The 72,089-nt window shown below is 33.8% G+C and overlaps 4 protein-coding genes across 6 annotated transcripts in view; 1 reads left to right on the top strand and 3 right to left on the bottom strand.

The window, feature by feature from the left end:
* The window catches only part of LOC111388937 (putative disease resistance protein RGA3), a 13,155-nt gene extending 9,637 nt beyond the window's left edge, over nucleotides 1-3,518 (bottom strand). For both annotated transcript variants that reach the window (XR_002701654.1, XM_023013775.1), the window contains exon 1: nucleotides 2,514-3,518. Coding sequence is in view for 1 of the 2 variants with exons in the window: in XM_023013775.1 (XP_022869543.1) it covers nucleotides 2,514-3,343 (830 nt within the window). In the remaining variant the exon portion in view is untranslated. The remainder of the gene's footprint in view (nucleotides 1-2,513) is intronic.
* Nucleotides 3,519-37,705: 34,187 nt separating this feature from the next.
* LOC111388947 (protein RMD5 homolog) lies at nucleotides 37,706-40,682 on the top strand. The gene is made up of 2 exons (XM_023013784.1): nucleotides 37,706-37,839; nucleotides 39,204-40,682. The coding sequence occupies exon 2, from the start codon at nucleotides 39,225-39,227 to the stop codon at nucleotides 40,380-40,382; it is 1,158 nt and encodes a 385-aa protein (XP_022869552.1). The 5' UTR covers nucleotides 37,706-37,839; nucleotides 39,204-39,224; the 3' UTR covers nucleotides 40,383-40,682.
* A 550-nt stretch (nucleotides 40,683-41,232) lies between these two features.
* Nucleotides 41,233-42,157, bottom strand: LOC111388958. Its single transcript, XM_023013789.1, has one exon. The coding sequence runs from the start codon at nucleotides 41,939-41,941 to the stop codon at nucleotides 41,447-41,449; it is 495 nt and encodes a 164-aa protein (XP_022869557.1). The 5' UTR covers nucleotides 41,942-42,157; the 3' UTR covers nucleotides 41,233-41,446.
* Nucleotides 42,158-42,854: 697 nt separating this feature from the next.
* LOC111388965 (fatty acid amide hydrolase) lies at nucleotides 42,855-52,164 on the bottom strand. 2 transcript variants are annotated; one of them, XM_023013803.1, is made up of 21 exons: nucleotides 52,023-52,164; nucleotides 51,690-51,779; nucleotides 51,491-51,597; nucleotides 51,319-51,379; nucleotides 50,137-50,327; nucleotides 49,931-50,060; nucleotides 49,756-49,833; nucleotides 49,517-49,664; nucleotides 48,468-48,580; nucleotides 48,297-48,372; nucleotides 47,700-47,771; nucleotides 46,485-46,536; nucleotides 46,210-46,290; nucleotides 46,042-46,125; nucleotides 45,784-45,887; nucleotides 45,554-45,646; nucleotides 44,885-44,953; nucleotides 44,249-44,313; nucleotides 43,859-43,920; nucleotides 43,346-43,441; nucleotides 42,855-43,207 (listed from the first exon to the last, which is right to left on the bottom strand). In XM_023013803.1, the coding sequence occupies exons 2-21, from the start codon at nucleotides 51,772-51,774 to the stop codon at nucleotides 43,145-43,147; spliced, it is 1,830 nt and encodes a 609-aa protein (XP_022869571.1). In that variant the 5' UTR covers nucleotides 51,775-51,779; nucleotides 52,023-52,164; the 3' UTR covers nucleotides 42,855-43,144. The 2 variants fall into 2 exon arrangements, with proteins under 2 accessions (XP_022869571.1, XP_022869565.1); XM_023013797.1 differs by lacking the exon at nucleotides 52,023-52,164 and adding an exon at nucleotides 51,860-52,001.
* Nucleotides 52,165-72,089: the final 19,925 nt, after the last annotated feature.

Genomic DNA, 72,089 nt, shown 5'->3' on the forward strand with positions numbered 1-72,089 from the left:
GGTTCCTGTCTGAATCTGGATAGGATATTGGCAGCAAAAATAAGGTCTGGTCTGGTAGAAGTTAAATACAGCAAACATCCGGTCATACTCCTATATATTTTTTCATCAATCCTCTTAGAACCATCATCTTTTATCAGCTTCAGATTTTGCACAAGAGGAGTACTTACTGCTTTGCAGTTTTCCATATTAAATTTCCTTAACATCTCCCTAACATACTTCCTTTGACAGACAAATATCTCATTTTGAATTTGAAATATTTCCATGCCAAGGAAATAGTGCATTTCTCCCAAATCAGTCATCTCAAAGACCTTTCTCAATTCATCTTTTACTTCATTGATCTTTGCATAGCAGCTTCCTGCGATTAGAAGATCATCCACATACAATGAGATGATGATCATCTCGTTCTCTTCTTGCCTTATATACAAGGTTTGTTCATTCACACTTCTCAAAAAACCAAGTTTGCTCAAGTGCTCATCGATCCTGCTATACCACACTCTAGGAGCCTGTTTAAGTCCATACAAGGCCTTCCTTAATAGATAGACTTTTTCACTTGCCTCTTCAAGTTGGAAACCTTCAGGTTGTTCAATAAAAATCTCTTCCTCCAAGTGTCCATTCAAAAATGCCGATTTAACATCCAATTGATAGATTTTCCAACCTCTATGAACAGCCATTGCAAATAACAATCTGATTGTTTCATACCTGGCCACTGGTGCAAAAGTATCAGTAAAATCAATTCCATATTGTTGAGAGTATCCTTTCACGACCAGCCTAGCTTTAAACTTGTTGATAGAACCATCTGGATTCAGCTTCGTTTTATACACCCACTTTACACCAATTACATGCTTATTTTCTGGTCTATTTGTGGATCAAATATGGTGCATCTATTATCCTTGAATATAAGTGTATAGTCTTTTTCAATCAATTGACCAACACTAATCAAATTCTGATCAATATTAGGCACATATAAAACATCTGATATGAGCTTGGTACCTGATGAAGTCTGTACTGCAATTTCTCCAGCACCTTTTACCTCAACAAACTCACCATTTCCAACTTTAACTTTTGACGTGAGTTTGTCATCCATCTTGGTAAAGATGCTTAAGTTGGATGTCATATGGTGAGTGCATCCACTGTCAAGCAGCCAAGCTTCATCATTGCTGCTGACATTTGAATTTGTTGCTGTGAACGATGTTCTTCCTGTTGGTTTTCTCGATTTTCAGCAAGTTGAGCTTGCTGCTGGTCCGGTTTCTCCTTCTTACTTTTACATACCTTTTCAATGTGACCAAATTGTTTGCAAGCCCTACATTGTACTCCAGGCCTGAACCAACACCATTTAGGTGAATGTCCTATCTTTTTACAATGAGGACATGGTGGATACTTCTTTCTTTCAACAGGATTCTTGCTGCATTCAGCACCCTTCTTCTCATTAAATGGTTTCTTCATCCCATAACTAGTTTGTGCTTTGTATTTTCCTTTAGCAACCAAGGCTCCCTCGACTTGCTCTTCTTGTCTGATCAATCTTCTTTGCTCTGTGGCTTGAAGAGCATTGACAAGCTCAGACAAAGACATACTAGCCAGGTCCCTCGAATCTTCGAGTGAGGAGATCTTGGCTTCAAATTTTTCGGGCAAGCTGATCAAGACCTTCTCTACTACTCTCCTGTCTGGCAAGTCATCACTTAGCAACCTAATTTGGTTAACTATCTTCATCAGTCTATCAGTAAATTCTTTGACAATTTCTGATTCCTTCATCTTCAGAGTTTCAAACTCCCTTCTTAGGTTCAGCACTTGCATCTGTCTTGTCCTTTCATTGCCTCGAAATTCCTCCCTTAGCCTATCCCAGGCTTCTTTTGCAGATTCACAAGTTATAATCCTTGTGAAAATGGCATCCGAGACAACAGATTGTATACAAGAAAGAGCCTTAAATTTCTTAGCAATCTCCTCACTATGTTGCTTCAGCTGTGCAATTGTGGGATTTGCTCTAAGTGGTGGAGGTTCAGTGCCATTTTCTGTGATTTCCCATAAATCATAAGCTCTCAAATATGCTTTCATCTTTGCAGCCCAGAAATCATAGTTTTCTCCAGCAAATATTGAAGGCAGAGGAGCTGTGAAACCACCAGAGGCCATTACTCACACTCACCAGTTTATATGTGGTTATTTTCTGATTTTCTCACCTGTGTCTGCCCTTCCTTTCTTCGTGTTCTAAGGCCAAAGTGGCTCTGATACCACTGATGGAATAATGTCAACAAAGTGGAAGAGAAAGACTTGTATTTAGGATGAAAAATAACCAGCTACAGCACAGTTCGACTGGTTCCAAACATATATATATTACAATAGTTTTCTATCATGTTTCTAGTCAACAACTACCACCTAACAACACCTTACCTGTTGACTGAAATCACCATACTCTGATGGACATTTTAATACACAAAAATAACCATACTATGTACTGATTTAATACATATAATTAATACAAAATATGACAGCAAAAGTGGCACACAATCATCAACACAAGCCCACAACAAAACATCGGCCTCAGTTGATCCCACTCATCCTGATCTTCATTCCAAACATCGTCGAGCACAAGAAAATATTTCTTTCCATTCAATGATTTCCATAGTTCAGACTGTAAACCGTCCAAGTCCATTAAATCACATCTATTTCCAATTGATGACTCAATTGCTGCTTTAATTATTCTTTTGGCTTTAAAATCGCGAGACACGAAAACCCAAATTCTCAAATTGAAATGGTCCTTTACCTCATCGGCATTATAGATGAACTGAGCAAGAGTGGTCTTTCCAATGCCTGGAGTACCAACTATTGATATCACAGATGTAGTTCCACCGGTGACTGTTCCAAATGTTCGTAATAACATATCTATTATCTTCCTTTTGTCTTCCTCCCTTCCGTGAACCTCGGATCCAATAACAAAAGAACTAGATTCTCTTTTTTCAAATTGCGTATCCGCAATATTTCTTTCTGCTAAGTGTAAGTTGAGTCCTTCAGCCGCAGCCTTTTGTAAATTATCAAGCGTGGCCCTTGAGCTGGTTAAATTCACGGTATATGGCTTTTTATGCTTAAAGTTGCTCAGATATGTAAATTCTTCGAGCAAGTCTTCTGCTTTATAGGCTGCATCTTTGAGCTGAGAAAGCCAAATTCTGGCAGATTTTTGAGTTGCTTGCTGCTCTTCTGCGTCCTGGATAACAGCTTGGACCAGAGGCAGAATTCTCTGGAGCTTCTTCAACCGGTCCTCAAGCTCCCAGTACTCAGCAAACTTTTGAACAACGGGGTTAGCTAACTTCTCAAAGATAACCTGGAAAAGTAGAGCCAAAACTATCTCTGCCATCTTCGAGTTTAGAGCTCGATCAGGTTGAGATTGAAAAACAAATGTGTGAAATTCGATTCCAATGAGTTAATTCTTTGCAAATTGCAACTATTTCCAAAAAAAATCCAGGCCACATGCAATGAAGCAAAAGTCAAGTCAAGTTAGCAACACAGAGCCAAAATGATAAGGTAGGAAGTTTTCTTCTACTGTTTGTGTTGAAAAATGCAGGTAATGGGTGGGTGACCGGACCCACAAGTTATTAAAAGGACTGGAGGGACTGATTTGAATTTGGAATTCAAATCCACAACTCCCAAATAACTCGGAACCTCCGTGTAGAAGTTATGAAAAAGAAAAAAAAATGGTGGCATGAAAAAAGTGAATTTTCGTATGGAAATTCACATCAAAATTGGAAAGTCCCAAAAACCATATTTTTAGCATGAAATCTCACAAAAATTGACACCTAGATTGTGGATAATAATCCTCTTCCATTGTGATCAGGGTTGGGATCATTGGAGAACAAGAAAATGCAGATTTTAGAGTGATGTAGGACATAATAGGTATATTAGAAAAAGAGTATTAATAGAAATAGAACATCATCTTAATTTCGGATTGGTCCCATAAGATCATTTTGGAAGGAGAACGACGAGGGAAACAATACTCATCACTATGCCGTGACGTACGATGAATTTCGATTGTTCGTGTTCGTTTAGGCCTCAAAAACTGATTTTTAAAGTTTTGGCGCTATTTTTTTCAATTCGTTTATTTTCGTTTTTTTAACAATTCCAGTTTGTTTAAATTTCTTTTTCATTACTTTTAGTTATTCTAAACTATGTTTCCATGTAAAACTTTATAAATAAAGGATTAATTCGTTTTTTTTAATTATCTTTCATTAATAAATTCGTGAATTTATTTTCTTTATTATTTGGTGGATTCCAAATTTCTTGTTCTTAATGTTTTCGCTTGAATTCCTTTCTTTCGTTGTGTCAAGTGGTATCAGAGCCGGCTTTCCGGTCTCTATATCTTTGATTCATAAACATGGTGTGATGTACCAGTTACTAGGGCAGATTTAGATGCAATAAACGGACAGATTGATAATCTCACTACTCGGATCGAAGAAATTTGTCAATTGCTTCTACGGGGTGCTGAAAACAATGGGTAGAATGAACAACGAGCAATCAATAATGAGCGAATGCCTGAGCTTGTAGTTTGGTTAGAAAATAATAGGTGGCGTGTAGTAGAAGACAGTGAATCAAAGTCGGAGGAGGAGATTGAAGTATCGTCACATCATCCTAATCGTCAAAATCAAAATACCTTTGATTAAAATCGAATCAAAACAGACATTCCTCTGCTCGTTGGAAACATAAAGATCAAAGACTTCTTGGATTAGTTGGTTGAGGTTGAGAGATTCTTTGAAATTATGGATGTTTCAGAGGACAAGATGGTTAAGATGGTGGCATTTCGTTTAAAATCTGCGGTGACAGTATGGTAGGATCAATTGCAGAATGCTCGAAGGAGACAGGGAAAGAGTCGGATTCGAACTTGGAGAAAAATGAAGCAGTCTTTGATATATCGATTTTTACCTGCAGATTATGAACATATTTTATATCGAATGTACATGGGATGCACACAGGGGAATCGTACAGTGTTGAACTACACCAATGAATTTATGTGATTTGCGGAATGGAATAATTTGTCAGAATTTGAAAATCAAAAGGTAGCCAGGCATACCAATGGTTTGAAGGTGGCCACTCAAGATAGAATTGGGATGCAGAATATTTGGACGTTGTAGGAAGCCATTAACATGGCGATGCAAGCGGAGATGATGGAAACTAATATGAGGATGGTTTCATACAGAAGGCCCTTACCTACCGAATCATCATCATCCATTCCTTTAGACAAAGGAAAAGCCCCACAACAAGCCCTAGTCAATCCTAACAGGAGTAATGTTAACAACAGTGGTCGGTTTGGGAAAAGAAGTCAGACTCGAGGAGCACCTCAGAATGTAAATTCGTACGCTAAGCCCACGGGAGAAATTTGCTATAGATGTCAAAAGCCTAGGCATTGTTCCAATAACTGTCCTGAGAGGAACGGGTCAATTTGGTGGAACCGGAGGCAGTAGATGAGGAAGAAGATACTGAAATGGAAGATGAGTAAGTGGGAGTAGAGTTTGCTATGGAAGAAGGAGAAGAAAGACTCACTTTCATACTGTAACGAATCTTTTTATCATTAAGGAAGAGGGACAACGTCATTACACCTTTCGTTCACTTTGTTCTATCAAGAATAAAGTGTGTGAAGTGATTGTAGATAATGGAAGTTGTGAAAACTTTGTGTCGAAGAAGTTGGTGAATTTGTTGAAACTACCAGTTGAAAGCCATCCTAAATCGTATTTACTTGGTTAGGTAAAGAGAGGTCATTCTATTCGAGTTGCTGAAACTTGCAAACTACCTATTTCCATTGGTAAGTATTATAAGGATGAAGTTATGTGTGATGTCACAGACATGGATGCTTTCCATATCCTATTAGGTCGTCCATGATAGTTTGATGTGGATTCAACTCTTAAAGGATGTGATAATATAATACTCTTCTCATGGGATAGTCATAAGATTTCTATGGTTCCTCTCAAACAAACGGAGAAGTCTACACATCAACGAACTGAGAGTTTCCTTACACTTACAAATGATGAGAATAAGATTACGAAGTCTGTAGAGAATCTGATTACTTATATCCAATTGTGGTTAAAGGGCCTTTTACAGCAAATAAAGAAGATGGGGGTGTTTCTCCTGAGGTACATAAAATATTGACAGAATTTGAAGATTTGGCTTCCGATGAATTGCCGAATGAGTTACCTCCTATAAGGAATATTCAACACAGATTGATTTGGTACCTGGAGCTAGCCTTCCAAATTTGCCTCATTATCGAATGAGTCTAAAAGAGAATGAGATTCTAAGGGAGCAAATTGAGGAGCTGTTGAAGAAAGGGTTCATAAGAGAGAGTATGAGTCCGTATGTAGTACCTGTCCTTCTAGTGCCAAAGAAGGATGGAAAGTGGTGTATGTGTGTTGACAGTCGTGACATCAACAAGATAAAGTGAAGTACATGTTTCCCATTCCACGGTTGGAGGATATGCTAGATATGCTTAGGGGTCCTAAGGTCTTCTCAAAAATAGATCTTCGCAGTAGTTATTACCAAATTCGTATTAAGCCAGGGATGAACGGAAGACTACCTTCAAGAGTAAGGATGGACTTTATGAATGGTTGGTGATGCCATTTGGACTTTTAAATGCCCCAAGTACTTTTATGAGGATGATGATGAACCAAATTCTCCGTCATTTTATTGGGTCTTTTGTTGTGGTGTATTTTGATGATATCCTTATTTACAGCAAGTCTAAGGTGGATCACCTAGCTCACTTGAGGCAAATTCTGGAGGTTTTGATGGAAAATTAGTTGTACATCAATTTGAAGAAGTGCACATTCTATACATCTAAACTATTGTTTTTAGGCTTTGTGGTAGGTAAAGATGGTTTGAATGTAGATGAAGAGAAGACAAAAGCAATTCGAGATTGGCCAACACCAAAGTCAGTGTAAAGTCTCGACCCGCACGGATCGAAACTTCATGAGATTAACTGTACTTTAGTCGTAAAATTTTTTTAACTATATTTTTAGTGAAAGGTATAAAGATTAAATTTTAGAATTTAATTGAATTTTTTTTAAACAATAATTCAATACTAAAAGAAATCAATTTCAAAAATATTTTTTAGAATGGGTTCCATGCATGTAACGACTATTGACGTGAAATTTTTGACAAAACTTAAAAAAGTAATGTTGCTGTTTTAGTTTTTGTCTCAAACGGTAATTGTCAAAATAAATTTGTTTGCATAGCTATCGACCTTGAAACTTCATCAAATTTTAATGTAAATTAGGAAACTCCTTATAATATGACATAGCCAAAAATTTGCTTCCATCGGCATCAGATGAGGTATTAAAACATTTTTCAAAACTCAGCAGTGACGCGGTTGAAATGTAAACCGATGCAGTTCACAGAAATGACATATAAAATTCCACAAACATCAAAACCACATGATTTCAAATTTATTTAGTAGCTAATACATGATACTATTAAATTAAATTGGTTTCATCAAGAAATTTCAAGTAACGATCCAATTATGAATTTTTTAAATCAAGGTAGAAGCTGGAAAAATGGCGACTCTACCAGTGCAGTTTACTTTAAGTAACATATAAAATTCTACCGATATCGAATTCACATGATTCCAAGTTCATTCGATAGCTAACTTATAAGGCTATCCAGGGCCATGATTTTGTATAAAAATGACAAGTAACAAAGGAGTTAATAATTTTTAAAGACGAAGCAGAATCAGAATTTTTTTAAAGAGACAGCAAAACTTTAAATCGTTAACACTTTTTTTTTCTAAACGGTGATTTGTAAATTTATTCATGTGGCGCATAATTTATTCATAAAGAATGTTCGTAGAATAGATCCACACACCACATCCATAGGAATCTAATTTAAAGAAAACGTAAACATTTCAAGATATTAAATCACCGACTTCTTCATAACATGTCGCATCATCCTTTACCATCATCCACACCCCAAGGAAAATCCATTCAACCTATAGGAAGAGAACTAACTCATGAGTTTGAAACTCAATAGATATCATTAGTGCATTTCATTGTCAAATTAAAAATTTCAAACTATAAATTCATACCATTGCACGTAAATGGATTTTCGGCAAAATTCAATTACTATAGCATTATTATAACACATAGAGCTGGAGAATGATTATTCAAACTGTTGTAGTACTGAAGCACCGTACCCAAAGGTACCATTTCATTCAAACATTTATCGAAAATCATAATTTAAAATGAATTAAACACTTGCACATCTACCTACCTTGAATTTTCTTGGACATCAAAGAACAAAATGTGTAGGAAGCCTTTCTTCTTCTCACCATTGTTATTCCTTTAGCTTAAATTGACATGAAATATATTTCTTTTTGAGAGAAAATAAGAGAAAATTCGAATTTCAAGAGGGGTGTAGTGAAAAAATGACCTTCCACTTTTTGTAACCTTTCTTTTTAATTAAAAACTAAATGGGGGAGTTGTATTATCATTAAATTTGTTAAATTGGGTCTTTAACTAAGAATTTGAAGAGTTTTTAAGTCTAAAAAAAATTTCATAAAAGTTTTATAAAAACATCTATATGGTGATTCGAATATGGGTTGCCTATAAGAAATAAAATATAGATGATCATTGTGGCAACCCAGTTATTCATTAAATTTTTGTAATCAAATTTACTTAAACTTAATCTCTTAATTTGTTGGGCTTTTAATTAACTTATGGTTTGGGCTTTCAAAATCTTAAATGGGTTGAGCTTCCATAACTTGTTTCTTGAATGAGCTAGGCTTGTGGTGCTAGATCATCACAACGTAATAGCTTAATTTCATTTTATTTCTTGGGCTTCTACATCTCTTACATTTTAAACAAAATTTCGTCCTCGAAATTTACCTTATGAATTGGCAAAGAGTGTTGGATATTTGTCTTTGACTTTTTCTCTTTTCCAAGTAGATTCTTCTACTCCATGATTATTTCATTGCACTTTGATCAATTGAATCTCATTGTTCCGTAATTTATGTACCTTTTGATTCAATATTTTAATCAGTAATTTCTCATAAGATAAATCTTTCTATACTTCCAGGGGTTGATAATTCACCATGTGATTAGGATCATGCACATACTTCCTGATCATCGATATATGAAAAACATTGTGAACATCTGATAGTTCAGGCGGCAAAGACAGTCGATAAGCCACATTCCCGACTTGTCAAATATTTCAAAAGGTCCGATATAATGAGGTCGTAGTTTGCCTTTCTTGCCGAACTTAAGTACACCCTTTATTGGTGCCACCTTTAGAAAAACTTTCTCTCCAACCTCAAATTCCAAGTCTTTTCTCCTGGTATCTGCATAACTCTTTTGTCTATCTTGTGCGGCCTTTATCCTGGTACAGATTTTATCAATGGCTTCAAACGTTCTTTCAATGATCTCTAGTCCCAAAACTCTCTTTTCTCCAACTTCATCCCAATGAACAGGTGATCTGCACTTTCTACCATAGAGAGCTTCATATGGTGCCATTCCAATAGTTCCTTAGAAACTATTATTATATGCGAATTCTAATGAAGGTAGATACGATTCCCAGCTACCTCCTAGATCCAGAGCACAGGCCCTTAGCATATCTTCAAAAGTTTGAATGGTCCTTTCGGATTGACCATCAGATTGAAGGTGATACGTCGTACTGAAATTCAATTTCCATAGCTTCTTGTAAGGTCTTTCAAAACTTTAACGTAAATCCCGAATCTCTATCAGACACAATGGACAGGGATACCATGCAATCTTACAATCTCTCTAATGTACAACTGCGCCAATTGATCTAAATTAAACGTCATTTTTACAGAAAGAAAATGAGCCGACTTTGTTAGACGATCCACTATTACCCATATAGCATTGTGTCCTCTTGCTGATTTTGGAAATTCTACCATAAAGTCCATTGCGATATTTTTCCACTTTCATTCAGGTATGTCCAATGGATTTAATAACCTTACTGGTCTTTGATGTTCTGCTTTAACTTGTTGGCACACTATGCATTTTGCCACAAATGAGCTTATACTTTCTTTCATGTTCCTCCACCAAAATGTATCTCGAAGGTCTCGATACATTTTCGTACTAGCAGGATGTATAGTGTATGGATTGGAATAAGCTTCCTCCAATATCTTCTTCCTCAAAACTTCATCCTTAGGTGCACAAATTCTTCCTTTAAAGATTAGTGCCTGATTAGAATCTATTTCGAAATCCTTTCTCTTATCAGTACCAATCTCATTCTTGATCTTCTGCAAAAATAGGTTTTTACCCTGTGCTTCTATGATCCGATCTCTAAGAGTGGGTCGAACCATCAAAGTTGCTAAATGAGTAGTGACTTGTTCTAGTGTGGTAATCACTTCGATTCGCAAAATTTCCAAGTCTTTGATCAACTCCATCAGAATTGTAGGTAATGATACCAACTGTCCCATCGATTTTTTGCTTAAAGCATCAGCAACAATATTAGCCTTACCAGGATGGTAATGAATAGTACCATCATAATCATTAACTAGCTCCAACCATCGTCTTTGTCTCATATTCAATTCTTTCTGTGTAAAGAAATATTTAAGACTCTTATGATCCGTATAAATGTCACACTTCCCTCCATATAAGTAATGGCGCCATATCTTTAATGCATGAACCACCACTATAAGTTCTAGATCATGCGTCGAGTAGTTCTGCTCATGTTGCTTCAATTGTCTTGATGCACAAGCAATTTCTTTTCCATGTTGTATCAGTACACATCCCAAACCTTATTTGGAAGCATCACTATATATAACAAACCATTTTGAACCTTCAAGTATAGTTAATACAGGTGCTGTAATCAATCATTGTTTTAGCTCCTGAAAACTTTGCTCACACTTATCTGTCCATTAAAACTTTACTCATTTTCTTAGCAATTGTGTCATTGCTCCAGGTATCTTGGAGAATTCTTCTATAAATCTCCGATAATATCCAGCCAATCCCAGAAAACTTCGAACTTTACCAGCAATAGTCGGTGTCTTCCAATTAGTTACCGCTTTCACGTTTATCGAATCTACTTCAATTCCTTGGACAGTAACTACATGACCGAGGAATCCAACTCATTCAAGCCAAAATTCACATTTTTAAAATTTGGCGTATAACTTTTCCTTACGCAATATTTCTAACGCTATTCTAAGATGTTCTTCATATTGATATTTACTCTTGGAGTAAATTAGAACGTCATCAATGAAGACTATAACAAATTTATCCAAATACTAATGAAATACTCTATTCATCAGATCCATAAACACTGTCGGAGCATTTGTCAATCTGAATGGCATAACTGTGAACTCGTAATGCCCATAATGAGTTCTGAAAGCTGTTTTAGGTATATCACTTTCCTTAACCTTCAATTGATGATAACCAAATCGTAAATCGATCTTGAAAAATACCTTAGCCCCTTTCAATTGATCAAACAAATCTCTAATTCTCGGGAAATGATACCTATTCTTGATGGTCAAACGGTTTTCCCGATAGTCGATACACATCCGCATACTTCCATCTTTCTTCTTTACAAACAATACCGGTGTGCCTCATGGTGATACATTTGGTCGAATAAAGCCAATGTCTAACAGTTCTTATAACTGGATTTTCAACTCCTGAAGTTCTTTTGGGGCCATTCTGTATGGAGTTTTAGATACTGGTGCCACTCCGAGAACCAAATCTATTGTGAATTCCATTTGTCTATCTGGCAAAATACCGTGTAGATCTTCTAAAAACACATCTATAAATTCTTGTACCACTGGTACATCCTCAATCTTTATCGTTACCAATTTTTCTCCAGAGATATTAACTAAAAATCCTTGAGATGTTTCCTTTCTCAACATTTTCTCAGCTTGTAAGGCCGATACTAGTTGGAGGTCAGGTTTGGTTTTTATTTCAGGGAAAGAAAATTGTTCCTTTCTTGGTTTCTGAAAAGTCACTTTCCTTTCTCTACAACAAATGGTTGTATAATTATATCCTAACCAATCCATGCCCAAAATCACATTAAAGTCTTTCATCTCTATCACATACAAATTTTCTTCGAATGTTTTTTTCTCAATTTGAAGATTCACCGACCTAGCAAACTGATCTGTGTTCAATATTCTGCCTGAGGGAATGCTAACTTCTAGTGTACTCTTTGACTTATCACAATTAATATTAGATTTAGCAATGAAAGATGTTGATACAAAAGAATGAGTAGCTCCTAAATCAAACAGTACATAAACAGGTGTATTAGATATCAGTAATATACCTGCTATCACATTTGAGTTCTCCTCTGCATCCTTTTGAGTCATTGTAAACACTTATGCTTTCCCCTTCTTGTTCTGATCATTGTTATCATCCTTCTTCTGAGTAAATATGGAACAATCCTTAACAATATGTTCTGGCTTACCACACCGAAAACAAGCATTCTTCACAATGAGGCTTACCACACTTAGGACATGGCGCTACTACAACTACTATGCCCTTACTAGCACTAAGTCCAGTATTAGCCTTCTTATTTTGTCATTTGTCTTTTCCTTTGTCTTGACCATTCCATTTTTTCTTTCCAACCCGTCCTTTGTCCTGCTAGTTGTACAATTGATGGTGTTATTCTACATTTGCCTTTTGATACCAAATAGCGTGAGCTTGTTACAACATCTCACGGTATGATGTGAAACGATGTGCCATAAAAATCATGCTTAGGTCTAAGGTTAACCCTTGCTCAAACCTTCGAGTCTTCTTAATTTCCGTGTTCACCAGATTTGGAGCATACCTTGAGAGTTGGTCAAATTTTCGCTCATAATCATTTAGGGACATATTACTCTGTTTGAGCTAGAGAAATTCGTTCTCCTTGAAATCCCTTAGAGATTGAGAAAAATACTTGTCCATCACTTCCTCCTTGAATTGTTCCCAAGTTAATGCCAATAGCTGTTTCGGAGTCCTAGTTCGGGACATCGAATCTCACCAATGACTTGCGTCACCAGTAAACATAAACTCTGCACACTGGACCTTTTGGGCGTCAGTGCAATCGATGAGTCGAAAAAGTTGCTCTAACTTACGAAGTCATTCTTCAACTACTAGTAGACCAGATGCTCCATCGAAGGAAGGGGGCTTATGCCTTCGAAATAACTCAACCATTGAGGCATGAGTCGGGAGAGTAATAGGAGTTGATGGTGTAGGTGGAGCTGGATTCTGATTTAGCCTGCTAAGATCTTGAAGCCCTTGTAGGAGATCCCTTATCAAATTATTTTGATTTGCTCGAGATATTTTCCTAAAGATAAGATCTAATATCTCACATTAACTTCATTTTCCAACACCAAAAAAAAATAAAAATAAAAATCTCAACTTGATCAGAATTGTTTCTTTTTTATTCAGTACTCCTTGAAATCAGGATATTCAATAGTTCGATAACTTTTTTACTTCCAAAAACATAAAGGAAAAAATATCACAAGGAAATGGAATCTAAATTTCTAATTCCTATGAATCTTGCGAATCTTCTTCGGTAGAGCTTCATCTTCAGAGGAGTCTTCTGCCTCAGGTCCTGACTCTAGGTCCATCTCAACCTCTGGTTCATATTCATGCTCATGATCATTCTCTAATTCCAAACCAAAGTCATCATCATGCTCCCATTAGGGATCTTCCTCTGGGTCTGATTCAAACTGAGGCACGGGCTCGAGTTCAACCTCATCATTGGGCTCAATTACTATCTTTGGTTGAGGTTCTAAGCTCTCACTCCACCTGTCTAGAAGGACCTGGCAATATATACCAAATTCAATCGTATTTGGATGCTCTAGAGGGTTACCTTCTAGCATCTCATCCCTAACCATGAGTCCTATGTTTCCCCATTGAGGTGGGAGTGAACGTATGAAATTATTCACAACCTTGATATGTGTGATTTCCAGTCCTGCATCTATAGCTACCATATATATCTCGTAGATATCATGTACGTGCTCAACAAGTGGACGAGATGGGTCAGTCACATAGTTCTCATAGGACAGAATGATAGACCTAGGGTTCAACGCTACTCTACAAGCTGTGGCCTTTCTAGCGGTCTGATAAGTCCTAACCATGTCTATCACATAAGTCTCCAATTATGTTTTATCTTTGTTAGTGACATCAACTTACACATTATGTTCCTAAAGTTTTAATATAATGAGCAATTATCATTTTTTCATATATATTTAAACAAAATATAACTTACATAATATATTTCATTCTAAACATCAAAAGCATTTTCATAGATTCAAACTTAAATGATTTATAAATCATTCTCAAAAAATAAAGCGGAACATAATATTTTATTTCATACCTTGGGTTCGTCCAATGAGGACAACTGATGGATGCAAGATGTCATGGAGTGCCTTAAAGGTTTCATTTTCTTATTTCATAACTAAAATACACTAATTCTACAAAATCGATTAAATTTATGCTCTAATACCACACTGTATCATCCCAACCCATATGGATCGAAACATCACGAGATTAATTGTACTTTAGTCGTAAAATTTTTTCAACTATATTTTTAGTGGAAGGTATAAAGATTAAATTTTGGAATTTAATTGAAGAATATTTTTTAAACAATAATTCAATACTAAAAGGAAAAAATTTCAAAAATGCTTTTTAGAATGGGTTCCATACATGTAATGACTATTGACGTGAAATTTTTGACAAAACTTAAAAATGTAATGTTGCTGTTTTAGTTTTTGTCTCAAACGATAATTGTCAAAATAAATTTGTTTGCATAGCTATCGATCTTGAAACTTCATCAAATTTTAATGTAAAGTAGGAAACTCCTTATAATATGGCATAGTCAAAAATTTGCTTTCATCGGCATCAGATGAGGTATTAAAATATTTTTTCAAAACTCAGCAGTGACGCGGTTGAAATGTAAACCAATGCAGTTCACTTAAAATAACATATAAAATTTCACGAACATCAAAACCAGATGATTTCAAATTTATTTAGTAGCTAATCCATGATACTATCAAATTCAATTGGTTTTATCTAGAGATTCAAAGTAACGGTCGAGTTATGAATTTTTGAAGTCAAGGTAGAAGCTGGAAAAACAGCGACTCTATCAGTGCAGTTTACTTTAAGCAATATATAAAATTCTACCGACATCGAATTGACATGATTCCAAATTCATTCAATAGCTAACTTATGAGGCTATCCAGTACCATGATTTTGTATAAAAATTCCAAGTAACAAAGGAGTTATGAATTTTTAAAGACGAGGCAAAATCTGAATTTTTTTAAAGAGACAGCAAAACTTTAAATTGCTAACTTATTTTTTTATTTATTTATTTTTTGTAAACGGTAATTTGTAAATTTATTCCTATGGCACATACCTACTTTCAAATATAATTTATTCATAAAGAATGTTCGTAGAATAGATCCACACATCACATCCATAGGAATCTAATTTAAAGAAAACGTAAATATTTCAAGATATTAAATCACCGGCTTCTCCATGGCATGTCGCATCATCCTTTATCATCATCCACGCCCCAAGAAAAATCCATTCAACCTGTATGAAGGGAAGTAACGCATGAGTTTGAAACTCAATAGATATCATTGGTGCATTTCATTGTCAAATTAAAAATTTCGAACTATAAATTCATACCATTGCACGTAAATGGATTTTCGGTAAAATCCAATTACTATAGCATTATCATAACACGTAGAGCCAGAGAATGATCATTCAAACTGTTCTAGTGCTAAAGCACTGTACTCGGAGGTACCACTTCATTCAAACATTTATCAAAAATCATAATTTGAAACGAATTAAACATTTGCACCTCTACGTACCTTGAATTTTCTTGGATATCAAAGAACAAAATGTGTAGAAAGCCTTTCTTCTTCTCACCATTGTTATTCCCTTAGCTTAAATTGACAATTATATTTCTTTTTGAGAGAAAATAAGAGAAAATTCGGATTTGAGGAGGGGTGTAGTGAAAAAGTGATCTTCCACTTCTTGTAACCTTTCTTTTTAATGAAAACTAAATGGAGGGAGTTGTATTATTAATAAATTTGTTAAATTGGGTCTTTAACTAAGAATTTGAAGAGTTTCTAAGCCTAAAAAAAATAATTCATAAAAGTTTTATAAAAACATCTACATGATGATTCGAATCTAGGTTGCCTATATGAAATATCATGTAGATGACCATTGTGGCAACCCAATTTATTCATTAAATGTTTGTAATCAAGTGTACTTAAACTTAATCTCTTAATTTGTTGGGCTTTTAATTAACTTATGGTTTGGGCTTTCAAAATTTAAATGGGTTGAACTTCCATAACTTGTTTATTGAATGAGCTAGGCTGGTGGTGCCAGATCATCACAACATAATAGGCTAATTTCATTTTATTTCTTGGGCTTCTACAGTTAGTTTCTGAAGTAAGGAGTTTTCATGGGTTAGCAACTTTCTACAGACGATTCATCAGGCATTTTAGCACTATCGTGGTACCTCTTACAGAATGTTTGAAGAAAGGAATGTTCAGTTGGGGAGAAGAATAAGATAAGAGCTTCGCCTTCATCAAAGACAAGTTGTGTACAGCTCTAGTATTAGCCTTACCAAGCTTTGATAAGATCTTTGAGGTGGAGTGTGATGCTAGTGGTATTGGTATTGGAGCTATCCTTTCTCAAGAGAAGAGACCCGTGGCTTTCTTTTTAGAAAAGTTAAGTAATGCCAGGCAAAAGTGGAGTACCTATGAGCAAGAATTCTATGCAATTGTAAGGGCTTTAAAGCAATGGGAACACTACCTGGTACAAAACGAGTTTGTATTATTTACTAATCACCAAGCCTTGAAATTCATTCATAGTCAGAAACAAATCAGCAGGATGCATGCTCGGTGGGTGACTTTTCTCCAGAAATTTCCTTTTGTGATTAAGCATAAATCTGGAAGTACCAACAGAGTTGCAGATGCACTGAGTCAGAGAGCTTCCTTATTGAACACATTATTACAGGAAATTGTTGAATTTGAGTGTTTGAAAGAGTTATATGCACATGATCCTGACCTTAAAGGATTTTGGAATAAATGTGTGAATCGAAAATCAATGGTGGATTTCTATATTAGTGAAGGGCATCTATTCAAAGACAACCAGCTTTTTATTCATGTTTCATCTCTGCATGAGAAATTGAATCGAGATCTACATGGTGGAGGTCTAAGTGGACACTTGGGGTATGACAAAACAATAGTCAGTTTGGAGGCTAGGTATTATTTGCCACAGTTGAAGCAGGATGTTGGAATTAGTCAGAAAGTGTTATACTTGTCAGATGTCAAAGGGTCAAGTGCAGAATATTGGGTTGTACATGCCACTTCCTGTCCCTCAGGGCATATGGCAAGATCTGGCTATCGACTTTGTTTTGGGATTACCTCATACTCAATGGGGCGTAGATTCTGTTTTTGTGGTGGTTGACAGGTTTTCCAAAATGGCGCACTTCATAGCTTGTCGAAAGATATCAGATGTATCCTCAAACTGATGGACAGATCGAGGTTACAAACCGTACTTTTAGAAACATGGTTTGAAGTGTTTGTGGTGATAAATCTAAATAGTGGGATCTTGCACTACCTCAAGTGGAGTTCGCATACAATAGTGCAGTTCATATTGCTACAGGCAAGTCTCCATTTGCTATTGTGTATACAGAGGTGCATTACCATGTGGTGGATTTGGTGAAATTGCCTAAAGGTTATAATAAAAGTGTTGCTACAAAATATGTGGCGGAAGAAGTGATAGCAGTTCGTGATGAGGTAAAACTGAAGTTAGAGAAAACTAATACAAAGTATAAGGCAGCAGCAGATTCACATAGACAGGATAAATAATTTCAAGAAGGAGACTTAGTGATGGTGTTTTTGAGAAAAGTGAGATTTCTCGCTGGTACTTACAATAAGCTGAAAGCAAGAAAGTATGTGCCTTTCAAATTACTTAAACTGATTAAAAATAATGCCTACATTATTGATTTGCCAGAGTCTATAGGTCTTTCTCGTTCATTCAATGTGGCAAATTTGTATGAGTTTGAAAAAGATAATAAGCCTTTGTATCCAGATTATAACTCGGGGTCGAGTTCTTCAGAGATGGAAGGGACTGATGTAGGACATAATGTGTATATTGGAAAAAGAGTATTAATAGAAATAGAACATCATCTTAATTTCAGATCGGTCCCGTGAGACCATTTTGGAAGGAGAACGATGAGGGGAACAATACTCACATTCGCTGTAATGTATGATGAACCGCTCGAGTTTGTTTAGGCCTCAAAAACTGATTTTTAAAGATTTGGCGCTATTTTTTTCAATTCGTTTTTTTTTCGTTTTTTTTTTACAATTCTAGTTTGTTTAAACTTCTTTTTCATTACTTTTAGTTGTTCTAAACTACATTTCCATGTAAACCCTTATAAATAAGGGCTTAGTTCCTTTTTTTCATTATCTTTTATTAAAAAATTCGTGAATTTATTTTTCTTTATTATTTGGTGGATTTCAATTTTTTTGTTTTTAAGGTTTTCTCTTGAGTTCCCTTTCGCTGCGTCATATAGTTTTGAAATGCAAGGTGATTCAACCACACAAAAAAATCTTGAAATTTATCATTTCAAGTAAGTTTCTTGACCCGAAATTCATGTCAGAGTATGCTAAGAAATCCTAGAATGGTATTAGAACTATAATGTTGAATTTCTTCTTGTAATTCCTGGTTAAATATGTTATTACATGGTACAATTTGGGTTATGAATCTTGTATGCAAAGTTTTAAAACCTTATGTGGTATTTAGTGGCATCATTTGATAATTCACTGTCATTTGTTCATTCATCTTCATGCAATAAGATTAGTATGGTTAGAAAGGTCTTCTCATAAGCTTTCCAACCATATATAAAACTCAAATTTTGGACTTAAAATGAAGAAATTATGAGTTTTTGAAATTTAGATGATAATCTGAATTTTAGATATGGAACTTGATAAAACCCTGAAATTCATCCCGTGATAGCTTTTTATACATTAAGTCTCATGCTGTCCATTTGATATGGTTGAATAGATCTTCTTGATACTTTCCAAGATATGAAGATCATTAATTTTGGGCTTAAAATGAGAAAGTTATGCCTCCCCGAAGTTTGGATGAGAATATGTTTTTGTATGAAAAATTGTAATATCAAAAAATTCATCACATGATAACTTCTTCCATACTGTGTTTCATGATGCCCGTTTGATATGGTGTATAGATATTCTCGATACCTTTCCAACGATAAAAAGAACATAAGTTTTGACCTTGGAATGAAAAAGTTATGGCCTTCCGAAATTTAGATATGAATTTGATTTTTTGTGTGAAAAACAATAAATTCAAAACTTCATCACATGATAACTTCTTTCACAATATGCTTCGTGACATTCATTGATATGGTTGGATAGATTTTCTCGAGACCTTTCTAATGATATAAAGAAAATAAATTTTGACATTGAAATGAAGAAGTTAAGGTCTCCCAAAGTATTGATAAAAATCTGATTTTTTTTTTTTTAAGATGAATACTTTTTTTTTCCCTTTTTTTTGTCTCGGTCAGATCTATTTGGGTTCAGAACACAGTCTTAAAAGTTGATATTATAAAATTTGACCACACAGATAAACTCAAAACATTAAAATTGATTAAAGGGATGAATCAACGAATTTTTAATTGAATAAGAGTTGCGGATGGGCGCATACGTAGTGGGCGTTCAGTGCCCCCTTATAAAAATAAAAATTAAAAAAAAAAGATTAAAAAGTTGGAATGTCAAATAAAACTATCATTTGACTTTTGATTTTTTCAAATGAAATTTACAAAATTGCAAATTGGTCCCTCAAATGTTCTTGATTTTTATGTTTAATTAAAATTAATTTTCTAATAATCAAAAATATTTTTGGACTTGATTAAATTATGAAAATTTTTATAAAGATTAAGAATATTTGTTAAGTGGTATTTGCCTAGTGGGAGTTATTTTTTTATTTTTTATTTTTATTTTTTTGAAATGTTTCATTTTTAAATGAAAAATACTTTGAAAGTATTTAAAATACCACATTTTATAAACATTCATGAGTTGTGTAGGTCTTAATTAGGTTATGTGATCCATTGTGAATTGTTTCCAATTTTTTGTGCTTGATCAGATATGGCTAGATCTATGCACATTTATAGCATCCTTGAAGGATGTTAGAAAATCAAAGGCTATGGAACTTGTTGAAATATTTCGTGCTTATTGATAAAAATAAATGGATCTAGAACATGACCTATTGTGGAACACGTGAATATTTTGTGATATAAATTTTTTATGACAAGCAGAATATGAGATTCTGATGTCACTTTCCATTTATAAGGAATGTGTTGCGACAGGGATTTAAATGAGATTGAGAATGTGTGAGATAAAACTTAAATGATGTTAGTTTTATTTTTAAATTATAATTGAAGTTATCCCCTGAAAGAATTAATTTGTTATATTATGATGCATGTCATGATTGTATAAATGTCCATATTTATGCTTTTATTGCATTTCATGAAACTATCTAATTGAATATATGATATCTATTGATTCATGTATTGTTATAAATGTTAAGGTCGGTAGAATTAGTGAGATACTTACTTAGACCTATTGATTGTCAGTTAAGTGATAGTTCAGTGACAGGAGAAGCGAAGCACTAGGGAAGATTTAGAGAAAATCTCACCTAGAACTATTTGATTCATCAACTGAGTGGGAGTTCTCAAGTTGGAAGAATTAATATAATTCTCACTTAGAACCCATGGAATTTTGCATTATGAAATTAAATTTATGATTGTGAAACAATAGGATTGCGGACGATGATTGGGAATATATTGAGCTTTCGACTCTATGCCTAACATTGAACTATCATAGACGTTAATTTGAGTTAATATAACATTAAATATGTGCATAAATGAGCATTGGTTGAGAATAAAATGTCTCGAAAAATTTGATAGTTCATGGCATCAAAATCTAGAATGGTTGACCTTAATAAAGGTAATAAACTAAATGCGATAACATTTGGCATGATATGATTTTGATTGTACTAGAAGAAAGTGATGCTTTAGAGAGCATCAACCACGCAATAGAAGACCTTATGTAGGTCATACTACTCTATAGAATAAAGATCAAAACTTTGTTAAGTACGAGAAAAGATAGATTCTAGTATTTGAACATTTGAATTTTTAAGTTCTGATATAAGTGATTTTTTTCTCGAATGTGACTTAGTTGGTGGTTAAAATAGTGTTTACATTTTCGTTGGTCACATTATTTTTAGATGAGTAGTAAGTTCAAACTAGTTTTTTTCTCAATATATAAGAACGTTGAAGGTCATTGTGGCTTACAAATTGAAGTGTCAATTTTCTATATTGACATTACCCGTTGTGTGAGTTAAAAGATATGCGACTTAATGTTGCTAAGTCTCGAGAATATGTTTGTGTAGCAATGTTCTAGCTTGCATAAGATTTTGAATCTTAAACATTAAATAAGTTAGAACAAATGCGGGATAGATGAGGAAACTGAAAAAAAAAGGGGGACCAAGAAGAACATATTGGATAGTAAGTAAATGAAAATGGTTTTGAATCTCTTAGCTCGAAAATGGTTAAGCTAAATGATCTTGCACTTGAATTTGTTTCTCTTAGTATTTTTTACGTGTTAACACTATACATATTAGATCTTATCTTGTGTGGATAGTGGATTCAAGGGTTAGAAACCCACTTGATATGAGATCAAAAGGTATATTATTCTATTGTCGAGTCTTTGACTTGATACAAAGTAGATATATACAAATAATAAATATGGAGTTGATGTTTATATGACCGATACTGTAACTTAGTGTTGCAAAGTGGAAAAACTGACCTCCTATTCGATATTAAGATGATATCAAAAAACTCTACTAAATTTGATCTCAATCAATGTTCTTTAAAGAGTGGTCTTTTACTTGAACTTGTACGTGGTAGTTCTGTTCGTATTCACAGTGGGGATGTTTATTATGGTTCTGGATATTTGTGCAGTAGGTTAAGGTTTTGAGTTGAGAAAACCATTCAAGACTGCAAGAGCAAAATTTCTATAGAATAAATCCATCCTAATTTCTTTGCGAGCTGTGATTAAGCGAGATAGAGATAGAGTTTCACTTTTCATTACATTTATAGATGGATTCACGCATTTCAGATATGCCTCTAATTTTCTTAAATTGAAGATATTGTATTGGTTTAGACTTTTCTGAAGACGAGTAAAAAATCAAATTGTGGAAGTGAAGACTTTGAGAATTATCTGATGACGTGAATCTCTATCATGAGATATCAATGATCTATGTAATGAAAGAGATTCTTATTTGATAGAATATTCCTTAATCACCAATAATTATATGGTATATTTGATTAAATGAATGAAATATTTCTGAATATGATGATGTTTGAGATATATAGTCCGTTTTATGTATTTGCTTTTAAAAAGAGCGTTGGCTAACCACGATGTATCAGTTAATGGAGTTCTCTCAATGTTGGTACCTTCAGAATATATAAGTTTTGCACCAAATATGGGTTATCATATACTCATAATGGATTATACATGTTCTCGACAATGAGTTCTAGAACATGAGTCTATTAAAAATGAGATATGCCCGATGACATACATGTAGTCCAAAAAAAGGTACTTAAGTGAAATTTTTTGTGGATATCGAGTCACAAGAGGTGACATTTGATATTTTTTCCAGTAAGGGAGAAAAGATTGAAGAATATTGTTGAAATTGAGATTATACATATTGATGAATTAGTTTTGAATATATAAGAGTTGATTCAAACTTTTAATTCAAATGGGAGTAATCTGTTTCCAAGTTTAACCTATCTATCCAAGTGGGAGCCATCTAAGAGTATCTAATTTCAATGACTCTTGGTTTTGAGTGGGAGCAAAGAGCTATTTAATATCAATGATTCTTGGTTCCGAGTGGGAGTTAAGATATATTTAATGTCAATGATTTCTGGTTCAGAAAATCAGTGGAGAATTTTGAGGAATGTGATGGAAGTATATATATGGAGTATAGAATTTTAACCTAATTTGAGATATGGTAGAAGTTCTATTTGGACATTATGTTTTTGAGAACATTTGGATGCTTGAAAACTAAGTAGAAGATTATTGAGTTTCTAAAAAATAAAGCTTATTTCTTTGAAAAAAATGATACTCAATATGAGAGCATTGAGTTAGATAGAATTTTTTTTTTAATAACGGGATTCGCTTCTGTATGTCTATGATAGCCGTGATAGTATTTTATAATAATGGGATTCGCTTCTACATGTCTATGATAGCCGTGATAGTATATTTAAATTTAGAGTTATACCAAATAGACCCAAAGACTGTATTTTTATTCTCAATTGAGAAATGATTAAAGAGGTCAAAATGAATCGTCTTGTAAATTTCATGTTAAAGGCTTTTTTAGTACTGTGGTAACTTTATAGTTACACGCATGACCTAATACTAGGGATGTCAAAAAAACTCGGTGGCTCGGGCGGCCCGTTGCTTGGCTCGGGAAAAGCCCGAGCCGGCAAGGCTCATGGCTCGGACCAACCGAGCCAAAGCTCGGGCCGAGCCCCAAAAAGGGGCAATGGCCCGAGCCCGGGCCGACCCGTGGATTGACTGGCCGGCCCGTTTAATTTAGAACAAAAAATAAAAAAATAGGCTGCCGACAGCTACAAAGCTGTCGGCAGCTTTATAGCTGCCTGTTGGCAGCAGGTTAAACTGCTGCCAACAGGCAGCAGTGTAGCTGCCAATAGGCAGCTTTATAATTAAAGCTGCCTGTTGGGCAGCAATTTGGAGAAAAAAAACTTAAAAAAAAAAGACATCAAAACACGAGCCGACTCGACTCGACCCCGGCTCGGCTCGGCTCGGTAATGCCCGAGCCAAAAGCTCGGGTCGAGCTTTATTTTTTTTGAGTCTAGCCGGCTCGGCTCGGCTCGGGCCCAAAAAAGCCCGTATTGAAAAAGCTCGAGCCGAGCACGAGCCGGCTCGGCTCGGCTCGTTTACACCCCTACCTAATACAGTCATCTTGATAGTCGTACTTGAGTTTTAAACAAGGTTAAATCACGTATAAGAATTTTGTCATATGGACGAAAATTACTGTATTTGTGTAAAAGTCCGATGGTAGGTTGTAAATGTAATTTTGATATTACATTAGATTGGTTAAGCATGAAAATGTGTGTATAGAGACCATTTTGAAATGGATATTCTTGATCTTTGAGACAAAGGACATGGGTTTAACAAATTGTATGATTTGTGTTAAAATAAAGTATTATTCGAGTCTTCTTGCTCTATCACAAAAGTTTTATACTATAAAAGTTTTTGTGGAATTGCTATCCGTGTTGATATTTTTACATCGGAAGGTGACCATATAAGTCTTCTTAAATGTCCAAAGACTCCATAAATGCACAAAGAGATATCCAGATAACCACATCTAGTACGATTAAAAATTACGAGATAAAAGTATACTATGATGTATACTTGCCATAACATTGGTCATGCCATGGATCTAGTTAATAGGTATCAATATTATATTTAAAAAACGTAGTGTGATACTTGAAAGGTGTTGCTGTCGGTTATTATATTTCGTTGTCAAACGAATAACTATGATTGATTCGGTTTGATGGTGTATGTCTAGGAAAGCAGCTGATTTAAAATTGAAGGATTCAAGTAGGAAAGGAAAACTATTTTGACCAACATTTATATTTGTATTCATCGACCGGACAATTGTGTTTAACTATTTAGGGTATAGAACACAATTGTGAATACCATGATACGATGTGAGGTTCAAGCATGTTTCATAAATACTCGAGGATCGAAAATACTTGAATTAATGTTGAAAAATGAGTTTGCGATATAGCGAGATGTGATATTCCTCTAACAAAGCTACCATATATCCATAACAAGTTTATAGTACCGTAAGCTCTAATATTACTAGTCGGTCGCACAATCTATTTGTTGTATAAATCTTTGTGAGATAAATCTTAAGAAGGATCTAAGATGTGACATTTGTTGTCAATTGTGGTTCGGATCAACCCCATCATGTGCGAGTGGGAGATGATGGACAATGTGAATAATGGGTCGCCCATGTGGGGTGACCCGACCCGCGAGTTATTAAAAGGATTGGAGGGAGTGATTTGAATTTGGAATTCAAATCTACAACTCTCAAATAACTACTTAAAACCTCATAGTCATGAAAAGATAAAAAAAAATGGTGGCATGAAAAAAAAAATGAATTTTCGCATGGAAATTCACACCAAATTTGAAAGTCCCAAGAACTGTACTTTTAGCATGAAATCTCACAAAAATTGACACTTAGATTGTGGATAATAATCCTCTTCCATTGTGATCGGGATTGGAATCATTGGAGAACAAGAAAATGCAGATTTTGGAGCTTTGGAATGTAAGGTGATTCAACCACACAAAAAGATCTTGGAATTCATCATTTTAAGTAAGTTTCTTGACCCAAAATTCATGTTAATGTATGTTGCGAAATCCTACATTTTGTTTGCAAGATTCCAATTGTCAATTGTAAGAGGGTAATAGCTTTGATAGTGAAAAGAAGATTTCCTACTATCATTTAACAAAACGTTAGTTAAAATGAATTTTTTCAAAAAATTAATTTAATTTTATTTTTTTTTGGGTTTTAAAGTTATCTCTTTATTTGTAGTATATTTATGATGACAAAAATATAAATTTGAATATTTAGTTTAAAATTTGCTTGAACTTTGTAAATCACAAATATTTTTGAATAATTATGTATTATTTTCAATATTTAACATTTTTTGTAGTATTATTCAAATAAAAAAGGCCCCATCATTTTTTTTAAAGTACTTATAACTAAACCGTCTAGCCATTCATGCCATCTTCAAGGTGCCTGATAATTTCTTATTGTTCCACAACTGTAGAGTTCTTCTCACTGTTAAATCATAATTGATTTGCTCACACGATGTAGTAATGGCTTAGTAGTCGTCCAATGTGACACTGAAATGACTTCATGTAATAATATAAGTCATGATAGAGGTCAAAATATAAACAAATCATAGTATTTTTAGGAGTCCCTTGATAAGGTTAGCACGGTTAAGTAGGAAGCTATCAAATTCATAACTCTGCAAATTCAATTATAACCATTGTCGAGTTAAAAAAGCCTATCATGGACACGCAAATATAAAATTTGAAGCTCTTTCACAAGGAATGTATTTACAAAATTCATATGTTCCAACTTTCAAAAGCTTTGATTTTTCGAGAAGGAAAAAATATAGCTGTGACAGGTTTTTAAAACATAATAAAGGCATGCTAGGTACACAACCTGGATAGTATTGCATGGGATAACTAACAAGATTTTAACTTGCTATTGTACCTTAATCTTGTCTTGTACCATCCGATCCAACATTACAAAGGTGCCAACATACCCTAAATGACTGGAAAATTATATGAGCTATCTGCTTCCCATAGAGTATCATCCCAACAAAAGCAATATTTAAAACAGCAAGAAGAATAAGGCAATCCCATGAAACTTGCAATAGCATGCTTTTAAGAAACTTATACTTTGTCCACTAAAATTCCATGAGTGCATCTCATTTGAGAGTTATGTGCTTTAAATCATACAGAGGAAGCTCCTGTTCTTAGTACTTGCAACAGAATAGAAATAGATGTTGTATCTCTGTCTCGGCTTCGAGGGGTTAAAAAAGTGACTGAATGGATCGTCTAAGGCACCAGTATGCTCCATTTTTCTCCCTGGAGTTCCCTAAACAAGAGTTCAAAGCTTTTCTTCTTGTTTATATCTGTTTGTGCCAGCTTCAGACAATTGCTGACACCAATTTTTGTCGTGTAATAAAGACTACATACATCACTTGTTTGATGTATCTGCTGGGCTCAATTCCATTTTTGTGGGAGAAGGTCGGATTCTTTCTCAGATAAAACATGTTAAAAACTGGTCAGGGTGTCCCTGGCCTTGATCAGAAAATTAGCGGGCTATTTAAGCATGCAATCACATTTGGAATGGAAACTAGTATTTCCACAGGGTCGGTATAAGTCAGTTCAGCTACTGTGGAGCTTGCTTCAATGAAACTCAGGGCTGTACCTGTGTTTCGTGGGACTTGGCGCGAATTTTAGAATTTGGACTTCTAAATCATAGCAAGCAATCATTTTTTTTTTCATTTATAAGAGTTTTATAGAATGAAATTTGTTAAGTTAAAATCAAAAATAAAACAACAAATAAAATAAAATAAATATACAAGATATTTATATTATAATGTTTTAAACGATAACTTTAATACAACTCGTCTTGTGATTTTAGAGACAAAAAATCAATCAATTTTGAATAGTCAAATTGTCCAACCATAAGGCAAATTTATAAGAATGATAACATAAATTAATACATAATAATTAATTAATCTGTTGATAGGACAATATTCATGAAACCCTCATAAGTCATAAACCAAAGGCAGTTGAATCCACATATACCATCATCAAGTTTTATAGAAAATCACTCAAAGAAAACCATAATAGAATTTTTTGAACCCACTATTTTATGTGATTGGGTTGAAACTATACAAGTTTTGTGGAGATGTTTGTATATCTTATATTGAAAGGTCGATCTAATAGTCCATCAATATCAAAGAAAAATAGCAACCAAAATGTGTGCAGCATACTCAAAAAGTAGGTGGAAATTTTGACCCAAATAAAGGGGTATAGAGTGCACTTCAATTGGCAGTAATATTAATACACATCATTACTTTTGTTACACAATGAAACGAGTATTCCTAATCCAAAACTTGCAATACCCCCCAAAATCACCACATTCACACTTGGCACCAAAACAGAGACCAAATAATAGAGCAATGCAAAAAATCCGATGAAGCAAAGTAAATAATCCCACAACAAACCTATTATTGAAAATACTTGTATGAACAACAACAAAAAAATATAATTTTCCAAACTCTCAAACCTCAGCGGCTTTCTATTCTTACATAATCATAAAATATAGAGTTTTCCAAATGTGAAATAAAAAGAAAAAGAAAAAAAATAATGCAAAATCAATAAAAATCCATGAAAAAGCTTTATTTCATAAAAATCGATTAATTTAAGCATTTATAAAAGTCATCAGAAATTAATAAAAATCTAGATATACATACAAACAATTAATTTTTGCTGCAAATCATATATAAAACAAATATAAATAAAATAGAATGGGCAAATCAACCAAAAAAAAAATAAAAATTCAAGCAATTTAACTTCAAATGTATACAATATTGTTACCAGATTCATGATACCATTGTTGAAGAAGCCTTATTGTAGGGTGTAATAGTGAATTAGTATAAACAGGTTGGATTTTAGAAAAGTTAATAATTTAGGAGCAGATTTAGGTTTTGATTTAGTGGGACAATTATTGGAGGTTTTGAATGTGGTTAGTGGGATTTAAAAAATAATAATAAAAACATAAAAACTGAATCATTTTTTGGGCCTTCTAAAGAGCTAGGCCTGAGGCGATGGCCTCTTGGGCCTCTCCTCAAGTCCGGCTATGATGAAACTTCCCGAATCTTCTCATGCTACTGCTAGAATGTTTGTAGTTGGAGCCGGCAAGATGGGGAAACTCGTGTTTGACTTGGCTGGAAAAGGATGCACGAAAATAGTGGTTGCTAACAGAACTGAGAACAAAGTTGTTGCTATGCAAGAAGAGATCAAGGATGTTTAAATAGTTAATAAACCTCTCTGAAATGTTGGCATGTGCTGGCTACTTTAGAAACTGATTTTTTTTTTATTTTTTTTTTACCAAAGAGATAGTTCAGACATTTCTGAGTTTTTTTACCGAAGAGATAGTTCAAACACTCCCTAGATGAGCTATGTTAAGTTGTCGAGTCTAATCATCGTTATAGTGCCGAGTCAGTACGAGGATCAACATACACGGTGAGGTCATGTGGGGGTTGGAAGGGGGCGCAAAGTTCCCCTCCCAAGAGGGTGTAGGAGGCAAAGTCCCAGACCAAAATTTCATGGAGGACAATATAGGAATTTCATGCTTATAATTTCGATTTTGTCCAAGCCAAAATTAGGGTATAGTCATAATCATCTAACAAAGAGACTAAGAGAGAGCGATTTCACTAGTAATTCTAATGTAATGGCAAAAGAGAATGTAGTCTACGGTGGACAAGGGGAGACTGACTATAGAAAAAAATTATATATATATATTAGAATTTTCTCTTTTTTACATAATAGCTCAGCTTAATAAAAAAAAAAAGCAAAAAAAAAATAATAATAAAATCAGTCCAATCTTGAATTTGAAGTGAACCTTTATAAATCTTGTATTTTCTTGATAGTCAATTTTCCTTCTGCGAGTTGAATGTTATCAATGAAATGGAATTAAGGTTTCTGACTATCAACACTTTGAAATTGGAGGATGGAGCTTATTATTTGACATTTATGTTCCTCGAAACGTAGGATCAAGTGTGTCTAATCTTGAAAACTTGGATGATTTGAAGTTAGTTGTGACAATAATAAGGAGGTCCGGCAGCAGAAAGCAATGGAAGCTCAGGTAATCATTAAGGACGAAGTGAAAGAGTTTGAATACGATGAGTTTGGTACAAACACGAAAACTTATTAGCCAAGCTTGTTCGTCAAAAATCATGTCATTTTCTTGCTTTTAATAAGTTGCAAATGAAATTGAAATAAATGAAAATTCTTTGTTAAGAAAATTTTACAAGAAATACTATGCTTTTTTATTTCAATTTTGCTATGGGTACATGCACCCACTTCACAGGCCCTTTACATGATTTCAAATTACATATACGAGGCACTTGAAAAAGACACATAAAAGCAAAAAAAAAAGACTAAAATAATGGTATAAATGAGAAACCCATTTTAACCCAAAATGTCCCCACCTCTACTCATAGTAAAATTGACAGAAGTGGGAGGGAAGAGATGGAGGGGAAAAAATCCATTTTGCGCAAGAAACATCTCCGGTTCTTCCGAGGGAATTCACAAAAAATGCGTGGTCTCATTTATCACACGTAGCCCGACCATATAGCTTCAACCTCCGGTGTTGGAAAGACCTGAAAACTCACTTCCCCCGAGTTACTTTACCCTGAAAACTCCATCTCGACTTCTTATTACGACTAAAATTGCGAATGCTCGGGCATATAGCCCACGTGAGCCACATTCTTCTAATTTTCTTTAGTGTTGTGCAATTTTTAATTTCCAATTTCTGCTTCACGAGATGAAAATTACGTAGTTTGCAGCTGCAGTTGAAGTCTTTAGACAATAATTCCATTAATTGCTACCATTGTGCACCTGGATCTCAATCCTCTTCTAGATTTGTTTGCTAAAATCTATTAGGCCAATCACGGAAAAAGATAATGTTGAAGGCAAACATAATGCTCTTTTTTGCTTGTGTGGTTCATTTTCTTGTTGATTTATATATTAATTTCTTTCTTTACATAAAATGTTATAAAAGAAATTTTGTTAACTGTAGGATTCCAGTGGATTTGCATTTTCTTGACGAGGACTTTCGCATTTCACATGTGTTTTTGAATTCATCTTTAGAATTTAGAGTCATTTATTTATTGTTATAGTGTAATTTTTTATTCTGTTTAAATTAGAATATTGCAGGGTTTATTGGATTTCTTCCATGGATTTTCTCTTCTTGAACCATACTGAGTGTTTATTTTTGAGCTATTGTGTTATTTGATGTACAGTTCGATGCATTTTAGTTTCCTGTCAGTGAGTATGAACACTCTTCATACCTTATGTCACATATTCTCAATGTGCACTGTTTAGAAATGTGGCCTATAGTATCTAAATGAATTGGGAAGTTTTCCATGGAATTTAAATTGAGTATAGTGGTTGTGGAGTTTTTGATCTTGTTTGAACAATTAGTTCACAATCAGTACGTGGATGGTTATACAAGTTACAAACACATCGATTGTTAACGATGAATACTGGTCAATGTTCCTCTTTTCTGGTTGACTAGAAATAGATAATAGAATGCATTTGTATCTATTGAAATAATTTAATGTCTTTTGAGCTCACACCAATCTCCTTATGTATTAGAATAAACATTATGCTCACTCATATGAGATTCTTCTGAGTTGTTGCTCTTATTTTAATGGTGGAATATTGACAATTGAATTATGTGGTTGTGTCCAATCTCAAGACGTGAGGAAGGAATTTGGAATGTGTCACAGTTGTAGAAGCTTGTCGCACTACTTCGATGAATGTCCGAGAAAACTTAGCTATCCGCGGTGTGTAACTGGTTATCAGAAATGTTTTGAAGTTGAAAAAAAAACCAGTAACAAAGGGCGGTTATTCCAAACTTGCAGTAATGATTGTGGCTATTTCGACTGGACTGTGATAGGAGAATCAAAAATGAATTATTAGACTCCGACGAATGAAGCATTGAAGATTAAATGCTAGGTCGTGTATCCAAGAAACGGACATCGATATTTCATTGAACGTGACATTTCGCAATGGAAAACGGTGTAATGAAGAGAATTCAAAAGGAAATGAGCATGTCTAATTAATTCCGTTGAAGTCGATAAAGTCGTCTAGTTACTTTTCCAGTACCAAGAGTAATAGTATTGCACTCTGTATTTACATTGTTCATGTTTATTGTAATTAGTTTATTGCTACATTGTTCAATGTTCTGCATTGTCAATGTTGCGAACCAAGTAAATGAATGTTTGTAGTTTATAAATTGTTATGGTTTTGTGAGTAGTATTACTACGAACTTTGAAAATTAAATCTCATGGAATTTAATCTGAGCATGGATACTATATTTTAATAATTTCTTCCTTCCATATCTTCTATATCTAATTGGCTTCAAAACCCAATGGAATTTCAGAATTCTTCATCAATACACCCTATACAAATCATCAACTTTATCCTTCCACATATAGTACAATACATTAACAATTACATTCTTCTAGCTCTATTCATATTTTAACCCACATTTGCATCTGCTATGAACATAGTCTTCTATGTCTAAGACTAAATCTGAGGCAGCAAACAACATAAGCATCACATGTAACAAGTCCATCAGAAAGCATATAATCGCCAAAAGGAAAAAACACATTTGAAAGGGGGTGATTTTAAGAGTGAAGTATTGCATGCACAACATTGAAATCTGACAATTTTTTAGAGCACAAATATGCTGAAAATCATACTTCAAGTGCTCAACATCCTCGGACTGAAATGCACCATTGGACATAGTAGATAACTGCAACTCCAGACCAGACAAATAGAGGGAAAAAAGGTAAAAAATGAGATTAAGTGATACAGTTCAAGTCAAATAAAAATCATAGAGAAAATAAATTGAATTATAAAGTGGGAGAACTAGAAGCACCTAGGCTCGAAAATTTGACAACTTTAGGCTCGAACTATATTTTGCACAGAGAAACTTGCATTTTCTAACTAAAGAAATATACAGAAAACTTGTTTCAAGTGGACTGGATTTGCTATCCAATAAAAACGACCGGCAAAAAATTTTACAAATAGAAAGAATGCTTAGTCCAAAAATTTACCACCACCAAAAAAAAAAAAAATTAGCATGTGTTCTACTGTTCTTTAAAGGAAGAATGGTGCAACTATGACGAATATTTTGACACCCACCTATATCTGGTACAAACAATTTGTTGAACATCACTAACAAGAAACTAGGAAGCTTTTGCATTTAGCAATGAGGAAGATATAAACAAAGTAAAAAAAATAATCACCTCTGTTCTACCCGCCTATATTCCTGTGTGCCACTGTTATGCAGTAAATGTGGATAGTAAGATTGAAACAATTGACCTAATGTACACCACAGACATTAGTACATGAATACTGTCTATGTACATATTGAGTTAGAAAATGCACTTACCTGTAGAACTGAGTACAATGTTCGAAGAAGGTGGACTGATCAAATTGATATTCGGTAATCGTTAGGTAAACACGTGATTCCAATGTTGGCCTACATCGAAGAGCAAAGTAAACAACAGTTCAAAAGCCACAATTATATAAAATCAATATATTAACCAATAATAGGTGCGAATACGAGAACAACATCGATTATGAATACTATGTTTGTTGAAACGGTTGAATGTTCGGTGCAGCCTCATCCGTATTACTGTCACGTGGTTTCTGTCTCTTCCCTTTGTTTAAATTTGAAGATGCCTGATGTACATTGAAGTGAATTAAAATTTGGTTTCAGACTCCATTAGAATGAAAAAGAACAGAGGCAAAACACACCTTCGATTTCTTTGAAGTCGGCTCTAATGAGCTTTTTTTTCGAAGTTTCCTTGGCGCTCCTTTTCTTTTCAACGATTTTGGATCTAGTATGCTCACACTGGCACGGTTAAGTGAATCATTACACTGAGATCCTAACTGAATATTATGCCATGACATAAAATTACTTCAACTACTCGACTTGTTTAACGTTAGATCGTTAGCTTTGTCTTTTATCCATTCCATTATCACATGTGTCCACCCTTCATCATCTGCAGCAAGGTCTGCACCTCCGCAAAAGCCTGACACGTATCATTGTATCTTAGTTGCTCTGGAGTACTGATCAAACCATCGTAGTTCACTACTACCCTCATGTGTACTCTACTTACATCTCTCCTCCATCTCTACATTATATATCTCTCCGGAAGTAATATGACATCATTGCGGATCAAAACTATGATCACATGCCTGTAAATCATGCCCTGAAACATAAACAAGTGGCAACTGCAAGTAATCTCACATCCATCTCTCCAAAATAAAATGAAAAATGTTTTTTTTTTCTTCCGGTACTCATAATATATAACATCCTCTCGTACCTCATATGCAACCCAGAACATCTCTCAGAAATAGATATGATGTCGCAGTAAACTTTCCCGTGAATTCATTTTGAACTTCCTTGAATTTGGACATGGTGTAAATTGATTGAAACAAGTTCTCGATCTCATAATTTGGAGCACTGAGTAACGTTTGCACGAATGACTTGAAATCAGCTTGAAATTCCTTCTCTACTTTATTTCGCGGAGCTTTTTTGTACTATTCCACAAACTGCTTCAACGAGATTTTCAAATGTACATACCCGTCAAAGAAGGCATGCATATTTTCACTTTGCTGCGTTGTTGACATCCTCGCCCAAAAAGTGGTCTTCAAAAAGCATGGCACCCACCAACCTCTATTCTCATACAGACCCGACAACCAATCATTGTCATGCAACTAAAACTCGTCGATCATCAACCACGAAAATTTTTCTCAACTTCTACATCATCTCTACTATGTAATGTAATCCAAAAATCCAATAATCACCAGTTCGAATCCCCTCACAACCACTGAAATAAGTACCCGTCAGTAAACTTCAGGGCCCCATGGGATTAGTCGAGGTGGCGTAAGCTAGGGATATCAATAAGTCGAGTCGGCTCTTCATGGCCCCATGGGATTAGTCGGGGTATGCATAAACTAGAGATATCAGTGGCCCGTACACGCATGAGTTCGGCTTGCGCTCGTGGTGAGCAGAGCTTGAGCTTGGCTCGTTCATTTTGGGTGAGCTTAGCTCGGGAAGCTTCTCCCTTTTTTTGTTTTTTTTATATAGAAAAAATAGATGAACATAAATGCATTTTTAAAAAAATAATTTAATGAAGACAATTTTTTTTTATTACTATCATATAGTAATATTTTCTATAAAGTATTAAATATTTATGTAATGAAGACAAATTTTTTTTTAAATACATTTACAAAAAAAATACATTTTTTCCAATTTCTTTTTAAAATAGATAAAATATAAACTCTCCTCCTTTATCCTGATTTGGGACCAGCTACATCAATTTTAAGTAGGCGGAGTTAAAAATTGTACATGAACAACTTGTTGTAACGTGTACAATTTTTTAAAGAAAATTAAATATAACGATTAAGAAATAAGAAATTTTGATTAATATAATTAAATCAAATACCACTTACGTGATGACGTGCAATTTCGGTGTATTTATCTTATAGTCGAAAATGAGTGTCATGTTAATCCTTCACGCACATTAACGCTTCCAAAATATTTTCTTTCATCCGGCTTCTGACATCTGTCAAAACCCTTTTACCTGCACTAAAAGCAAACTCTAAAACAACAATGCTAATCGAAGGTGTCAGCAAATCTTTCGCAATTGCAGAAACAATTGGTCAACGTCTTTCATACTTTCGCTAGAATTCAAATACTTTTTCTGAACTTTTTTTAATTGTTTTGTTTGTTGGTATATTGTGATTGAAGTAATCAATTAATTCGACAGGCATCGCATTTTGAGTTGCGACTGATGTTTGATGAGATGCAAATGTACACGACATGGCACCAGATGAACACATTGCAATTACATCATATCTATATGTATTAATGCCTTGAAATAAATTCATTATTTCGATATCACCTTCTTCAATTTCTGTCGAAGAAGTAGGTGCAAAGGATACCCGACTAACATTCGCACTCATTCGTTCTGCATATAATTCATACATTCTATATAATGTTTACTCTAAATTCCTACAGGTGATAGATGTATCAAACATTAATGCTTTGTTGATTTAATCAATTACGTATTTAATTCCCGATAAATTATATTAGGGGCCATTACGCATGCTAAAGGAAATAACATAGGCAGATCTTCCCAATACTTTCTTAACTTTAATTCTATAGCAATTATAATTTCACTAAAATTAGGATCATTTTTATATTTTTGAAATGTTCTTACAATTATATAAAGACGTTCAAACACCATACAACTTGTGGGATAATAAATGCCCAATAAAATCTTTGTGATCTCATAAAAAGATGACAAAAATATTTTAATTTTCAAAGCTAAAACACAATTGGATTCATTTAACATAGCAACGTCATCACTTTTAACGTGTTTATTGTTATAAAAGTCAGTTATTAAATGTTCGAAACATTCACATGACTTTAATAGCAAGTAAGTAGAGTTCCATTTATAGCCTACGTCGCTAACAAATGTTTTAGCAATCATCACCCCTAATTTGATACAAAAATCTTCAAAAGCTTGTTTTCTACTAGGGGAGATCGTAATATATACTAGTGCATTCCTAATCTTTTGAAGCCCATCTTTTATATATTTTAAGTCATCTTGCAGAATTAAATTCAAAATATGGCACACACAACGAATATAAAACAAATACCCAACGGAATCAGGTTGAAGTACCCTATACAACCAATCGATGACTACCTTATTAACACTAGTATTATCGAAAGTAAAAGGCTAAATTTTAGTCTCGCAATTATATACTCTAACAATACTGATAATAGCATTATATATATTATTAATATTGTGAGAAAATTCAATAATTCTAAAAGTAATAATTTTTGTATGCATGCACCAAAGTGGGTATATATATTGTGCGATTGCAACTATATAAACTCTTTTATTAATTCCTTCCTATATATCTGAAGTTAAAGATATAAAACCCTCATATTGTTGCAAATTCATAATTAATTATTGTTTTGAATCATTGAAATATTATATTATATCAACACGAAAAGTGTTTCGACTTACCTCAACATACTTTGGTTGCAGATATTCTTTCAAGTAAGAGACGAAGTATTGGTTGTCGGCAATAGTCAGAGGCAACTTAGTAGCGACAACAAATTTCACCATTTCGATTCGAGCTTTCTCCTCCGAATACATCCACGTGGATAGGGGTGAAATTGTAGAAGTGGCTCCTGAACTGTGAAATTGTAATTGTGTTTGACCAGTTGGAAGAAGTTCATGTATGGCCGTACATACTTTGTAGTGGCGGTTGAGATGGGGTACTAATTCTTCTTTGTCATGCCAATCTTTGTTGGCATTATGCTTAGATTATGCGAGGCCATCGACGACTTTTTCGGTTGAAATCAACTTAAAGTGATCCCAACATTTTACTTATTTTTCTCCTTTTTCTTTCCTCTCGCATCTGGGATGTTTAATTTGGGCTCTTCGTCATCATGCTTCGTTTCGGGAATGTTAATATTATCCAAATCAATTGCATTATGGCTTTCATGACCGTGAATGTAAACATCTTCATGTATGGGTACGTCATTTAGACCAACAAATTCATTCCAACAGCGTCTTAGACGATTCGCCATGTAGCCCACATCCCTTATCGAACAATTTCTAAACAAATGAGCATTGATCTATTGTTTGATTGTTTGTGATGAAATCCAAATATAATAACTAGTAAATAAATGTAGTGAGAAACAAGAATTGGACGAAATTTCAATAAATGCAGTGAGAAATGAGAATTTGATTAATTGAAATTGAAAATGAATAAATTGTAAAAAAAAAAAAAAGAGCCAATATTGTATATTTTGCACAAGAGAGTTGAAACTTGATAGATAGAAAGTTGAGAAATAAAAATTGAGCTTTGAGATGAAAAAAATTGGGATTAATGAGGGCTATTTATAGAAGTGGGGGGAAAAATTAAAAATTCAGTGACCAAAATGGTCACTTACCTCGTGGCTCGTTAAGCGACGAACCTGGCTTGTGGCTCGTGGCCCACGAGCTCGCACACGAGCGGCTCGCCTTCTGTACAAGTCGAGGCTCGTATTTTTACGAAGTCGAGCCGTCCACGAGCCCCGTTTTAACTAGCCAAGAGGGCGAGCCGACGAGCTGCTCGGCTCAATTGTCATCCCTAGCGTAAGTTGGCTCGGACATTCATAGTCATCAAAAAAAAAATTGTAATGTAACCCAAAATGATATTTAAAAAAGAAGAATAAGAAAGAAGTAGAAGTGTTTAAAAAATAAAAAATAATTAAATAAATAAATTTATTCCCTCTCCTTTTATAAGTCATATCCACGTGTCAGTACTGCCTTCCTTTCTTCCTAGTACGCCAGTCGAGTCGCTTGATCTGGTTTACCCTCCTCTCTAATTCGCGCACGAATTCCGACATTTATTGGGTATGTGATTGATTTTTTTCTAACCCTATAATTCTGTTTGTTTCTCTCGGGTTTTTCATGCTTGAGATTTTTTATTTTATTTTTTGTGATCAAATTGCCCTGATGAGGATTAATCCGTGTTAATTTCTTTCTTGCTACACTTGAATCGTATGTTTCCTTGAAGAATCAATCTGCGAAATTAGAACGCAATTCATTGTTCGGTTAATAGCAATATCACAGGCTTAATTTAGGGAAGGTTTTTTTTTTTTTTTTGGCTAAATATTTCTGCTTTCTTTGCTACCAAAGCAAGAAAGCCATGAAGCTGTGTCATAGTTTAAGTGTGAAGAAATTTATATTTTCTTTAATCAAATTTTTAACTGGAAGGGTCTTTCTGAATTAATAATGGTTTTATAAATAATTGTGCAACACATTTTGAATCAAAATAACAAAGCATCATAATATGAAACCATGCATAGACTCTTTCATAAATTTCCATTTTTGATGGAATTTTTCGCGGTATTCTCAGGGTTTGAGAGTTTTACATTAAGGCATTACCATCCTCTTAAATTGCAAGTCGTAGAATATTTAAGTGCATTTACTTGAATGTATTATTTAGGCATGGCTATTTTTTATTTATGGTCTTGGTATATTGAGTGTTTTCCCTTTTCGGAAGTTACAGTGTTGTCAGATCACAATTTATAATTTTCTTTAAGGTATCTAGTATGTGGTTTGACTTGGAATTAATCCATCAACTGTAGATCCTCATGGTTGATTAAATTTTCTTGGCAGATCTCTGCATTTGTTTGATTTTGTGTTTTCATGTATTCATATCCATATAAGCTATGCAGGGTGGTAGATGTTGCCAAAAGGAAATTTGGAACAAGTGAGAGGGATCTAGGGAAGAAGTGCTAATTCCTTAACATGAATTAGATATTGACTTAATGATTATTAGTTGTTATGATTTCTTTTTCATACTTGCACCCTATTTTGCTAGGCTATTGGGTGCCAAACCTACATGTGCTAGTATTGATTGTCGAATTATGAAAACTCTTAGTTTTTCTGATTATCTGAGTATACTATGCAGCACGTGTTTGAGTAATCATCATCCTCGAGTAACAGTGTCAATAATTTTGTATGCACCTTAGAAAGTTCTCAAATCATAACTTCAGGATTTAGGTTGTATTATGTTTACAGCATAGAAGGCATATTTGGATCTCAAGGCCTGCAATTGGTCAATTTCCTCTAGATTTATTATTTTCTGGTCTGAGAAGTATCTAGAACTAAATTAGAGGTTAGAACAAGCATGATCTGTAATTTTAGAATGGAAGTTGTCACCTTGCAATGGTAAAATTATTTTTATGCCCTTTTTTTTTTTTTGTTGGCAGAAACTAATTAAGTCCTGGGGAATGGAGCTTAGTGATATAGAAGATTCATTTGAGAGAGTTGCAAAAAAGCAAAAGTTGTTGTCTTCTAAATCAAAAGAGATAATCGACCAAGTGAGCGGTAAAATTGAACAGGCATTGGCGAGTATGCGATCAGATCATGACCCTACCATTTCTGTTGATCAGAAACAGATTCTCACTGAACTCAAAACCAAGCTTGCAGCGATTGACCCAATCAGTCCATCAGAGGGATCACAGAGAGAGCTGAATTTAAGTCTCGGCAAGCATGTAAAAGTCCTTGAGCAAATATTGAATCCTGATATATCTAAGGCATATAGAAATGTTGATTTTGATACTCGTATCATAAACCAGATCATTATCAACCACTTTTGCCGTGAAAGCAAATTCGATCTCGTAGACTGCTTGATAAACGAGGCCAGTGAACCAGATGCCATTTTCCTAAGAGTGCAATTTCAAGAGATGCATCAAATACTTGAGGCTATGAAATCCAGGAATCTTGAACCCGCCTTATCTTGGGTTTTAACAAACCGTGCAAGACTAGAGGAGTTCGGTTCAAATATTGAGCTAAAACTTCACAAGCTGCGGTTTGTAGAGATTTTGCAGAATGGACCCCGAGAAGATGCCATCAGCTATGCCAAATCTTGCCTATCTCCTTTAGCTTCTCGTCATATGAATGAGATTCAGAAGCTTATGGGTAGCATATTGTGGGCAGGGAAACTTGATGGGTCCCCTTATTCTGATCTGATCGATCCAACACGTTGGGAAAAGTTGTCCAAGGAGCTTTTTCAGCAGTTCTGTACTTTCATGGGGCAATCCTCTCGGAACCCTCTCTATGTGGTGGTAGCTGCAGGGGTTGAGGGATTGCCAACTCTGTTAAAATTAGGGAATGTCATGGCTGCAAAGTCAGATGAGTGGCTTGCAATGAAACAATTACCTGTGCCGATGGAGTTGGATAAGGAATTTCAGTTCCATTCCATTTTTGTTTGTCCGGTTAGCAGGGATCAAGGTAGCGAAGACAATCCACCAATGTTTTTGCCATGTGGGCACGTTCTTTGCAAGCAGTCGATGAATAAACTTTCAAAGAGCCATAATCGTTCCTTCAAATGTCCATACTGTCCTGTATATACTTTGGTTGCACAGTGCAAGCAACTGTACTTCTGACATGGTACATGAAGTTCATTCGATTCCACTCTTCATTAGTAAGAGAGATTTTTTATGGCTCAGTATTAGCCCATTCGTACGTGTTGGCTTCTGTAATTGCCGTTATCCAAACATAGCTTTCATTTGTTTAGTTACATAATGATGTTTCTTAAGGTTTTCTGTGTGTTCTTGATTGCCCAGCGAAGTGATGGAAGTAAAACAATTGGCTCTGTTGCATGTTTTGCTGCCTAACACCATCATACTGATTCCTCTGTTTTAGTGAAACTGAATGCCATTACAGATAAGTGATGCTTTGTGGTTTCTTGATTGCTTGTTAGGTTGGTTCTTCTTCTTGTGATTACATACATACGCTGCATAATAGTATAGATCTATGGTGTAAATATTTATGGGTTATGTTACAATTTTTATTTCTTGCACCACATTTTAATTAATAATTAAAATTCTTAATATTTGCTCATTATAGCACTTATGTCTCTAACAATGTTTTATGTCATTTTTATCTAAAATTTTTCATTACTTAACACATTTTGTATTTGATAAAAGTTTTTGGTTAACAAATCCGTTGAAATGATGTAAAACAGCTAATTTTTCATTATATTTAAAAAAAAAAAAAAGTGGGGAAAATATTTTTTTCTCTCATTTTAAAAGCATGAAAATAAAATATTTTGATATAAATTATGATCATACACAAGACTTATTAAGTAATAAAAGATTAAAGATAAGAATCCGATGAAAAAAGTTCAAGAAATAATTGCTACAAAATACAAAGATTGAGGTGCTTAATTATAATTAAAATGCAGTCTATGAAATAAAAATTGCAGTGCTAATATAATCACATAATTTTTATTTTCAATAAATTTAAAGTCGCTTATATATTAATTATTTTTACCATTTTATTCAATTCATTGTTACACAACTTCGACCAGGCCACATGGTATCCAATGCAACTTTCCTACTTGTACAATTAACATGGAAAAGTATTTCTCACCGAATGTAATATAATCTATCAGAAATCCTAAACTAGGAAGCATAAATCACTAATTTTGGGAAAAGCCCATCAATTTTCAAAAATTAGGGAAGAATTTGTTGGAAGCCGCCATTGAAGATGGATTTTCTTCTACCAAATGTTCATCAACCATTTCTTTAACAGATTTGGCAGACAATGGATGAAAATGGGCACTCCACTCTGCAACAAACCCTTTAACCAGAACCGATTTTTCCTCTTCGTTCATTTTTTCCCATTTCATCTTCAAATCCTCCGATTTCAATCCCATGAAATTGCACAATTCCGTGAACAATAATTCCCTGCTTTTCTTTAAGGCTTCTTCTCTTTGGATCAAGTGGGTGTTCAATTTACTCATTTCTAGATCGAGTTCTACTGCCAGCATTTCGTCGTTACCGATTTCTTCGTTGGTGCATGAGATTCTGTGGTCTTTATGTGGGTTTGAATGGAATTTGATGAAATAGGTGGCGGCAGCGGCAGAAGGGAAGGGGTGGGTGTGCCAATTTCTGGGCTGGGGGGGAAGCTTTGTGGTAAGGAGGTGAAATCTTACAGCCATTTTTGAAGTCGGATTGTATGAATTTTGAGGAAGGCTTTGAGAGCAGTTGTTGTTTCCGTCTTTCACACCGGAGCAAAAGCCTTCCAGGGATGAAATTATGCTTATAGGGTGGGCAGAAGTTATCGAAACTATTGAATCGAATTGAAATCAAATGAATCGGTCGACTCTACACAAATTCTAATCAATTTTGGATATTAAAATCGACAATTGGCCGATTTTAATAGTGTTCTCAATTTTACCCCCCGTTTTCCCCCCATTAAATACATTCCATTACATTCTATTTTTCTCTCTCATATTTGCAATGACACAATCTTCCATAAAATAATGTTACACGTAAATCGAAAATTTTCCTTCTTTTTTAATTTCTCATTTTTTCAAAAAAAAAATGTTATTCCTCCCATTTTCATTATCGGAAAATGGGGGTGAAACATGGGTTTAGTGTCAAGGACGCATTGAGAAAACTTTACTGTTTACTTGTAACGATTGCACCAATCATTGTACTTTTGTTATGAATTTCATCACAGTACATCAAACTAACATTCAAACAGAAAGATGCATTAAAATTTCTTAAATGGCGTGAGTTCCTTTAATATTTCAAAGTTAAAATCTTTGGCCCCTTAAAGTAATAAAAATAAATAAAAGTGATATTGACACGTGTTTGAAAGAACTACTTAAACTTGAAAAATACAAATCATTACTATCAATATAAATCATTTTATTGAATAGATTGTGGAAATTTTAAATATTAAACAATTATAACTAATAAAAATTAACTTGTAACTTTGAAAGGATTACCATGCTCGAAATAAGTCACTCTTTTTTTCTTGATATTTATAACGGTATATTAATCTAGTGCCTAGGCGAAAGATCCTGACCAAATAAATCATTTAATAAATTAAAGAAAACAATTACGGAGAAAATGTTGGGCCACTGGGCATCCACACAGCGCTTCAAAATTATACTAATATTTTAGCAACAAAACTAACAATTCAAAGTGTAGTAATGTAACGATTCAATGTACCAAAAGAGTAATGTTCGTCCTCGAATGACATAAGATTAGGCCGAAAGAGGTCATCAACAATTCTCGATGAGGAGCACACACAACGTTTTATAAACTTTATAATAATACAAATCAATTTTTCACACCAGATTTTCACAAGGTTGAGACCCTAGATCTCTCACTTGAAATGAACCTTTAATTTCTTAATTCCCTTTCAGCATGTCGTAAAATTGCATAGGTTTCTTTTTAGGTGTCCTGCAGAGTTCCTGAAATGAGGACAAATTCTCTATTAGAATTGCATCTGATGCGATTATTGTGACATTTAGCCACTGCAGCATAGGTAACTAATTCATTGTTGATTGAATCCATTATCCTTTTCATTATGTGGGTGAAGGAGTACATACCTCTACGGCAGCAGCCAAACGCAGAATAGAAGCTTCACACCATGGACGGCCTATGATTTGTAAGCCGATTGGAAGCCCTTGCTTATCATATCCAACCTGATCATTCCACATTTTCGATCACATGAAGGAAAATCTCGTAACCAGTAAAAGGAACTATTAATCTTGAAGTCGGGCTACATGTTTGTTCAGATAATTGGAGCTGTAGTTGACAGCATACTAGGTGCAAATCAACCAACATATAAAATGGATAGATTAGATGTATTTATATACAATAGAAAGCAGATACTGCAGCAGACTCGTGACTAAATTAGGATCCCCTCGAGTTAAAGAGCGAATAAAAAAGCATGGTAATATTGATATTCTTGAATAAAATTGAGCACATTGACATTAAGATCTAAATCGAAGTTGTTATGCAGTAAAAATAGGAGCGATTTGGTCTTTGTCCACCACACTTTACTACAAATTTTTGAACTTTCTAAAAACTGTAAAAGGGAAGAGATGCATTTCACTTACCGGGACAGATATTGCAGGAAACCCAAGAAGATTCGCTGCTATAACAAATCGCATTAGATTTGCTGAAATAAAGAGCAAATTGATTAATAGACCTAGACAGATAATAGATGAATAATTCAATAGTTTTAAGGCAATTAGAGGGATGGAATTTGATCTTGGTATTTCTAAGTCAAAAGTTGGAAAACTTGATTAGTGAACCAAACATAGAAATTCTGTTTTATCTTTCTAGTTGAACTAGAATCTGTATCCACCTTCTAATAGCATAATCATAAAATGGATATTCTTAATTAGTCCATGCATGAATTACTCAGGGAAATCAATTAAGGTGGAATCAACTACTGGATCAGAGAAGTAAACCTCGCTTGGAGAAAAATTAATCAAGTGACCAACCTGAAACTTGCAAATCTGTCTCCCCAAATTTAAGGGCAGCGGGAGGTATTATAGGTGCTGTCATACTGAAGAAAGACGCAAGACTGAGAACAAGTTGAATAGAATTGCAGCAGAAAGAAAAAATGTAAAAAAAAAATAACATGTAATAATAATTATTATTGCATTCCTTCATAAACACCGGGAAGGACTGGTACACTGATATTTATAATATGAATGACAGTCAACACAAATTCAGCAGGCATTTCACCGTGAGAAATTTTGACATCTTGCATAAGCAAGTTGTGGAGGTCCAAATGACCATCAAGCAGACAAAATATCCATATGAAAGCTAAATATCAACTCTTGAACAATTATATAATTGTAAGAAATACAATTATATTTAAGATTGAAACACAAATGATAGTATGAACATTTCAATGTTGAGGATAAGGTAACATCCTTCCTACATGTCCTTCAAGGAAAGAAAAATGAAAAGGAAGAACAATTTGAAAATGTGTGCATCGATAACGAAAAAATTCAAGAAAATGGAAACCGTGCATATTCCAAAGTATGGCACTGGCTAGTTACATAGTATGGTACAAATTATTTGACATTATAAACAAGGCCATAATATACCAGCAATTAAGTTCAGCATACCCGGTGGTCGGAGTAACAATGACATCCACCTCCTTAAAAATCTCCATATGGTAGTGCATTATCCTTCTCCTGCAGCAAATCAGATGAAAGTAAATTATTAATGTAATCTAAAATCTTACTGTATAGTAGTGAGCTTACTATGTAGAAATTTATGTACTTATGACCAATGTTAATCAGAAAAGACAAGAACACATGTGAATGTATTCTTTCCCAGACTGTACCGTCATAAATGGACAGTTGATACACAAAACAGAAAATGATAAGAGAACATAATCCGGAAGGTAATAAGACAACTGAAAGTATATGCAATATGGTAAAGTCAATGGAAACAAAGCATCCCTGAGTCTTATATACTTCCGAAAAGAAATTCCATGAGACATTATTAGCAACACAATATGTTAACATTCAGGACAAAGGTCATTGATCTGGAGGGAAACTTAAAAGAAAGGAACCTAACCTGTATGTATTCACAAAAAGGTGAAGTTCTTAAAAGTGATCAAACTCTGTTTATTTTTAGCGCAATATGATAATTTAATTGACCAGTCAAGATCACTGAATTACGCTCAAATATGTTTGCATGTATGTATCATCCACTTTTAGATTACCATATTCCAATTGAGAGACTGCTAGAAGGCATGTAATCCATAAATAGATGAAATTTTGATTTACCTGAGGCATTGAGCAGCAACATAATCTGATCCTCTGAATGACCTAAACAGTGCCAGGTTTGTCCGAGTGTCATGTGTAAACTTAACCCGCTTTCTACAAAAGAATAAAGATCAATTCACATTATCAAATATATATTATCAAGATAAACCACTTTATCCACAATGAACATCCAGAAGACATACTTAAGTAGGGTTTTTATACTGATAAATCCAAAAGGTAAATTAACATACCCATCTTCAAAGTCGGGAGTCAATCCACATAGTGATTCAGAGCCAATTGAAACAATGTGAGCAATCCGCATCTCATTAAGCTCGGGTATAACAATCTCCACTGTCTTTTTGCAGCAAATGGGAAGGAAACAAAAGCAGGGCGATATATATTTATTTGCATAGATAATTATTTCCGTTCCAAAGTCAAAATGTATTATAAAATTTGAAATAAGAATTGTTTTAGGTGCAAAATGAATGGATAGAAAGAACTAGACTTACTTTGCATCCATATGTTTCTGATAAACGATTAAGAACATCCTCACACTTGTTAGATATATCAGTTGAGAAGACATCATTAAACCACTGCAGAGGGATATCATATACTAATCAATTCATATTCAAGTCTCACAAGGTAATACAATTTAAATAGAAGGCGAAGGTTATCACCTCTGTGTACTTCCCTAATTTTAATAGTCCCAGAGCATTTGAACTCTCGTGCGAAGCTAAATTAGGCAAGCAAGGGACAGACTGCGAAAAGATATAAAGGTCAGTAGACCATATTCTTAGGGCTTTCCTCAAGTGATCTAAGGTTCTTGACTAGTGAGTTCCGATAATATTGCTGTGTCGTGAGAAGCTACTTAAAGAACTTAAATTAGCTAAAATGGAATGTCGAGTACAAATTCAATACAGGATCTCAAAACTCCAGCAAAAATTTTTATTACCGGTTTCAAAGCAATTTTTTCAGCAGCAGATGATCCCAAAATTGTAGCATAACTGAAATGTGGACAATAGATAAGTTTAGAGTCTTAGCTTTCCAGTATATAAACATTAAGTTCAACAAAGTACTAATTTCAGATATTGAAGAAATAAAGATAGTTAAATTCATATTACCAGAAAAAGGCAGCAAAAGAACATAAAAGCTTGAAGATTAAATTTCATGAAGTATGAAAGAAATCCAGATTTAAAGTCCTGTGTTGTATCCTTCCATGTTTTACATAAAGTGCATCCACCAATGCCTCATTTGATAGAATCATCTAAATAAATAAAATAATCCAATGGTGAGCTCATTCATGATGAACTTTTGTTAAAAACCTAAAGCTTGCTGTTCAAAAAACTGGATGCTAGCCACAGTATAGATGAATGACTCGTGGACATTTATCATTTGCCAGTATGGTCCAGAGAACGCTTACATCCAGATGCTTAATAACTATTGTAAAAACGAGGCAGGAAAAGCATGTAGCTTTCAACTGCTGAAATGGAATGTGATTTCTCCAATCATACACAATGATGGGTCTCGAAAACGTTGGGATAGAAATCAAAACCAACTAAATAATAATTTAATGCAAGAAAAAGCTTCGGAGAGAACAACTCACAGGTAGGAATATATTCTGTTGGGAAATTATGAAATACAGAAAATTCTAATAAAGAGTAGGAAATATATGGGGCAAGAACTTTATTTCTCTGCGAAGATATTTCCTTGGAAATCCTTGTTCTTCTTAAATTTAATTATTCACTTATCTTCCTTCGCAAAAATAGAATTTAGAGGGGAAAAAAAAAAGAATTGGAAGAAAAAGATAGTTGTTGGCACAGATAATTCTGTTAGTCTTGACAAGTTGTGAAGTTTATACTAGTAATTCTCATGCTCTAATAATTCCCAGTGGTTACCAATAATTCTCATGAAGTTTATACTATTTCCCAATGATTACTAATAATTCTAATGCTCTAATGATCCCGGGGAGCATTGCAAGTGATGCATATCCTCTTAGTAACCTGTAAATTCTTCAGCTAATAAATAAGTACCAGGCAAATCTTAAATTTGAAAATGACTGAGCAAGATTTAAGGTAATGATTTCTGTAATGGAACAATCAATAGAGGACATGCATGTATGAAGATGGAAAGTGATATATAAAGGAATAACACTGTCATATTTACTTACACAAGAATCGCATCCTCAACGGTGGATGTGATGGGTCCAATAATCTCTACAGTCCCTGAATCACATATAGCCCTGCCCCAAAAAACAATCAGAAGACCCAAAAATGAAACTGGTCAAGTATAAAACTACTATTTTACTTGAAAGAATTTCTACGAATGTTACAGAGAACAGGAGGAGGAAATAGCACTTAGAAGTTCTTCAATATAATGGTTTGAGAATACAAACATGTTAAATAACAATTTACCACTGATTAATTACTATGGTAGAAGCTTCTCTACATTGAGGTAGAGAAGGTTTTCACGATGGAAAAGAATAAAGAATTTCTCATAAGAAATTTTAATCAGTAGAATAAAACATAACAATCAAATAGTTACAAGATTTTAACAAAGCGGTGTAAGCCGAATTCTCAATGTGGACAGAGCGAGCCTTTTATCATTGTAAACAATAAAATGTTCATAAATAAACATAAGTAAGGTCCTGATTTTTTTGAGCGACGAAAGAGAAAAAATAAACTATTGAAGGACTATAATGGGTGACGTGAAAAGGTGAGGAAAGGATCAGTAAAGAAGCATAATGGTATCAGGTTCATGAACTCACCCTGCCATATCAGTTCGTCCATATGTTGATTTCAATCCTACTATACCACACAGGGAGGATGGAATGCGAACAGAGCCTGCCCTTTTGAATTACGGAGGAACTAAAATTAGGATGATATCATGAAAAGGTGAAAAAAGAATACAGAATCCAGCTTTGATACAATTGCACAACCTCCACCATCTGTTCCTAATGCCGCTGAACATAGTCCGGCAGCTACAATTGCTGCTGGGCCTGAGGATGAACCACCAGTATATCTTTCAGGATCATGTGGATTTCTAGCTGTCCTGTATACAAAAGAAAAATATCAAGCATGACTAATGTTCGGACATGAAAATTGACTACAGGATCTCTGACATCTAAGAAGAAGGAAGACAGAGAGAGGAATATGCCGAGGTGATAAAGTGAATGAATATGTAGTCAACAAGCCAAAAACAATCTACTTCTGGTCAATCCGCCATTGCAGAGTGACGAATGCACACTTGATTATTAGGATACGGATATCAGGATTAAAGTCAAGTAAAAGCAAACAGGGAGAGGTAGGTTTTCTATGATAAACAAACTCACAAATCTGATCATAGGCTAATATGTTTTTACTTCAATATCTATCACTTTCTGTGAACCTTTAGTTTAAAATAGATGAAGATATCTACAAATTACAAACATGCACACAATTATATATACATGAACTCACACATCTAGCATAAGTATAAGCAGGTCCGTGCACATACTTATATAGAAATAAGCACGACAAAGCTAAAAAATTAAATACTGTCATAAAATAAAGTTTTTTGCTAGATTAGAATCGTTGGTAGAAATTGTAATTAGTTGACATGTAAAGTATGAGGCTGATAAATGAAAAAAGAAAACATCTAAGTTAATAAGCGGATGCACAGTGCAGAGTTACCCTTATGAAGCTTCACCTATATAAAACAGAAATTAATTTGAAGATCAATTATTACTTATTAGTATGAACTCAAAATTATAAATTTATTAACATAAAAAAATTTTAAAGATTCCAGATGAAGTTATAATAATATTGAATCTGCTATCTAAGACCACTTTATAAAGCTTGAGAGCACTTGATGAGAATTGAAATGAGTAAATTAAGTGCCTCCAAAATTAATAGGCTTGTAATGGGGAATATTTCTCATTGTGAAGTTTGGAATCATCATCAACTGAACAGCAAGAAAATTTTTATGCTTGTACTATGCATAACATACCCATAATTTGGATTATTTCCAGTCGTGCCAAGTCCCAATTCGTGCATATTAGCCTTTCCAACTAAAATCACACCACAGCAACGTAACCTTGACACTGAAACTGCATCCTTTTCAACCGGACGAATCTCATGAAAGAAGGTTGTTCCACCTGTTTATTTATTTTTTTTTTTCCCCAGAGAACTTGGAAAATTTGTTACTGGCCTAAAAAAATGGTCTAAAATGCAAAGTCAAATGATTACCATTTGAGGGATAAGGACTGCAATCAATATCATCCTTAATGGCCATAAAAATCCCATCCAAGATTGATAATGGTTTCCCTGCACAATCCATTCAGATAGGAGAATTTATATTGAACTAATACCAGCTACAAGTGGATAATATCTAGTACCATATGACATAGTATGCTAATGTTACCTTCCTCAAACCTTTTTGTGGAAGCTGCAGCTTGCTTTCTTATATGCTCCGGATCATAAGAAATCAACAAGGGCATTGGAGGTTTCTTATTGCCGAACTCTTCCATGGCCGAGATGAAGCGCTCTGCAATCTATAAAATAAAATTGCTAATTGCAAATAAGAAATAATGAGAAAGAGGTAGAAAACTAGCATGAAACTGTAATTACTATGGATGGAGTCGCGAGCTTAGATCTGTATGCATGTGCATAATCACGAATCTTCCAGTAGCGGAAGGATGCAGAAGAATCAGTGTTCCAATAGGTAGAAGGGTCATAATCTGGAAGGCACTTTAAGGCCAATGCAACTCTCTCCTCAGGTTTTCCATCTTCGTCCAGAAGAACAACTCCAGCTTCTGATTCTGAACTATGATAGTTGGGTAAATGACAGGTGTAGGTAATCAATGTTTACTACTTATTTTGTTTTCAAAAATATTAATAAAAGCATACTCCACTTCAAGTGTAATTCCCAGTTTACGAAACACAAATAAACTTCTAGTTTCATTTCTGGTGCTAGTTCTGGAACCAACATTAATATTCACAACCTTGACAATTAACCAACTTCATTTGCATAAAAATGGAGCCCTATGCTAATACCTATTTTGTTATTTTCCCTCTGTTCACAAGCGAGACAACGTTTTTTGGTTCTTATGTAAGGGTTGCATATTACCATAATTTGAAAGCTATTTAAGAGCTCAACAGTCTAAATTAGGGCAGAAAAATGAAAGTTACCCATATATAAGCAATTTAAAAGGCAGATCTTCCAGCTTGATTAGTTTGTGTGGAACAAAGCCCATGTCTATTTATTTATTTTCTTCTCTTTCTCTTACTTGGCATTCCTACCAGCAGTACTATTAAAAAACATGCATTGTACAGCAAAATTGATAGATAAATTAAATACGGATTATATGTGTTAAACCACGTCAATTAAAACCCTCGTTAGAGTAGGTAGATATTTATCTGTTTTTATTTTCCATTCAACACGACCTCTCACGTGCAATCCAAATTCATTTTCTCATCAAAAGTCCAACACGTATAATTTTCATAACAGATGTGCAGAACTTGATTCTAAGACCTTTCGTCAGCTAATAGAATGATGAACAACTTCAGTTAAAATTTGAAGTTGTTAAAGAGGGGTCATTTATTAAATTTCCATATTCCAAAAAAAAAAAAAAGAAGAAGAAGAAAAAAAAAGATGTTGTAATTTCAATATCAAGTTATAAAAAAAAAAAAAAAAAAAAAAATTTTTAATTTTAAAAACAAATTTAAAAAAAAAAAAAAAAAATGAGAACTTTCCAACTAATAAAATATTTTTTTATAAAAAATGAAAATGGTGAAGAGGGTGAGATAAACCTTGAGGAGGAAATTCAGGCTTAAACATTGGAGGCTCCGGTATCACAGTATTCCTTAACATCTGTTAATCGTAAGCATCATTATAAAAAATTAAGCTCTCCGAGTATCTGTTGCAACAAGAAAAATGCAAGTCCATCCATCATCAAATTGAAAATTAAAGCTGAAAACGGACCTCATCCGTTTTATTTTCCTTCTTCAAGTGAGATATAATCAAAGAGCCAAATGGAGATTCGAGCACTTTAACAAATAACTTGAGAAAAAATCCAGTCACATGCGGTGCTGCAATTGCAATTGCAATTCATCAACATCAACACAACTACGGTTCATCGAAAGTTAAAATTAATTGGAAACGAAAATTTAATCAAACATGCCTTCAATTTTTTCATACTGATATTTCACCGTTGCCAAGTCAACTTCCTTCGCCGGCAGCATCACTTTCTTCTTCCCCATCTTCATCCAATCTATCAAAAATGCAAAATTCAAACTAACAAATTATCAAAAATATTAAAATCTAACTATGATCTTTTCAATCAAAACTCACATTTCCTAAGTCAAGGTTATGGTGTGTGCGCGTGAAAGTTGATAAACCATCGTGTCTGTTTAATATAAATACTCTACAAAATAAATAATTATGACGTTAACGTGCAGTGAAAATGATAGAACGGGTCGGGTAAGCGGGTGAGAAATTTATTTAAATATAGTACAGGTTGGTGATCAACGCAGGCAGCGCAAGATAGAGATGCTACGCATTTGTTCTACTGAGGTAGTTGACCTCGCCTATGGTGTTTTTAGTGTTTCTTCTCCGTCATTCCTTCGAGACGAGACGACTGAAAATTCAAAATAACTGACAGTAAATTAACATTTTTTTTAATTAAAAAAGGCTTTTTTTTTTTATTGTTCAAACCCGTGTGGCAATATTTCCCTAATATACAATTTACTTATAAGCAACTTTAATTTTTAAAACGTACTTCTTATAGTATTTTGCCTCAATTTTAAGGACAATCATGTTACACACGCATCTTATTTTACATCATTTTTTGCATTATATCACGTATATTATACATGATTGTACAGTTTTAGCTCTCGTTTGATTCTTATTCTTTGACCACAAAAATAAAAAATATGATCGTTATCCATCACATCGAGCCATCATATTTGACTTTCTATTTCTTGTATAGATCCTGTAACGGTTATATTTTTCATTCTCATTCTTACAAAAATAGATATCAAACGGGTCCTTAAAAACAACACACTTTTCTGCCCAACACCTTTTGAATTTGTACACAATGTGTACCAAGATGTGTCCATGGAATGTACACTTCGCATAATTCTTTTAGAGATAATTGCAGCACTAATCAATAGTTTTTTATCTTTTTGTAGATTTTACCTTAACCTTCAATTTGTACCGACATAGGTCCCAAATCCTTGAAAAATTAGCAATTCACATCCAAATGGATGAAACTTGACCGTTAGTTGACCAAAAAAGTTGATTTCAACCAATTTTGGAAGGGTGAAAGGGCAACTTAATTAATTCTATATTAATAAAAAAAACCAAAAAATTAGAAAATTTAAAAGAAAAAAAAAAACCCCTAAACCCACCTCCTTTCCATACCCCACCCGCACTGTTAGCACCACTGCCCAAAAGCCTATTGCTATCGCCATCGCCATCACCACCAAATGGCAAGCAAAATCAAACATTAAGGGTGTGATGGATAAGGATATCCAAAACAGAATACTCTAGTCTATCCACTAACACCACTATCTTGCCCTGCGATGTCGTTTCTCCACCTCCAACCGATGAAAATTTTGCCAAAATCAATTCGTGTTATGAAGGAAATGAGCAGCTCAATTGGGGAAAAAAGGGCGCAAGAAGTATCAGGAAGAAGACCACCCATTACCGATTTTTTGAAAGAAAGAGACGGCATCGTTTTGATTTTGCAATTTTAATTTGAATGTAATAAACATACGTTTTCTTGTATTGACTTTTGTGAAACATGTTTCTCAGTTGGGCCTGTTATGACAAAATGGAGAGAAAGGAAATGGCGTGTAGTGAGTTTTGTGAAACCTTCCCTCCCTGACTTCCTTCATCTTCTCTATTCCGTTCTTCTTTCTGTTTTCCCTCCTATCAATTGTGTAATTTCAGTTCAATTAATAGAAAATTAGCTTGGGTTACTGATTCCCAGCTGAATTATCCATTATTTTGTTTGTTCGAGCTGTGCTTGTTGGGTCTTGGTTGGGGATTATCCTCCAACCATTACATTTGGTATCAGAGCAGCTGCGTGATCTGGGATGGCTGAAACAAGGAGCAAATCGAATGAGGAACACCTAAAACGTTTGGATAAAGAGGTGGCAGATCTGGGCTTAACTTGTAAATCCACAGATCAGATGTTGAAGTTGTTATGTGGGAGGCAAGATCGAATGGAACAAATGATAGGTGAGATGAACAAAAAATATGAGACTATTGTAACTAATCTGGCTCAAATGAATGGTGGTAAAACTACCTTAAGGAGAAAAAAAAATGAAGGAAATGCAATGCCATTTCACGTCAGTGGAGATGACAGACATGGGAGTGAATACCACTCAGGTAATTCCAGTGGAAGCATGGAATTCAAGGTGTCTTCCAAATTACCTAAAATTGACTTCCCATATTTTAGAGGGGATGGACCTCATGAGTGGCTGCGAAATCCACAGAAGTACTTTCAGATTCACCAAGTTGAGGAGGAAATGAAAGTGGGAATTGCTGAAATGTACCTTAAGGGAAAGGCTGACATATGTTTCCATGGATTCATTTCCAACCATCCCCATGCTGATTGGAACCTGTTCTTGAAGGAAATTTGCAGAAGGTTTGCAGAAAACACAGCAGAGGAGATAATAGAGGTTTTCAGCAAACTGAGGCAGAAGGGTTCAATATTTAAATACCAGGAACAGTTTGAAGAATTGAAATCCTAGGTGATGATCTCCTTACCACACTTACCAGAGTCCTATTACATCTTTGTCTTTTCTAGTGGCCTGAAAGATGAAATCAAGTCAATGGTTAAAATTATTCAACCCCACACACTTGCCAAAGCTTTTGAAGTTGCCATTTTACAAGAGAACACCATTACAGCCCTCAGCAGAAACTCCAAATCCTTCAAACCTTACCCAACAACCAAATGGTCTAGCCCATTACCAAAACCAATTGATCCCACATTGAAACTCCTTCTTACCACCAAGTCAAAAAACCCCTCTAACCTACTTAAATTCAAAGCCATTACACCTTCTGATTTTCAGGCCAAACTAGAGTTAGGATTGTGTTACAAGTGTGATGAGAAGTACATTAGAGGTCATGTTTGCAAAAATGGGTGCTCAATTTCACATTGGTGGATGAAGAGAGGAGGAGTTAGGAGAAAAACCACCGGGAGATGATGGAGAACTAGTAGAGAAAGGGGTGTGGATGAACTGATGGAGATCTCCTTATGCATTGATGGGCAGCAATAGGGGCAAAACCATAAGGTTACCTAGAGTAATCAAGGAAAAGAGGGTGTCTATCTTGATAGATAGTGGAAGCACACATAGCTTCATTGATGAACAATTGGTTAATAGCATCAATTGCAGCCTAAATGTGGCCCATCCCACTTCAGTAACTGTAGCTGGAGGAGGAAAACTAGTGAGCAGGGCTATTTGTGACCCATTAACTTGGAAGATGCAGGACCTGGAGTTCCAATTTCAATTAAGGGTTCTCAAACTATGGGGAGTGATATGGTACTAGGTGTGGATTAGCTAAGTCAATTCAGCCCAGTCTTATTCGATTTCATAAGAGGGAGCATTATTTTTACCTATAAGGGAACTAAAATGGAACTTCAGGATGAGACTATTTGAGAGGAGTTTCAAATACTAGTTGACAAAGAGAAGAAGTGGAGATTCAAACAACTTATGTATGGGATAATGGCACAAATTGCTACGTAGCATCATTGATGGAGAATCCCAACCAATTCCAATAGAACTGGAGGTGGTAGTGAAACAATTTCCAATGGTATTCATGGGGCTCAAGGGACTACTCCCACCCAAATTTAATGACCACCATATATCCCTGAAGGAGGGGGCACAACCTTTCAAGGTAAGGCCTTACAGATGTCCCTACCTACAAAAAATGGAGATAGAGAGAATGGTTAAAGAGATGAGGGAGAATGGCATCATCCAACCCAGTAATAGCCTGTTTGCTTTCCCTGTTCTGCTGGTCAAGAAAAAGGATGGTACGTGGCGGTTCTATATGGACTACAGACAACTCAACCATCTCACCATTAAGGATAAATATCCTATGCCACTGATAGATGAATTACTGGACGAATTGAAAGGAGCCAACTGGTTTACCAAAATTGACTTGAGGGCTGGTTACCACTAGATTAGGGTGGCCACAAAAGATACTCATAAAACAGCCTTCAAGACTCATGAAGGTCTATACGAATTTAGGGTGATGCCGTTTGGATTAACCAATGCCCCAGCCACCTTTCAATGTCTAATGAACGAGATCTTCAAGCAATACCTTAGGAAGTTTATCCTAGTATTCTTTGATGACATTTTGGTGTATAGTAATGATTTGGAATCTTACTGTGAGCATGTGAAGGTGGTGTTAGAAATTCTCAGGAATCACCAGCTTTTTGCAAAGGAGAGTAAATGCTCCTTTGGACAGTCGAGAGTAGAATACTTGGGCCATATTATCTCAGCTGAAGGAGTATCAGCAGACCCCTCCAAGATTACAGCAATGCAAGGATGGCCCACTCCAACAAATGTTAAGTAGCTTAGAGGATTCCTTGGCTTAACAGGATATTACAGAAAATTTGTGAGGGGATATGGTGCCATTGCAAGGCCATTAACTGAATTACTCAAGAAGGATAACTTCCATTGGAATGAACAGGCGGAGTTGGCATTCCAAGAACTGAAGAAAGCTATGAGCACTACACCAATGCTTACCCTACCTGATTTTTCTAGACCCTTTATCATAGAGACTAATGTGAGCTATGGAGGGTTAGGGGTTGTGTTGATGCAAGATGGAAGGCCTATAGCATATTTAAGCAAAGGGATCTGTGGCCGGAACTTAGGGCTGTCCATTTATGAAAAAGAACTACTGGCACCGGTAACTACAGTTGGAAAGTAGAGACATTATTTAGTGGGTCATCATTTCATCATCATGACTGACCTTCAGTCTCTTAAATACCTTTTGGAGCAAGAATCACGATCCATTTGCAACAGAAGTTGCTGTCTAAGTTATTGGGATTAAGCTATGATATCCGGTACAAGAGGGGCACAGAAAATACAGTGGTAGATGCCTTATCAAGATAGGGAGTAGAATGCCAAGCCATCACTGCAGTAACACCCGGGTAGATAGAGGAAGTAGTGGCCAGCTACGAAGGGGATAAAGTGGCTCAGGACATAATCAGTACCTTGCTACTTAATAGCCAAATAGACCTAGACTATCAGTACTTGAATGGGTTGCTCAAGTACAAATCAAAGATATACATTGGATCTTCCAAAGGAGTAAGAAAAAAGTTGATTGCTGCCATTCATTCTTCTCAAGAAGGAGGGCATTCAAGGGTTCAGGCTAGTATCCACAGGGCAAAACAATTCTTCTTCTAGCCAGGGATGAATAAGGAGATACGATAGGAAGTGCTCGAATGTGACACTTGCCAGAGGTGCAAGAATGAACATGTGGCCTATCCAGGTCTCTTACAACCATTACCAGAGCCACAATATGCATGAAGCCATATTTCCATGGACTTCATTGAGGGACTGCCCACATCCAGTGCTAAGAATGTGATATTGGTGGTGGTTGATAGATTTACTAAGTATGCTCATTTCATCACACTCAGCCATCCATTCTCAGCCTCATCTATTGCTAAACTATTTTTGGTTCACATCTACAAGCTCCATGGCATGCGACAGAGCATTGTGACAGCCAGGGACAAGATATTTACCAGCGAGTTTTGGCAAGAACTATTCAGACTTTTGGGGTGTTAAACTGCAGTTGAGTACAGCCTACCACTCCCAAACGGATGGCCAAACAGAAAGGTTGAATCAGTGTCTCGAAATGTACCTTCGATGCATTGTTTTTAGGCAACCTAAACAATGGAGTAAATGGGTTAGTCTAGCAGAATGGTGGTACAATACTACCCTGTACACATCCATCAAGATGACCCCATTTGAAGTATTGTATGGTCTTAAACCACCCCAGTTGGCCTTGGGACCTTACGAGCAAAGCAACGTTGCTGCAGTTGAGGAAATGCTATAGGAAAGGCATATGATGGACCAATAGTTGAGGGAAAATCTCGCTCAAGCCAGAGCTAGGATGAAACACTATGCTGATAAACACGGGAGTGAGAAGGAATTTCAAGAGGGTGAATGGGTCTACCTGAAGTTGCATCCTTATGCGCAACAATCAGTGGCTAGGAGTACCAACAACAAACTGTCTGCTAAATATTATGGACCATACCAGATCAAGCAGAAAATTAGACCTGTAGCTTACAAACTGGACCTCCCTGCTACTGCCTCGCTTTACCCAGTTTTTCATGTCTCCTTGCTCAAGAAAAAAATAGGGAAGGAAGAGGTCCCTATACGTGAACTACCAAATCAATACCAGGGCCAAAAGGAACAAGCTCAGCCCTTAAGAGTGCTGTCTACGTGAATAATCAAACAGAAGGGAGTAGCCGTGACTCAATAGCTGGTTCAACAGCAAGGAACTAATGCAGACGGGACAACTTGGGTAAACGCCGAAAATGTACAAGCATCTTTCCCATCGTTTCAACCATGGGGACAAGGTGTGTTTAAGGGGGAGAGATGTTATGAAGGAAATGACCAGCTCAATTGGGGAAAAAGGGCGCAAGAAGTATCAGGAAGAAGGTCATCCAATTACCGATTTTTTGAAAGAAAGAGACGACATCATTTTGATTCTGCAATTTTAATTTGAATGTAATAAACATACGTTTTCTTGTACTGACTTTTGTGAAACACGTTTCTCAGTTGGGTCTGTTATAACAGAATTGAGAGAAAGGAAATGGCGTGTAGTGAGTTTTGTGAAACCTTCCCTCCGTGACTTGCTTCTTCTTCTCTATTCCATTCTTCTTTCTGTTTTTCTTTCCTATCAATTGTGTAATTTCAGTTCAATTAATAGAAAATCAGTTTGGGTTACTGATTCCCAGCTGAATTATCCATTATTGTGTTTGTTCGAGCTGTGCCTACTAGGTCTTGGTTGGGGATTATCCTCCATCCATTCGATTTTGCTGGAACCCATAAATCTTCTTATTGGACCCGTGCTTTTTTTTTTTTCACTTAATTCTTGATTTTGCAGGCAAAGATGGTGTTGAAGTTGAACGAGAACTTGAGGAAGCTTGGGAGTTTTGAGATTTGGTGGTGCCTCCAAAAGCTTTGCACTTGATTTGGTTGTGCATCCAAAAGCTACTATTTTTCTTCCCCTTATTGTTATGTCATTAACTACAACAGTCACCACCACTCCAACATCAAAATCAGAAAATTCACAAGCAAAACTTAATTCATACTATGTATACCAAATGGAGATGGTGTTGATTCATAAAACTAAAAATTTTCACATTTTGATTTTGTTTTGATTTGTTTTTCTAGTTTAGGGTGGGAATGGTGTTGACTTTTTATTTTGTAGTACGATGTGGTTGTTGACGGTGGCCTACGATAGGCGGTTGTTGATGATTTTGATTTATTTGGAATGGTGTATGGTAGGGTGAGGATGGGGATTGGTGGGTGCGGGGTGTGGAAGATGATGAAGCCCCATTTTCCTTTCTGTTTGGGGGGGGGGGGGTTAATTTAATTTTTTAATTTTTTTAACCTTCATTTTATTTTCTTTTTTTTTTGGGGGGGGGGGGGTTAATTTAATTTTTTAATTTATTTAACCTTCATTTGATTCTCATTTTTTTTTTTTGGATAAAATGCATTATGAAATAGTGATTTTTTGGAGAATGTGTCGTCAAAAAGTTATGAAATTTCTTAAAATACGTGTATAATTATTTTATAGAAGAACGTGTGGTTGAAAATGAGTTTTGAAAAAATGGGGCTCGCTTAATGGGAGAAAAATGCAAAGTACTATTTTGACCTTTTTAATTTGATTAAAATTGATCAATTTTTAACTTTTTTTGATCAACTAACAGTCATTTCCATCCATTTGAATCTCAGTTGCTAATTTTTCAAAGACTTGAGACCTTTGTCAGCACAAACTAAAAGTTAGGATAAAGTCTGTGAAAACATGAAAGATGAGGGACTGCTGCTACAATTATCCCATTCTTTTAAAGAAGGCATTGACCTAACCTAACGACCCCATGTTTGGTTCGAACTAAAATCAAATTATTATTAAATTTTGAAATTGGGAATTTGAATTAAAATTGCAATTCGAAAAATTAGACAATTGAATTGGCTTGACAACCCATTATTCATTTCATGCCATCCTTGAATATCATTTGGACATTGTTACATGTACATCAATCTTTAGATTAAGGGTTACACAATATCACATATTACTATATCATGTGTCAGTTTAAAGCACAGTCAATTTTTTCATACAATATTTTTTCCATATCATTTTATGTAATCCATTATTTATCATTTTTATATACAAATAACATTATCTATATCATTTTTTCCTTGACATGTGAGTCCGTAACTATCATTTTACCTGTCAATATCTCACCTATCCCTCTACCATTTCTCTAATTTTTTCCCGGATTCATTAATGAAGGCTAAAACGATCTTTTAACCAATTAATGGGTGCAAAAAATGGAGTGTTCATGTCCTTTGGATTAATAATGACTCTCTCGTCAAACAAGATTAAGAGTGAGTTTGGTATAGTTATTAATTCAATTAAAATTAATTTTTTCACCGTTATTTTACTATTTCAGCCGTCATTTTTTAATTCTTCTCTTACAAGTAAGATCCACTTTATCTCTAACGGTCAAAAAATTAATTATCAAAATCTCTACCAAACATCACTTAAACTGATAAAGCCCCCCATTGTCTCCAAAAAATTTAATTTTCCTACAAGAAGCGGATAGACACCAGTCTCAAGTACATATGCTTCCGAATATTTTCCAAAATCAAAAAATAAAAAGTTCAAAAAGAAAAGAAATTTTGACTTGGATAAACAAAATAAAATAGTTAATATTCAATTTGGATCAAGAATGACTTTGAAAAATTCCTAAACCCAAATCTTATCACCTCCTAATCTTATCGGTCCGGGGCTTAATGTATAGACAATGTCATTTGTACAATAATTTTTGACAACGTTGTATGTGTCAAAAAAGTATTGGTTGGAAAGATAAATTATTTTTTGAACTGTTCAATGATAACATGCCACGTGGCATTTTATCAGCATGTTGTAAAAAAGATGGTACACGAAACAGGATTGTTAAATTATATACAAAATTATGTACCAAGCGTGTCTTAATTATAGAGATCAAGAGACCCCTATTTTTCTAATTATTTCACATCACAAAAAACTTCATTTTCAAGCTATTCTTCTATATGCAGCTAAGGTCGTCTCAATAAGTTTGTCATATAAAATTCAATACAAAATGTTGTCTCTTTCACGTAATTAATTTCTCGAATTTGAACATCCAAGAGTAAATGTGCTAATATTACAACTCTAAATTTTTAAGCATACATACAAACACTTGAAAATTTAGAGGTCAAAGATTTTGTCAATACGAAAAGATCAAGAGAATGGAAAAATCTCAATGATTAATTCAAACAAAACAATATTTTTCACTCCTCAAACAATTTGATTCTCAGGAAAATACTCGATAAAGAGCGAAATTGTCATCTAGACGTGTTTAAGATCATTATTATGCGGAGTTTGATTTGTCATTGGAAAAAAGAATAATTGAATTATCTATCTCTGGAGATGATGGTTTCTTCCAATTTTTTTTTTTTTTTTTTTTTTTTTTTTTTTTTTTTTTTAAAGATTGACCATAGAAGAATTTTATTTTTTGGATACGTGAAGTTAGTAATTATGTTAAGAGGGGGGAAAAAAGGGCATTTGGTTTTTTAAAATCAGTTATTTGATTTAATTATTATTTATTTTTAATTTTAAAAAATAAATGTCACCTAAATCACAATATTAAATTGTATATCAATTTTTAATTTCATCGTCTGTCCAATAAACAACCTTGCGTCCTATGTACTTGTCACGTTAATACAGTCCATTGAATTGAATTGAATGCATCGCATATGCTTTAATTGAATGCTAATTAAATAGGTATGGGTACATGTGGTTGGGCCGGCAACTAGTGGTCCAGTGCATTTCATAAAAAATAGAGTTACTGCAACCTTAGTTTAGACCCCATTTGATATCAATTAAAATTTTAATTTTAATTTAAGTCAAAGTCAATAATTTATTTCAATCACATATTTTATAAATTTCACAACTTTTAAATCACATATTTCACAAATTTTTATCAAAATCTACTAAAAATATGATTTTAATATTCACCAAACGGGCTAAAAGTCATTCTAAAAAGTCTATTTTTGGCTTTGTACTTTTTTACATTTAGGGCATGTTCGGTAGTGATTTTGAGAATTGATTTTTTGACCGTTAGATAGAAAAGTTTGTCTTATAAGTGAAAAAGTAAAAAATGACGACTAAAATTGTGAAATAATAGTTAAAAAATAAATTTTTTTTGAGTGATAAATTACTATAAAATGGGAGCTTAGTGGAACAATTGAGTGACAATTGCTATATTTATCCCGTCTATTAATTTAAGGCGATAAAAATTATATTTTGTTTGAGATTCAATCAGCAAGTAGCATAACTATTACTTCGGAAGAATTTATAAATTGTTTAATGTATAAATAAATAAAAATGAATGTTAAATAGTACTTATAAATTATGAGTTCATTAAAATTATGGTTCAAATTAAAATGTGATTATTATTATTATTATTATTATTATTATTATTATTATTATTATTATTATTATTATTATATGACAGGGAACCCGTAACCGCTACCATTCGAGTGTGCATTTGGTAAACTCTCAGATTGACGCAATTGCCTAAAAACCACGCCAACCAAATAAACCATACTAGGAAAGTCCAGTGTGACATGCTCGACTAAGAAAGTGTTGGTAGGGAGAATCGAACTCGTAACCAAAGACCTTCACGTTCACCTACTCCACTAACTCCGCCACCCTTGAGGGGCTAAAATTTGATTATTTTTAAATGATATAAATTCAAACTTAAAAATACACTAAACAAGCTCTTTCGAAATCTCACCATTTCTATTGAAATTCTTATTCATTATGTGAAAAGTTGCTCATATTCATGAAATTCATAAGAATTATTAAAATCTTAGTCGAGGAAATCTCATTAACATGATATCTATACAATATATTTATCTTTTAGGGCCTGTTTAATTGCCCAAGAATTTCCATGGAAAATCAATTCCATTTTCCAACATTTGTGGTGTTTGACAAGATAAATTTTTCATGAAAAATCATTTCCATGGACCTTGACCACGTAGACATTTCCACCACTTCATGAAATTTGAATTCTCACCATATTGGGGAGAATTCAAGTTCCATGTTACTGTAGCGGATTTTTTTTTTCATTTTTTTTTTTTTTTGCAATAGAAACAAATTTTATCCGTAATTGTAAAAAAATATTTCCATTTAATTGACAATTTCCATGTAAAACAAAGCAAAACGAACACCAAAATATAGATGCTTTTTTGATCTTTTTTTTCGTTTTTTTATTTTTGGGGTTGGTAATGAAAACAAATTTTAGGAACAATGATAGAAGTGGATATCCTTTAAATTGACAATTTTCATGTAAAATAAAGCCAAACGAATACTAAAAAACACTTTTTAATTTAACATTTTTCATGTGAAAAATTATATCAATCAAACACTATCAATTGACAATTCCAAGGAAATCAATTTTTAGACTATTCAATTTCTTGAAATTCATTTTCTTTCCACTCAAATTCCACATTTACAATCAAACAGACCCTTGAAAATTCAATGCACGTCCAAATTCACATCCCTTGTCTACTTTGATATTAGTTTCAATAATATAGTAAATAAAGAGAATAAAATTTATTTATTTGTATATATTTTCAAACCCTGAATGTTTATAAACAAATAAAATCATTTTTTTATTTACACATTTCGTGATATTCATAGGTACTATTAACTATTCACTTTTATTTATTTATAATTTAAATTGATTGTAAATTCTTTCCAAACAAGATTTAAATATAATTACAGTTCATTTTAGAAAAGAAAACTGATAGTTTCTCCTAGGAAGTTGTTGCCAAACACTTGCAAAATTCCAATTGGATAGAAATTAAAATCTAAATATTTATTAAAGTCAAAGTCAACAATAAATTTAGTATATTTTACGAGATCCACAATTTTTTCAATCATAAATTTTTTTCATTTTTTTTTATATCAAAATTGACTGAAAATCTAATTTTAAGTTCCACCAAATATGAGCTTACATTGAAGGACAGCAAAACAGGAATAGAATAAATGGTTATCATCTGTTATTATAGATAATATAGTTCGATACGTAATGAATAATTTACCTTGATTTCCCACTAATCTTAATGATTAAGAATTTGCTAAGCACATAGCAAGTGGTTATCAAATGGTAAAATCAAGTTTTTTTCAAGCGGAAAATCAAAAGTACTGTTCACTTATTTACAAAACAATTTTATTTATTTATGACAAAATCGTTTATGTATCCTTTCAAACATATGCTATGTCAATGTGTGCATTAATTATAAGGACTATGACACCGTTGGGCTTTTTTATTGCCAAACAACTTTGGAGTGATGCCGTAACATTAGTTGGACTTCAATAATTGAAAAAATAAAAGGCTCAAACTTTGGAGTGACGCATTATTTTGAGTTTAACATTTTATAAGGGTTGCTCAATAATATTTTGTAGTGAGGATAGGTTGTGCCGTTGTGGTCCTTGGATTCTCATTTAATCAGCGGTTGTGGGTCCTCCTTTATAAAGTAGGAAGCCTAGTTAATTTTGCACTTCATTCTCTCATATTTGCTCGCAGGGTCTCTAGTTTTTTTCATTTTTTACTCTCTCACAGTTGTTCTTCCTTTGTGCTCATGATCTTTGCATATTTCTTCGTAAATGTTTTTTTTTTTTTTTTTTTTTTTTTGTTGTTTCAAGAGTTGATCTTCTTCGTGTTAGGAAAGGCGTATGGCAGTGTGGTTGAGGGTACTTTGGTGTGTGAAAGGTGGGCAAAATTGAGCCAGCTCCTGTGGACCCGTTTTCGATGTCAAACAACCTTGTGAATGGATTTTTTTGCAATTGGACGCCATAATAGTAGTTGGACTTCAATAATTGAAGAATTAAAAGGCTCGAACATTTCACACCAATATTACCCAATGACCCGGTCTAAAAATAGGAAGTGTCATTTTGAGTTTAACACTTTATAAGGGTTGCTCAATGATATTTTATAGTGAGGATAGGTTGTGCCGTGGTGGTCCTTGGATTCTCATTTAATCAACGGTTGTCGGTCGGTCTCTCTTGTTTTTTCTTTTTTAACTCTCTCACAGTTGTTCTTCCTTTGTACTCATGATCTATCTACCTTTCTTTGTAAATGTTTCTTTTGTCTGTACTTTGGTGTGTGAAAGGTGGGCAAAATTGAGCCCTAGGTCTTTTGGACCTGTTCTCGATGTCAAAGAACCTTGTGAATTGATAATTTTTTCATTTTTTTATCTTTTGATTTTTTTGCAATTGGATACCGTAACGATAGTTGGACTTCAATAATTGTAGAATTAAAAGGCTCGAACATTTCACACCAATATTACCCAATGACCCGGTCTAAAAATGGGAAGTATCATTTTGAGTTTAACACTTTATAAGGGTTGCTCAATGATATTTTATAGTAAGGATAGGTTGTGCCGTTGTGGTCCTTGGATTCTCATTTAATCAACGGTCGTGGTCCTCCTATATAAAGTAGGAAGCCCATCTAATTTTACACTTCATTCTCTCATATTTGCTCTTGGGGTCTCTCTTGTTTTTTTCCTTTTTTATTCCCTCATAGTTGTTCTTCCTTTGTACTCGTGATCTTTCCACCGTTCTTTATAAATGTTTCTTTTGTCTACTTTGTTGTTTCAAGAGTTGATCTTCTTCGTGTTAGAAAAGGTGTATGGTAGTGCGGTTGAGGGTACTTTGGTGCATTGAAGGTGGGCGAAATTGAGCCCTAGGTCTTGTGGACCCATTCTCGATGTCAAAGAACCTTGTGAATAAATTATTTTTTTTGTTTTTGTTTTTTTTCTTTGTTTTTTCGATTTGGATGCGAATTGTGGTTGAAAATTGGCAGATTTTGAGTACTTAATACTAGGATCTTTTTTTTTTTTTTTTTTTTTGATAACCCAGGTGTCCCAACTTAGCCGGACTAAATCCTGGACCTCTAGCTCCCGGCCCCTCAGTGACTAGTGGAGGTAAATCGCAGGTTGTGCTCTTGTTGGTTCCCAGGTTCCAAATGGCTTTTACTCCTTCTCCAAAGGGACCCTCCTCCATGGTTATTACATCACCAAGTCGCTCCAACCCTTCCTCTGGTTATTACATCACTTGGCTGCTCCAACCAGGAATCGAACTCCCCACACTTGGTTTCAGAGCCCCCCAATGTAATTGTTCCGCCAACTTGAATGTGCCCTGGGGGGCACTTAATACTAGGATCTTGTAAATATTTGGGATGGTGAAAGCCAAATGAAGCTATATACAAAGAAAAGAGCCTGCATCAAATCAAATGCTAGTGATTTTCCAAATTAAAGAACTCAACCAAATTATGCTGAAATTTTCTTACTTGACATTTAACAAAGAAGCTGCAATGCAAATATGGGATCGACTGATAACGAATACTAGAATAAATTTTTAAATAAAAAATTTGCATATAAATTCAAATTTTTTTCTAGTTTTTAATTGCACATTCTTCAAAAAATTATTTTTATAAGTTTTATTCTCAAAAAATGAATTCAAACTCACTCAAAATACACTTCATGTATAAACTGTAGTTACAATTTTCTTTTCGGCTTTAACCATTATATATTTCTTATACTGTAAGTGCCAATCTTTACTCTATTTTCCGACTCTTAACAAGTAGAAGTAAAATTTCTCTATCGATTCTTTTTATAGGATAAAGTATTTCCAAAAAATTATTTAAATAGATTAAAAATTAAATTATTAATCCTAGAAATAATTTTTTAAATCTTCAAAAGTATATTATCAAAAGAATCGTAATCTATCTGTAGCCCGTAGGTCTAGCATCGACTTACTGGAGCTACTATTGCCACATCATCATATTACACAAAAAATTAAGTAATATCCATTTGGCTAATTATATGTTAATTATTATTTCACTCCAGATTTTCATTAAGATGGAATAAAAAAAAACTCATTTGTCCATTGTATTTTTAAATAAGCAAAACAAATAAAAATACAAAAAAATAAAATTAAATATTTAACTCTCATTTTAAAGCACGTTAACAATATTTTTTGACGAAAACAATGATTAAGAATAAGATTTTTTGATCAATAAATTTAAAAAATAAGAATGTGATAAAGAAAAAAGTTAAGAATATAAATATGATAATGAATAAATTAGTTATACCATTATATGTAATAAGTTATATAAGCACATACCATTATATATAAGGGTTTTTTTTTCCTAAATTAAAAATCTTTAAAGTCAAGCAAATCATAAAATTTACCAGCAATAAAAACTTACAAAATAAAATTAAAAATTTGACTTACAATTTTTGACTCTATGGTGTATTATCTCATTCGTTTACATGCAAATTGCAAAATAAATAATCCACTTATTAAATCATTTATTAATCCAATTTCTTGGGAAATCCTGTTCGCCAAGTATTTCTATTTAAATATATGATTTATGACGGTAATGTTGATGTCATGCAATCGATGAATTCAAAATATTAAAGTGACAAGGTTAAGCTCAATAAGTTCCTTATCAGGCATGGACTAGTTTATTTTAAAATTTATACACTATATACTAAGTTTAAGTTCTAAGTTGGGCTGACACTTGTATTTTCACATTAAACCACCGTTTGAGCTCAAATTTTCACAAAAAAAGAAAAATAAATAAATAAATTTTGTAGTAATGATTTTTTCAAAAATGTATGATTAAAAAGTAAAGAAAGGTTTTGGTGCAAATTCTTTTATTTCAAGAACATATGGTTAAAAATAAGTTTGAAGAAAATGAATTTTTAGATAATGATACTCAAAAAGGAGCTAAATACATTAGTATTTCGTTTCTTCTATTTCATGTCACCACACGAAGAGGGAAAATGGCTTTCTTTATTTGCTAGCTACTTGTCACGTTTTATCCATAACTCGATTAAAATCGTATAGAAGTAGTTGACACTTGGTGTAAGGTACATACATCGATGGTGAGGCATCGTAGGTAGAGGGGGAATGCTAGATGTTTCAAAGCCAATGCAAGGGACCAAAGGTGCGAGGTGGAAATTTAGTGAATAGTATCAAGGCTTTGTTGATGCTACTCTTTATTTCGCTTTTCTAAACGACCATTCATTGTTTTCACACTTATTTTTAAATTAATATGTATTTTAAAATATCGGATCTCCATTACTTCGTCTCTGAAATTTCAGTTAAATTTTTTAACATAACTAGTGAGTGAACATGCAACTATTTTTAAATTAATATGTATTTTAAAATATCGGATCTCCATTACTTCGTCTCTGAAATTTCAGTTAAATTTTTTAACATAACTAGTGAGTGAACATGCAACTATTTTTAAATTAATATGTATTTTAAAATATCGGATCTCCATTACTTCGTCTCTGAAATTTCAGTTAAATTTTTTAACATAACTAGTGAGTGAACATGCAACTATTTTTAAATTAATATGTATTTTAAAATATCGGATCTCCATTACTCCGTCTCTGAAATTTTAGTTAAAATTTTTAACATAACTAATGAGTGAATGTGCGTTACACGTTAATTGGTTAATGTTTAAAATAAATTTATGTAAATTTTAGAAAAATTCATTTATAAATTTGAAAGGTATTCAAAAATTTGTTGAAATTGACTTATTTTTCGTTAATTTTCTCTGTATATTTTTTATTCTTCATGTGAACATTTGAGAATTTACATATAGTTGTACCAGATTTCTCTGTACAAAAGTTTGTGGGAAATTTTTTTATGCGGAATATATTTATCTATATATATTAGTTCAGCCTAAAATATGATTTAGCCCACTCAAGCTTTGCTTCTAATCCATACTATGATTATAATAATTAAATATCACCAAGATATATAATATAATAATATCTACACTATTGCATTAAAAATGGTTTTTCATGTTGATAGACACCATGCAGAATCTTAAATTGTAACTTAAAATGTTAAATGCAATTTCATGTATAAACCTTCTTCCAATGACTTGATTTTGTTATCATTGGAGCTTGACTGTAAGATTGTAAAAACGTAATTAGAACATTAGAAAATAATGTAAATATGGGCATAACCATAAAGGGAGAAAACCTCTTCAAACTTTTCAAAATTTAATTGAAATGTATTTTAAATCAAACAAAAAATTATTTATAATATGAAGAAAAAGGAAATTTTAAAACAATTTTTGAAAAATATAATAAAAACAAAACAAATTAAACAAAAGAAAGTTACGAAAATTAAATAAAGAATATATATAAATATTATTTAATTAAAATTGAAAAAAAAATTATGTTATATCATATAGAGAAAAGAATTAAAAAGAACTAAAAAGAATTTCAAGATTTTTTTTCAACGTGGAAGCTAAAACGTTGTCATGTTGTCTTCAATTATTTCTCGATTTTCACACGCCACTTCATTTCAACCATTACCTCCACTGCAATATTTCTCAATTTTCACACACCGCTTCACTTCATCCAATCCAATACTAATAAAAAAAAGAAACTAAATAATTTAACAAATTAAAGAACAAAAAAAAAGAATTACAGGCAAAAATAGAAAGAAAAAAAGATTATTAATTAAAAAATTAAAAATAAAAATAAATATTATTTTTAATTAAAATTGAAAAAAATATGTTTTATCATAAAACGAAAATAACTAAAAAGAATTTTAAATCGAAAAAAGAAATTTTAAAACAATTTTCAAAAAATATATAATAAAAACAAAACAAAGTTATGAAAATTAAATAAAGAATATACAAATATTATTTAATTAAAATTGAAAAAAATTAAGTTTTATAAAAAGAATTAAAAAGAATTTTAAATCGAACAAAATTTATTTATAGCATGAACAAAACAAATTAAAAAAGGAAAAAATAAATGAGGAACAAAACCTAAAAGAAAAACGAAAAATAAAATCTCTGATTTCTCTCCATCTCAAGGAGAGTTTTCTTCGTGGAATCCAAGATGGAGGATGGAGAAAATCTCTCCATCAAGACTAGATGGAGAGAATTCTCATGGAGCTAATGTTTGCATTCTGTACTTTCCATTTTCTCCATCCAGGATGGAAAGAATTTCTAACTGAGCTAATGTCTCCATTCTACACTCTCCATTTTCTCCATCTTGGGTGGAAATATCTCTCCATCCATCTCTCCATTTTCTCCGTCCTGGATGGAGAGAATTTCTCACAGGGCTAATGTCTTCGTTCTGCACGGAGACTTTCTCCATGCAGGCTCCAACATTAGTAATAGCTAACCATTTTGGTCTTTCACAGTTACTCAGGTAATTATATTTATCATTAACACTATAAATGAATAAACAATTAAACAAAATGAACTCTAAAGCAAAAAATAAATATAAGTAAAGGAATTTTTCACTTACAAGGAGCACAGATGAACCCCATCCAATGTACTACAACTCAAATATAAGCGAACTAGAAAGGACCAATTTTTTTACAATCATTATAGTTATTAAAAAAAAAACTAACCTTGGTAATATCTGACTAGTTTGGTTTTTAAAGTTACATAGGCAATCCTGCTTATTATTAACACTATGAATGAGTAAACAATGAAACAAAATGAACTCAAACGCGAGAAACAAATCACAAGTAAAGAAATATTTCACTTACAAGGAGCATGGATGAACCTCCTCCAATGTACTGCAACTTGAATTCGAGATTTTAATTTTTTGAATTTTTGGAAAGGAGAAGAAAGGAAGAGAAAGAAGACGAAGAAGAAAGAAATCGTAGATTGAGTGAAAAAATAAAGAAATCTGACTGCCCCATACTTCATTCCAATGGCCCAACATAATATTTAAAAAAAAAAAAGCACAAGACGATACGAATTTGCGACACGTGTCCCGCCAATGCTTCCGCTCTTTTATATATATAGAATAAGAATATAAGTAGTGTAGCATTGAAACTCGTTTAATCGCAAAAATGATAAAATACAAAATGAGAGTGAAGTTGGCTTTCAAAAGTGTGGAAAGCTAAATTCATTCTCTATTTTAAAAAAAAAAAAAAAATCTCTACAAACCTAATAAGTTTGGCTCTTTAAACTAAGATGCACATCACTTTTAAAGAGTTTTTCTCCTTTTTTCTTTTTCTTTTCTTTTCTTTATTATTATTATTTTTTTTTTTTGAAAATGCTCTTATTAGAATTTAATTTTTTAAGTTTGACTCTTCAAAATAAGGTGAATTTTACGTTTGAAGAGTTTATTAAAGTCTAAAGATGTCTTTGTTGGAATTTAGTGTTAGTAGATGAAATCAGATTAACACATATCGTATATGTAATTTAGATACCGAATTTAAGCATATCGTATATGCAATATACCGTATTTACAGTCTACCATATTTGTAAGCAGCTTATCGTATTTGCAGCCTACTGTATTTGCACCTTATCTTAATTTTCAGTTTATCATATGTGCTGCCTATTGTGTATGCATTTGACCGTATTTGCACATATTTTTTTTATCCGTTTAGATATCGTATTTTCATATACTGATTTTTGCACTTACAAATACCGAAATTAAAAAAAAAATCAAATTTTTATTTTTATTTTTCCTTTTAACATAAGCAGAAACTAGAATTTTAAAATATATGAAGCATAAAAAAATAAATGCATATGAATCTGCAAGTCGAACAAGTAAGATTAAAATTCAAGAAATAAAGAAATAAATTTCAATCCGATGCCTGTGCGAGCACAGTTTTCTTAAAATAGATTTGCCTCCTTACTATAAGTGTTTGAGATTTAATCCGAGCTCTATTTCCTAAGATACAACGGTAGAACCATTATGATTTAAACACCACAGATTTTATTTCGACAAACTGATTTGTATCCGAACAATATCATCGCCAAGACGACGTTGACAGAAAATTATGTATGTAGACAAAAATAAATAAATTATGCAATATGCAGATAGAGAGATTTAGTGTGACACAAGAAAATTCAGATTTAATATAACTTAAATCTGCCCATTATCTCCATGGCAATAAATACTGGAGTTGCTTCAGTTTCTAAAAGTTTTGGCAATTTTGAAAATTCAAAGGTCAGTTGGAGAAAGCAAAAAAAAAAATTGCAAAACGTGAACACTTCAAATAGGCCAATTTTTGTTCCATTCGGTCCGACATTCGTATACGCAAGTTGTGCCCGCACACAAGTTCAAGGTTTGAAGGCTATTTCGGTCCGTAATTTGACCCCCTGCTTGTGCACGTGAAGAGAGTCTCTATACTATATATGATTACACCATTCCAATGTGTAGCCATATATAAAGTGGTTAATGCTTTCTTTTTTTTCCTATGTGGGACAAATGCTATTTTCCCATAT

The sequence above is a fragment of the Olea europaea genome, chromosome 3, assembly GCF_002742605.1.
Source record: "Olea europaea var. sylvestris chromosome 3, O_europaea_v1, whole genome shotgun sequence".
Classification (NCBI taxonomy): domain Eukaryota; kingdom Viridiplantae; phylum Streptophyta; class Magnoliopsida; order Lamiales; family Oleaceae; genus Olea; species Olea europaea.

Coding starts and splice junctions, on each gene's coding strand:
- LOC111388947 (XM_023013784.1), top strand. CDS start 39,225: ATGGAGCTTAGTGATATAGAAGATTCATTTGAGAGAGTTGCAAAAAAG.
- LOC111388958 (XM_023013789.1), bottom strand. CDS start 41,941: ATGGCTGTAAGATTTCACCTCCTTACCACAAAGCTTCCCCCCCAGCCC.
- LOC111388965 (XM_023013803.1), bottom strand. CDS start 51,774: ATGAAGATGGGGAAGAAGAAAGTGATGCTGCCGGCGAAGGAAGTTGAC. Junction 50,328..51,318: donor GCCTGAATTTCCTCCTCAAG/GTTTATCTCACC, acceptor ATCATAGTTCAG/AATCAGAAGCTGGAGTTGTT. Junction 45,888..46,041: donor CAGAAACATATGGATGCAAA/GTAAGTCTAGTT, acceptor TGCTGCAAAAAG/ACAGTGGAGATTGTTATACC.